This window comes from Phoca vitulina, unplaced genomic scaffold (genome assembly GCF_004348235.1).
Source record: "Phoca vitulina isolate PV1807 unplaced genomic scaffold, GSC_HSeal_1.0 scaffold8, whole genome shotgun sequence".
Lineage (NCBI taxonomy): Eukaryota > Metazoa > Chordata > Mammalia > Carnivora > Phocidae > Phoca > Phoca vitulina.
In genome coordinates this window covers 31,756,615-31,828,703 of record NW_022589711.1, presented here as the reverse complement: position 1 = coordinate 31,828,703, position 72,089 = coordinate 31,756,615, and the positions used below count along the sequence as shown (strand labels likewise).

Here is a 72,089-nt window from a genome sequence, read left to right as displayed (position 1 = left end):
AAATCTTTAAAAAAAATAAGTTTACTGAGAATTTTGGTTGCCATGAAAAGCCTTCAGACTCTTATCTGGTTATATCAGTTGTTCATCCTTCTGTTTCTGACATCTTTTAGAGGGGCTGTTTTGGAAAAGGCAAGAGTCAGAATGCCCATGACATACTTCCACAGTCCCTCAGAGAAAACCCAACCACAGTGAATCCTTAAGCTGACATAATTTTAATCCTTATACTGCGTCACTCCACCGACACAACAACAGCCAACCTCACCAGAAGTAGGACCTGTACTCCAGGGAAAACAACACGGAGGTTGGCTAGTGTTCTAGGAGGCAGGCTGTCACAAGATTTATGTCAAAATAGGGACCATGGTGATTAATTGAAGGGATTATATTCCCTCTTCGGAGAGTTTTATATTTAATACACAAACTGGTCTGGGCATTTGGAAGATGGAGCAGAGGCAAGAGAATCACAGAAAGTAAGATGTATAGGCTATGAAAGACCACCGGATATACTTAAATTAGTAGTAGGCAAAAGCCATAAGAAAGTAGAAACCAAAAGATGTGGCAAGGAACAAGGAGCATGGTTGGCTGGTGGGAGTAGGGACTGCCGAAGCAGACATATTGACCCTTTGCCAGAGTGAACATAAGAGCAGAGGTGGAAACATTCAACTGCTGAGGTGATGTCAAGAGAATTCATTTGCCAGAGCTGTCTGGGATGCTTTTAGCGAACTCTGTTCTTTGAACAACATTCCAATCTCTCATGATAACCATTGTGCAGCTCTTACCATTGTCCTTATTTCTGTGTAAATCCTATACAATACTTCTCTGACTTTTCCATTTAACCAAATAAACAGAAAAGAAAAGAATGTGTACTACTAAGCAGTCTGGGACCCAGCCCAAGCAGTTTATCACCAGTTCAATATTTCTTTGCCATCCCATGGTATTTTTATCTTTAAAATTTCATGAGAAATTCGCATTCTCCTCTTTAAGAGATCTGTACTAGTTTCTATATCAAAATAATGTTTAACCCATTGATTTAAATTAACAATTAGGGAGATATACCACTTCTTATTTTTTCAGTTCCTTCCCGTAACTCCCAGCCAATAACTCATGTCATCCTGTGAGGTATGGCTACTTCAGTTTGAAAAACATGGTCTTACAACACAATTAACTTACACTAGTTGAGGTTACCTGAATGTTCTCTGAAGATTCTAATGCAGCAGTTTCAGGGAGATGTAACTGTGTGTGTGTGCGTGTGTGTCCCATTCCAGAACCTCTTCTTTTTTTCTTTTTTTTAATTTTTAATTTTTTATTTAGCAACGAACTATAGAAATGATCCCTGAAAGTATAGTCTCAATTAGACAACATATAATCATCATTAGTTTTTTGATGTAATGTTCAATGATTCATCAGTCGCATATAACACCCAGTGCTCATCACATCACGTGCCCTCCTTAATGCCCATCACCCAGTTACTCCATCCCCCCACCTACCTCCCCTCCAGCAACCCTCAGTTTGTTTCCCAGAGTCAAAAGTGTCTCATGGTTTGTCTCCCTCTCTGATTTCTTCCCATTCAGTTTTCCCTCCCTTCCCCTAAGGTCCTCTGCGCTATTCCTTATATTCCACGTATGAGTGAAACCATATGATAATTGTCTTTCTCTGATTGACTTATTTCACTTAGCATAATACCCTCTAGAACCTCTTCTTAATCACAAAAGCCAGAACAGATAGCATTCTAGATGTTTTAAATACTTGTTAATTTATAATAAACACATGCTCCAGAAAAATGGAATTCAATGTTCAAACCCAAATATCTTTATTTGTAGATATTTTTATATCTTCCTGTATATTAAAATAACTATATATTTTTCATGATTTATTCATTTATTTTATTTGACAGAATGATAGAGAGAGAGAGCACAAGTAGGCAGAGAGGCAGGCAGAGGGAGAGGGAAAAGCAGACTGCCCGCTGAGCAGGGAACCTGACATGGGGCTCAATCCCAGGACCCTGGGATCATGACCTGAGGTGAAGGCAGATGCTTAATCAACTGAGCCACCCAGGTGCCCCTAAAATAACTACATTTTGCCTATTTTTCTGAAGTCAGTGATGATTTCCCCTACTTCACTGTAGGCCTGAACAAAGTCCACCTTCTTTCATAGAAACTTCACTGAAGAAATAATAGGAAGAAAAAGAAGAAATTCTGAGGATATGAGCAGTACAAAGAAAATCAAGGATAAGGATTAGATCTAAAATTTGATCAAGGTATAGAGTTGTAGGTAGAGTAATTTTTCCACTACAGTTTTATTTAAAAATTAATTATGTTAAAAAATGCTTTTATATGAAGTGTCATTTGTAGCTATTAAATGCTATTATTCATTAAAACTCTAATAAAAATTAAATTTTAAATTAAATATTGGCTCCAAATAAACTAAGCTTAAATTAAGCCTAATATTTTTGAAGTTTATTTATTTATTTTTATAGTAATCTCTATACCCAACGTGGGGCTCAAACTCATGACCCCCAGATCAAGAGTTGCACACTCTTCCAACTGAGCCAGCCAGGTGCCCCTAAATAATTAAGGCTAATATTAATGGTGAGAGATTACAGGAGAGGAATAAGTCCATTGTGAAGCCCACTTTTTATAAAAACTTTTATACATAAATAATCTGTTAAGAGATTGTAATTTTCCAAGTCCCCTTTTTGCCCATTGCTCGTGTCTACTTTCTTAAGGAACTGGTTTGTACTTCCCAGGGACTATAAACATCCCATTAAATTTACCGAGAACCCACTAGTAACTGTACACACCACTTCAGTACAAAAGCCCTTACTGGACAGCAGTGGACACCACACACAGAGGGAAGAGCACTAAGATATGGTCCTGTCCTTCAGGAGCCCACAGCCTGTAGAGAGGGAGGGACGTATAAACACACAATTGCAGTGCAGCATGACACACGCAAGAGGGGAAATGTATACAGGGCACCTAGTCAGGAGGCTCAGAAGAGTCTTCACAGATACAGTGGTCTGTGATGGGTAGGATTTTGACAGGATACCAGGTAAGGCTTTGACAGTTGAAGATTCGAAAGGAAGGTTCCAAGCAGAAGCACTCAGTATGTGCAGAGGTGTGATGCAACATGGGTGTTAGAAGGACAGCTATTACTTCAGTGGGACTGGGAGAGGTTAAAGGAAATGAACTGTAGCATGAATGAGAAAAGAAATGGGGGAGTCAAGGCTAGATTTTCATTTCTTCTCTCTGTGTAACCTTGGGCAAATTACCGGACCTCTATACACTTCAGTTTCCTCATTTGTAAAATTTCTTCTTAGGATTATTGTGAAAACAGAGGACGGGCACCCAGCACTCAATGAAGACTAGCTGCTCATGGTGTTTATGGAGTTTGACACAATTAAATACAAGAATGGGGATGCCAGGCCCATGACCTCTCAGGACCACCTCAAACTCACTGCCATGCCAATATCTATGAACTATGTGTGTGTGTGTGTGTGTGTGTGTGTGTGTGTGTGAGGGAGGGGGGGAAGAAGGGGGTGGGAGGAGGGAGGGAGATGGTGGGAGAGGGAGGGAGGGCGAGGGCGAGAGATTAATCTGGAGCAGGAAATTCATTCCACCTGTGTCTACTACTCTTTGACACCCAGATGATTATAATATTTAAGCCACTTTCCATAATAAAATAAATATGTTCAACCTACCCCCTTTCTTCTCATCCGAACACCTGGCTGGGACAACCATGGAGCTTAGAGAGATTGCCCATGTTTCTTGTCTACCCCGCTTGGAAATCCACTGGAATATGGCAAATGAGCGTACATGTCGAACCGACGTCTGTTAGGATGAAATATGATTCACTGTTTTCTAAACCACTTTATTGTGGTGTGACTGACACACAAAGAGGTGTCCATAATTAATGTATACCTCATGATGACTTTGGAGATAGGTATATATCCAGGAAACCATCTATGCCATAAACATATCCATTACCTCCAAAAGTTTCCTCCTGCCCTCTTATTATTATATTTCTTTGTGATAAGAACAGTTAATAGCTACCCTCTTAGCAAATTTTTGAATGTACAATATGGTATCATTAACTATAAGCACTTGGCTGTACAGTAGATCTCTAGGACTTATTCATCTTGCATAACCAAAACTTTATGCCCTTTAACTAACAGCTCTCTGTTTCAGCCTGCCCCCAGCCCTGGCAACTACCATTCGACTCTCTGTTTTATGAATTTGACTATTTTAGATTCCTCATATAAATGGTATCATGTATTATTTGTCTTCTGTATCTGGCTTACTTGGCTTAGCATAATGCCCTCCAGGTTCATCCATGTTGTCACAATGGAAGCATTCCTTCTTTTTTAAGGCTGAAAAATATCCCATTGTCTGTTTATACCACATTTTTTACAATCTGGTTGTCCATCAATGGACATTTAGTTTGTATCATGCCTTGACTATTGTGATAATGCTGCAATGAGCATGACGGTGCTGACATCTCTCTGAACTCCTTATCTTAATTTCTTTGAGAATATACCCCAAAGTGGGATGCTGGATCATATGATAGTTCTATTTTTAATTTTTTGAGGAAACTCCAAACTGTTTTCCATAGTGGCTGCACAAATTTACATTCCCACCAACAGTGTATAAGGGTTCTCTTTTATCCACAACAAAATACACTCTTAAAAAAAAAAGTCCTCACATCAAAGTCCAATTGGACGTCTTTCTGTTTTTCGATAGGATAGGCGCCTTCATTTCATTTATCTGAAAGCCAATTTCCCTGAACCTTGGCCCTAAACTTGCACCTCCTCCTTTGCTCCCTGTGCTGGTCAAGGGCATCAATTTACATACAGCACTCATGCCAGGAACTTGCAAGTCTTCCTTGATCCCGCTGCTCCTTCACTACCCATACTCAATCAGTTACTTAGTCCCAGTAGAACTAACTCAAAAAAGCAAGCCTATCTTCCTCCTTCCACTTCTCCTGTGGCTTCTTCAGGTCCTCATTAGTTCCATGTTCAGGCAACGTAATTGTAAAAGCCTCCTCACTGGACACCCTGCATCCAGCAGAGCCATCCCTCATGGTGGCAGAGAGATCTAATACTATGTACCTCTACTTAAAATCCTTTGGAGGTGCTCTTTTACCTACAAAATGAAGTATAAACAGGCTGGATAAGGTCTTGACTGCTCTGACTGCCTTCCTCTCTAACGTCATCTCCCACCACATAACACTTCGCATTCTGTGCTCTGATTATATCAAGTTACTGATTGTTTCCCAGAAGAGCTCTTCCAAGGCTCCATACTTTGATACCTACAAATCCCTTTGTCTATAACTTTGCTACTCAAAGTGTGGTCCATGGACCAACAACATCAGCATCACCTGGGAGCTTGTTAGAAATGCAGGTTCTCAGGCTTCATCCCGACCTACTGACGCAGAATCCGCATTTTAACAAGATACCAGGTGATCCTTGTACACATTAAAGTTTTAGAGTACTGCATAGAATGCTCTTTCTACCTACTTTGTTCATCTCATTGGTTCTTAGGCCTAGAGACCCAGTGCCCCCTTTTTATATATTGAAAAAAGTAATCTGCCCTTTATAAATGTTGTGATAATGTATCTATGCTCATAATTTAAAAAATCCAATATAATACTCTAACAATAATGTGAAAAAAGGCAAGTAATATGGAATAAAACATGTATTTCTGTATGTTAATGGTGGGGTACAATTATACTCAAAGACATAACAAAGTAATGAAATGTTTGTCTAGAATCACTGGGGATTGACAGATACAAATGAAGTCCAATTCAGGTGTATTGTATTGGTGACACAAATACCATGAGGAATGAGACAGTCAGTGATGTGACTTTTCAGGATGGCAAACAACTCTTGGCAAAGTTCCAAAGAGCACAATCTTCTTTTGATGCACAAGGGAGTCGTATTCTTGGAAAATTCAGTTTTTGTTAAAACCGTGCAAAACATACTTTGCGTTTATACATGACAAGAGTTAGGTTTTAGGCTCAGATAATTATAACCAGATTTTCATCTACATGAATGTCTGGCGGGACATTCAAATGTCATGTTGGATGCAGGGCAATTCTGTTATACAGGACTAACCCACGCACAGCAGGACATCTAGCATCTCTGGTCTCCATCCACTAAATGTTAGAGCCATCCTCCCATCAGTGACCATCAGTAATGGCCCCTGAGATTTCCAAAGTTCCGGAGGGGACAATATCTCTCCTGCTGAGAACTGCTGGTCTGCCAGATCCACTCTAAGACTTCCTTCAAACCTCAGTTTACCCAGTCTTTCTCTGCATCACTGGTGTTACCCTGGCTCTATCCTTCAATGGTGCTCTCTCAGCTCCCCTGAACATAGTTCTGGTCCAACCCTTTGAAGTGCAGGAGGGCAGGTGTGTAGGGCAGAAACATCTCTTAATCACCCTTATGCCCTCCAGGGAATCACACAATCTGAAACTGAGTAAATGCTCAGCAAAAGTTGTTAAATAAATAACTTAAAAAACAAAATAAAAAAACAACTCTGAGAGCATATAGATTCGAGACACTCCCATCCATAACAACTGAATGTTTTCTAGTATACCTATTTTACCCTGAAGATAATAGGATAAAAATGGACATTTGGTAATCTTTCTTTTTTCTTCTTTATAACTGCAAGAATTTCTGTAGTCTTTATTCTTTCATTCGATGTATTCAGTACCAATTGTATGTCAGGCACTGAGCTGCACGTTCCTTTGAGGAATCTACGATACATCATGAGAAAGAGCTAAGTACACAACTTGGTATATTTAAATGCGATGTCATGCCTCCCTGGTGGCACCAAGGGAAGGAGTGATTAATTCTGACCGGGTGATCTGGGATCCACATCTTCTATATATCATAGTACAATGGTTCACATTTTGGGACTCACATATAAAGGCAATATGAAGAAATATGTGATTTATTCACTGATGACGCTTCTCAAAATCTCTCAAAAAAAAAAAAAAAAAACCCAAAAGCCAAAAACTGAAGACAGGCATTTCCTCAAAGGTTCATTGTTAAGGGTACGCCTATCTGCCCCATTGGGTGACTTGGGGCCCTTCTACAGTCTACCTGACAGCCACCGTTAAAATTGGCCTCTCCAAATGGGATGGCTTCATCACGGTACTCTGCTCAAACAGGCGATTTGGAATTAATACTACTTTTTCCCCCCACTGATATGTTGAATTTGGTACTTATGCCCTGAGGAAATTTACCATTAAAAATATACTTCTCGGGGCACCTGGGTGGCTCAGTCGTTAAGCGTCTGCCTTCAGCTCAGGTCATGATCTCAGGGTCCTGGGATCGAGCCCCGCATCGGGCTCCCTGCTCTGTGGGAGGCCTGCTTCTCCCTCTCCCTCTGCCCCTGCTTGTGTTCCCTCTCTCGCTGTGTCTCTCTCTGTCAAATAAATAAATAAAATCTTAAAAAAAAAATAAAAATAAAAAAATAAAAATAAAAATATACTTCTCCAGTTCAAATAGTTAATAGAACAGGTCTTGAATATATTTGTATCTTTAAGCGTTGGTTGTGGGAATGGTGGTAAAAAATTAAAACTAAAATACTTTTGACAGTTCTAATAGTTAAGAATTACAACATATATATCTTCCTGGTTCTTCTCTGTCCCGGAATATTCCACAGCTCCTGGCATGTCTGAGGCATGTAACAAATGTTTCTTAAATGAATTAATCCATGCATACATAAATGAATGAACTATATTTCCATTTATTCTGAGCTTCAGAATTTTTTATTAAAATTACTCAGCTTTAGGAAAGTAACAAATGTTAGGGGAAGCAACTGCAAAGGGTTCTCCTTCCTATCCCAGACTGAATGCAGTCTTTGAGGCCCTGGAGACTCCTTGTCAGGGAATGCTGTAACCTCTCAGACCTAGCACAAAGGTGGCCTTTCTTTGTTTTCCTCCTTCTCTTCACTGGTTTCACAAGCTGGTGCCAGCTGAGTCTAGATGGCACGCACTTTACACTTGAATGACACACTCCCTGCCCTCAGTTCTGGGAGCTCCACTCTGCTGCCTCCATCTGCTGCCTCTGATAAATGCTCATATTCTAAATATACTACTATCAGCTCACTCCCAAAGTGGTTTGCCGGCTCTCCACGCAGCAAACAACCCCACTGGCACGGAGCCACTTCTTGGGCAGAAAGAAGACATATCTCCCAGTGAGGAGAGATGAGAGAGAAGAGGGAGGAAATGGCCTGGAGAAGCCAATAACAAAGACCTTGTCTGTGTCCTGCAGGTCTCCAGGGGGTCACCAGAATCAGCCTGCACAGCCGGCCAGGGCTATCTATGCAGGGGGTGAGCAGGTCTGAAGTGTAATCATTCTGAGAGAGCAGCGGAGGTGAAGTTGAAGACGATGTTTTGCTTTTTTTCCTGAAAATGAGTTGAACATTCTTCGCCTGGTCGGCTGACAACCCTCCATTATGAATAACCTCCAGGAAACTAAGATTCACCGGAATTTGCCTCCAGCCCTTTAAAGCCTCCTCAGGCACATACACCATTTAAGCTGCTCGTCCAAGTCCCCCTGCTAGTTTCAGCTGCCAGTTGCTTCCCTTTCAGGGTTTCTTCCTTCCAGCAGCTGATCTCTAGGCAGCATAATCACCAATTGCATTTGGGAAGGATGGAGTAATGCAGCGTGGAAGGTCTCCTTAAAGAACATGTTCACAGCAGATGCCACTAGGGTAGATGTTTATTCTCCCTCAGTTGTGGAATCATAGAACATTAGAGCTAGAAGGAGCGTTAGGGAACATCTAGTCCAATTCCTTTATCCTAAAGGCATCTTCAATTTTCATGTTCCAAGGACTCCTGATACCCCTCCCCCACTTCCCCTTCCCCCCACCAAACCTCCCTGTCAATTTGCCCACTTCAGTAGTGGCACCTTCATTTCTCTAGTTGCTCAGACCCAAAACCCTGGAGTCATCTGGCCACACCCAACATCTGGCCCCATGGCAAATCCCGTGGGCTCTACCTTCCAAAGAGAGCTGCTATCTTCCTTGCCACCTCCATTGCTACAACCCTGGTCTGAGCCACCTTCATCTCTCCAATGGACTCTTGCAATAGCCCAAGGATCGGCTTGTGCCAAATCTGGCCTGCCATCTGCTTTTGTAAAGAAGGTTTTTACAGGGACACAGCCGTATTCGTTGGTGTACCTTGTGCGCCAACAGTAGTATCAGGGAGTTGCAACAGAGATCTCGTGGCCTGCTAAAGACATTTACAGTCTCTGGCCAACCCGTGAAATAGCCTCTTAAATTGAAAGTTGGCTAATACCACTGCCCTGCTCGAAACCCTCTCACTCAGACTCCAAGTCTTATAGAGCCCCGTGTGAACTGCCCCTGTCATGATCTTCTGACCTCAGCCCCTACTGCTCTGCCCTGTGCTCACTCCCACCTGACCACACCGTCTGCTCCCCTCCCCCTACGCCTCTCTTCCTCCAATAAGCCAGGCGGGCTCCCACTGCAGGACCTCGAATGCGCTGTCCCCTCTGCCAGGAATGAAATCCATGTTGACATTTGCCTGGCTTGCTCACTCTTTACTCACTCTTTATTCAAATGTCACCTTCTAGTGCGCCTTCTCTGACCACCCTCTTTAAAATGGCACTTCCTCCCCACCCCTCTTCATTGCTTAATTTTTCTCCACAGCTTCTACCACCATGTAACGTACCACATGCCCCTTATTTACTTTGCACGTTGTCTCTCCCCACCTTCCCACTAAGATATAAGCTCTGTGAGGGCAGGGTTTTGTCTGGTTTGTTTTCCTGATACACCCGCAGTGCCTAGGCATGTATTAGGTGTTCAAAAGCTGTTTTTGAATAAATAAATAAATCCTTAGAAGGAGTGATGCTATAGCAAATGTGAAATGTATTGGTGTCTCAACCAGGGTTTCTACAAACACTCCTGCTTAGGAAAGACTCACTAGGGAGGTCAGGCAGAAATGACCTCTGCACTTGTGGGGGCACTTTATTTCCCACTTGCCCACTTTCCTTTTTCCATCTTATTTCTTACCATGTAACTACTGGTTCCGCTATTCCTTGAGTCTCTGGCTATAGTTTTTGTAGTATTTCAGCTCTCACTCTTTTCTTTTCTGCCTATCATCATTAAAACATATCTCTCTGGCTTCTATTACCAAAAGACTCTGGTCTGTTCTCTTCTAAGCTTATAAACTCATTAAAGCCCAAATATTAATGAATAATAATGTCTCTACCTCCTAGAAAATAATTTGCATTTAAACAACTTTCAGTGCCTCAATCCAAAGAGGCCAGTGATGTGGGAATTCCCAGCAGGCAAAAGGCCTGGGCCAGCTGGGGTAGTCATGGAAAGGTCCCTCCAGCAAAATCAAATCACAGCCCATCGGCAGCTGTCCACTTTGGCTCTATAGGATGAATCCAGCCATGTATATCCCCTTCAGACCATGTGTACACACAGATACACAGGGTGTCAATTAGAGGCAGTGAGAACATCTTAACTTGCATGGAAATGAGCCTGTCACTACTGATATATGTATACACTTACATATATTACTATCGATTCCTTCCCTTAGTGCTTTGATAGCTTTTCATCTAGCTTGCAGTTCCACTGGCACAAAGCCACAGCTTGGGGAGGAAAAGGAAACTGGATAGGTATAGTACTCAGCCCCCAAAGAAGCAAGACAGGGAAAGGAGATGACTATTGGAGCACAAATTACAAGCAGGCTCCATTGGTCTTCTGGGGCCATATTTACAATGCTCCAAAACACAGTGAAGGTTCAGAGAGAAGGAAAAGGTTGAGAAGTGCAAATTTTACATCAAAAAACAATACCAACAACAACAAATTTCTGGTTCATAAGAATTTGTGCTATGCAAGGGAAGCAGTAGACTTTCTTAGGCCATCCAGTACTGACAGAGACAATTAAGAGAATCTTCTAAACAACTGAAGAGGAGGAATATATCCATTAGCAAATCTGACTGATTTATCCATCAGGAGCCCTTCTTCCATCTCCAGAGGAAGGAGCATTCATGCATACCCCATGGGCAAGAATGCTGCTTACTTAACCTTTCTAGGATACAGCAGATTAAGATGATCCCTTTACCCTAGTTTATCAGAACCAGCTCCAGGTGGTCTAGCCCATATGGCTGTCGAAAATGAACAAAATATTTTCTTTTGAATGATGATAGAGTATGACTCGTTTCTCCCCTACTCCACATACTGCTACGTAGGTGTCTCTGAATTTGTCATCTGGTGAAATGGGTATTGATCTGTCATTCCTCCAGGGAATCCCTGGTTTCATTTACTTCCTTCTCTAGACAAAGAGACACATTTATGTGACCACATGGAAGATTTCTACGTTTTATCAAAATGGCATCTTTTAAGTGGAAACTCACAAGAGCTTAGCCCAGATGTCAGATACTAAGTACCCTGATGGACACACAAAAAGGCAGTTTGTAACCTACGATGAAACCAGTTTCTTAAACTACTTGTAAACCCACTAACTATAGAACTAAGGTGATCCACAAGCCACGGTGAAGTACACGTTGCTTTTGATCAGAACAGAGGTAGGATACATGCTCTTTCACTCTGAGATGTTAAAGAAACCCTGCTTCCACGTGAGACACTTCTCTTGCAACTGTTGGGTTGTCTTCTGGGCATGGCCACGGCCAGACCAGCGTGAGTGACCTGCAGCTAATACAAAATGCCTCGTGGGCCAGGAGACGACCAGGGTTCCCAGGGATTCTCCACTGTACTACAGGTGAGCCTTTCCCACCAAATCCAAGGAAACAGAGGAGCTGATAGTAATGTTACCAAGATGGCTTACCTCCTAGGAGGACCACCTGACTTCCAAGGTCAGGCCCCATGGCCAGTGGCTCTCATTCTTTAGTATAAACCAGAATGTCCTGGAAGACCCCCTGAAATGATGATTGCTAGGTCCCACTCCAGAGTGTCTGGTTTAGTAGGTTTGAGATAGAGCCCCAGAACTTGCATTTCTAACAAGTTCCCAGTGGCTGCAACTGCTGCTGATCCAAATGCCACACTTTGAGAACTACCCCTATAGGCATAGTTTGTCTATAACTTTCTCCCTTCCTCCTCCTGTTGTGGTTCATGGGGCCTGTGGTTGGGGAAGAGAGGGTAGAAGTTGCAGCTGCAACAGCAGTACTTGGCACATGGGAGTCTTCAAGCCCAGGCTGCCATTCAAGACTGACAAATACGTGAGGTTACAGGCACATGGAATCAGGCAACCTTTCTCAGGATTCCAAATATGTACATCTGTCTTGTCTGGCAGTTTGATCCTAGTTTATCCACTCCACTTTTAAAGCCCATCTGATGATAGTTTGAGTCCGCTGGCCCACACCCATAGCAATTAGACCAGTATTAGAGAAGAGCAGATTGGCAGATGTACCCAGAGAACTCATGTAGCATCAATAAGCAAACTTCACGAGGCACGGTGTCTTGAGTGATATTGCACAAGTGGCCATGGAAAGCAAGGGAGGGTACACATAGAGAGCCCTGGTTTAGGCAGAGAATAAAGCTTTCTCAGCAGACATTCCTGGCTGCTGCAGGTGGGGAACTCTTCTGAAACTGGAGATGAGACTATCAGCCTGAAATGCAGACAGCGACTCCGCTTCTAATTTCAAAGGACATTCATATGCCCTAGCCTTCACTCTCTCTTTTTTTTTTTTCCCTAGAAAACTTGCCCCTCTAAGGATACAAAAGGCAGTCTTTGAAATCCATTTCTTTCTACACCTTGCCCATAGAGGAACAACAGTGCAGTAAAATGTTGCCAATGGAGTTGGGACTAAGAGGAACAGTGAGGCTGCAGAGTGGTTTTGGTTAATGCCAGTATTCAACGGTGTTTTTGTATGTAAAAAAAGGAAGTGGGGAGCTGCCTTAGCTGCTCGAAATATTTCTGAAGGGCTAGACTGTGTCATTAAATACTGTAAATGGTATCTGTCAGGAGAGATGACACATTTGTTTCTATTCGTGTTGTGTATTCTTTGTAGGTCAGCTAGGGCTCTGCTTTGCCTCATCCTTCCTCTAGGACCCAGGCTGAGGGAGCAGCCACTGTCTGGAGCATTGCTGATTGCCATAGCGGAGGGAAAGAAAGAATGGCAAAATTACATGCTAGGTTTTATGCTTTTGTCTACAGTGGGTTGAACAGTATTGGCTACAGTGGGTTGAACAGTATCCCCCCAAAATTCACATCCACTCCTGGATCCTCAGACTGTGTGACTTTATCTTAAAAGAGGATCTTTGCAGGCGTATTTAGTTAAATATTTGGAAATGATATCACACTGGATTTAGGGAGGGCCCTGAATCAAATGAAGGAGAGGGCGCTGTCTGCATTTCAGGCTGATAGTCTCATCTCCAGTTTCAGAAAACACAGAGACAAAGAAGGCCACAGGAAGACGGAGGCAGAGATTAGAATGGTGCAGGTCAATCCGAGGAACTCCAAGGATTACCAGTGATGAGGAAGCAGAAGGGAAGCTGAGGGCAAAGCACAAGCTGACACCCCACAAATCCCCTGCCCTCCAGGTGGGATCTGTGTGACATTCCTCAGGCACTCCTGGCTGCCCTAAAACTAAGGGAAGGGAAAGAAGAAACCAAATGGTTAACTGATGGAGATCACAGTCCTGCAGGACATTAGTCTCCATCAGTTTACAAATGTCTTAGTGATTTACAAGGAATAAGCATTTTTATCAATAGCTTAACTTTCAGAAACCCATAGACTCAATTTCCTGGGGCCCTAACATCACCCTCCCCTCCATAGTGATGTGGGAAACAAAGGCAGAAAGGAAGGAAAATAAAATTAAATTTCTTTATAACCTGCAGCCCATTGACAAATAGTTGAAATAGGCAGAGAGTAACATTCCTCCAGGAAACTTCCAACTATCTTAATGTTAATGCCTTACTTGTGGGAGGTGGGGGATAGGGTGGGGAACACTTTTGCTTGAAATAGCCATGCCTCCAGTATCCCAAGAGTCTTCTTTAGCATATGAAAGTCCTTTTAGACACCTCCCTTTGTCCTTACCTCCCCCAACTCCCAGATATGTAATCAGCCACTCCTCACAACCCTGGTGCTACAGCTCTTTCTGCCCAAGGAGCCTGTCCCCGCGCTTTAATAAAACCACTCTTTTCCGCACCAAAGATGTCTCAAGAATTCTTTCTTGGCCGTAGGCTCTGGACCCCAACAACACTCCATAACCACATCACTAGGATCCACCAAAATCTAGGAGGAGGCAAGGAAGGATTCTTATCTAGGCCTTCAGAGGAAGCATGGCTCAGCGGACACCTTATTTTCAGACTTCTAGCCTCCAGAACTATGAGAAAATAAATTGCCCCCATTTCAAGTCCCCTCGTTTGTGGTTGTTAGGGTAGCCCTAGGATACTAATACGCTGGGCAAAGAACTCACATCATCATACCCAATTGCAAGGGGATGGGGAGGGACAGTGCAGCTGTGCTGGGTACTCCCCCTCAGATCAGTTCTTCTTCTTTTTTTTTTTTAAGATTTTATTTATTTATTTGACAGAGACACAGCGAGAGCAGGAACACAAGCAGGGGGAGTGGGAGAGGGAGAAGCAGGCTTCCCGCCGAGCAGGGAGCCCGATGCGGGGCTCGATCCCAGCACCCTGGGATCATGACCTGAGCCAAAGGGCAGATGCTTAATGACTGAGCCACCCAGGTACCCCTCCCTCAGAACAGTTCTGCTCTACTCTGCACCTGGAAAGCTAAGCTTTGAGAACTGTACAAACAGCCTCCTTTCCTTCTGGTTTCTGGTTGAGATTGACCCACAGCAGGAGTTCAGAGGGTGGGAGGAGAGTGAAGTTGGAGCACTTACCTTGTCCCACCCCCTTCCTCTCTGCAAGGCTGGCTGTAGCTGTGTTCTCCACCAAAGCTCTCCTGCCAGGCAGCCCTCCTTCAGGTTCTCCTTCCTCTCAGGGTTCTGGTAACCATGTCTTTCCCCCTTGCACCTCCAGACCAGGCACCTAGGGGCAGACAGCTGTTGTTAGATAACAGCATTTGGCCATTCCTTGTTGGTTTCCTTTTCACCCTGCCCACACCCTCGTATATTAATCTCCTCTAAATCACTCTATTTGAGCATGCCATCGGTTTTATCGGGGATCCAGTGGCTACATCGTCTCCCGTACCTGGGAGGAGAGCTGGAAATCTGGGGGACACCTTGGTGACATCCTCACTAAGTTGAGAAGCAGCAATAGTGGGAAGTGCAGGGACAGCGAGAGATCACACACCTGCTTTGCTCCCTATACTCCTCTGCAGAGGAAGGAGCATGAGCTCCGAAGCAAGATTCAAACCTCAGTCCACCATTTTTGCCTGTGGTATCAACCTCTCCCAACCTCAGTTTCTTCACGTACACAGTGGGTATGAACAATGCTTCTCTTACTGGGCTGTTACGAAGATTAAGGGAATAAATAGGAAAAAGAACCTAACTGCAGTACAGAGTAATGCCTCCCAAAGATTGCCAAGCCCTAATTCCTGTGAATCTGTGAATATATGTTGCTTTACGTGGCAAAAGAGAGTTTGTGGATGTGATTAAGGTTACCGGCCTTAAAATAGGAAGATTATCCTGGATTGCCGGAGGGGCCCAATCTAATCACTTGAGCACTTAAAAGTAGAAGAGAAAGGCAGAAGAGTCAGTCATAGAAATGTGGCAGAAGAAGGGGAGGCAGAAGAGACATGCCAACATAAGAAGGATTTAATGTACCACTGCTAGCTCTGACATATTCAGAGACCACATGCAACTACACATAATGGCCCAAAAGAGGCCCCTAGATGCTAAGCAGCACCCCCCAGCCCCCAGACAGCAGCTGGCAAAAAAATGGGGACCTCAGACACTGAATTCTGCCAACCACCTGAATAAACCTGGAAATGGATTCTTCCCTAGAGCCTCCAGAAGGGAAAGCAGCCCAGGCAACGCCTTGATTTTAGCCTGGTGGGGCCAGAAGCAAAGAAACCAGCTGAGTCCAGTGGACTTCCGACCTACAGAACTGTAAGATAATAAATGGGTGTTGTTTTAAGCCCCTAAATTTGTTCTGGCAGCAATAGAAAATAAATACACTAGTACAGTGAGGTCTTGGTGCATAGTATGCACCCACTGCATGTATGTTATCTGCCCTCAAAGAGGAGATTTAGGCAAGATATGGAGGGGCCTTCCCAGGACCCTAAACATTATGTGCTGTCAAAGAAATAAGCCTGCTGTGATTTTACAACCTAACCTACAAGCTGGCTTTCTCTAGTGCTTTCCAGGTGTCATGAGTGTGGGCCCCCTACATGAGTAGCCTCCAGCAGCAGCAGGAGGGGGAGCAGGAAATGCTGTGTTTCCCCTGACTTAGGCAAAACAAACCTGTGCACATCTGACATCCAGAAGGAAATTTACACTAGAGCCGACTGTCATCTCTCTGGTAGGATATTTCTTACCTGGAACCCTCAGTCCTGCCATCCTCCTACCTGGAGGCAGTTTCTGTTTCTAATATTTGCTTCTAATTGAAGCACGGACTAGGAAGATCATTTCCCGCTGCTAAATCCTTCCTTCTGTTTCCCTAAGCCAAATCCATTTCTCCAACCACATGTCAGTATCTTCCAGCTGCCTAACCACCAAACCTAGTCCTTAATCAGAGAGCACAGACCCTCCTTGCTATACTACTTTATTTGATGACTGGAGCTCCTATACTTTAATATCTAGGTCAAGTTGAAATAACACTCTAGGACATTGAGCCCTGAGCCAGGTGTCAGAGATGTGGGCCACTCAGCATTCAGTCACTAACCAAGTGTGCAGAAAAGCAAGAGGATTAAGGGCTACCCACTGGGCACAGACGTGTGCCTCTAGCTTGAATCAAACTGTAGACATTTTGCCAAGTCCCAGTACTTCTTTAAGGTTCCAGACCAGCAACTGGTGATCCTTTTGACAATAATTTTCACTACCCTTCCAGGAGAACCACCTCACTATAAGGAGACTGGAAATAGTAAGAGCTAAATACTGTGTGCTTACTGTACCGCAGGCACTGCTCCATGTAACTGTGAAAGTGTTAACTTACGTTACTCTCAAGGCAATCGAAGGGTTAATTTCTATTATTTTTATCATCTAGCTTTACAAAGGAGGAAACTAGGGCTCAGAAAGGTTAAGTAACTTGTCCGAGGTCACCTGGTAGTACATGGCTAGAGCGGAGACTCAAACCTAGGCTAAAATTTTTTTGTATACTACATACCACACTGATTTCTCTTGATTGAGTCAACGTAGACAGAGCCTTTAGGTCTCAACCGGGCACTGTGGCAGACCCTGGAGATGCAAATATACCCAGGAAAAAATTCATTGTCTCAGAGCTGACATGATAGAAGAGGAGATCGTTTTGTAGAAAGAAATATGTATTGACACATTTTATTAGCGGCATGAACAAAGTGTAATGGAAGAAGTAATCGGACCCTCTAAGAATTATAGGAAAGAGGAAAAGTAGGATTGAGAAAGTCTTCTTGGAGGAGGTCAAAAAGAGGACAAGGGAGACAGACATAAATGAAAGTCAGAGAAATATCACATATAAGTGTGGGCAAAAAGCTCATTATCCCTCTTTTCCTTTGTTTCCTCATTGCTAAAATGGAGATCATAATACCCATTCTAAGGCTGTTACGAAGATTCATTTAGGTGATAAATTGAATGTGTATTACCTCTGTTCAAAACATTCTAATATATATTACTCCTTTGCCTTCCACCCTCCCCCACTCCACCAAAAAATAAAAAACAAAAAACCCTTATGTAAAGACCAGATGAACTCAAAATCCAAATTAAAAGCCTTGGGAGCATTAAAAGGGAAACATAAATGTAAGGTGGTTAGATACTGGAGAAAGGAGCCCAAGGTTGTCTAAGAGAGATTTGGATTCTCTCTCCTGGAATAGGCCTCCTTTTGCTCCACCATCAAAACACATTTCCAAGAGTAGAGATATTCACCAGGGTGGCCTCTCATTCACCTGACTTAAGCCTACTGCATTTTCTGCACAGAGCTACATTAAGCACACAGCCTCAGTGGCTCCCAGTATGAAATAGAGCATCCCTCAATCTCTACCTCTGAAGATTGGGGACAGTCTTTCCCAGTCACTCTTCAGCTTTAGGGGGGGTCAGTTGGTCTCAGGGACAGCTGACAGCCTTATTTAGGCAACCAGCTGCTCTGTGATACACAATGTCCTGAATGCTCAAAGTCTGGTGGATGATTCTTTTGTATCCATATAAGCAGCAGTTGGAGGAGAATCCATCAGTCCCTTTGGTAGCCTCAGGGTGTCAAGGCTGCCATTCAAATCATTACCACCATAATTATTAACCATTGTTTTAGTGAGATATCTGCTAGGCGATTATTTTTCTTTCTTTTTCTAATCGTTAAAAAACAATCAAATTTCACTGGAACAACGCTTGCCTCAAGTCACATCAACACATTTATTAAACCCCTTCTGTTTTCACAGTTCAACAGGAAGTCTTAGAGGAGGGAATACTTAAAGTATTCTCTGATTTGAAAGAATTGATAATGCTGTGAGGAAGAGGTTAGACAACAAAATAACTATAGGAAAAAGTCACACAAGTATACAATATACTGCTACAGTGTCAGAGGGGGCAATTTTATTTCCTAGATTTTATTACTACGGGGATGGGGTGCATGGAGGAGTCGCCACGGGTAAAGGATTTGGAGAAGTGGGATATTGTGGTGGGAAACTGCTTTCTTTGCCATCAGGTAAGAGAAAACCAAGGGAGCAGATGGATATGCACTCCATTAGAGTAGCCACCAGAGTCTGACTTTTTGACAATAGAGTTCATCATTTAGGGTAAGTGTTAAAGGTAGAGCTTTTGCTTCAGGATGATGATGTGTCCTGTGTGATTCAGTGAGGTCGTCGAAGTCCCTGTCCACATTTTGAACCCATTTTTCAAGCATGCTAACCCCAAACTGTAGAGGGCTGCGCGAGTTGCTGTCACTCACCAGGCTCAATGAGGGTCCTGGACGGGATGTCTTGAGTGTGTCGTGTGTCGGCGAACGTGTACAACCACGCCTGATTGCCCCCGGGGGCTCGGGGGCTCGGGGGCTCGGCGTTAACCACACCTAAAAATGTTTACCTCCACGACCGACCTGTTTGAGGAACCCTGTTCAAAGGAGGAAAATACTAACGAACAAGGCGAGAAAGCGCGCCGGGAGCTCACAACCGCAGCAGAAACAATAGCCCGTGGAGCAGCGGGAGCTCGCTGAACTGCGGACCGCTCTGGAGCCCCCGAGGCCGAGTGGGAGCTCGCTGCGGACAGGCCCGGCCGCTGCCCCGCCCTCAGCGAAGCGCCCGGGGCTCCCCGAACGCGGGGAAGCGTAGCGACGCCCCCACCCGACGCGCGCGCTTGCGGGGGGGTGGTGTTTAGGCAGGGGTTAGGGCGCGGCAGGGTCGACGCGCGAGCAGACGTCGGACCCGAGAGGGGAGAGATATCAGGGGCTCGTGCGGGCCGGGGAGCCCAGGTCGGAGGGTGGCGCTCCTGAAGCGTGAGGGTGGGAGTGAAAGCGAGAGAGGACCGGCGCAGGGAGGACACCGGGCCCAGGACGGTGTGAGAGGCGGGAGAGAACCGCTAAGCGAGCGGGTGCAAGGAGGTCCCCGGTGAGCGTAGGAATACACGCTCAGCCCTCAGCCGCCTGTGGCGGGCTGGCAAACAGACCGCGGGGGTGGGGAGTGGGGGATGACGGGACGTGACCGGAAAGTCCGGCGCGTGCCACTGCGTGGGAGCGGGATCCAGGCCTCGTCGGAGCGGACTGGAGTGGGGACTCAAGCCCGCAAGGCAGGAGGGCGTCGCGTCAACAGTCCCGGCGGCCGGGCGGGGGCGAGTGCGCGTGCGCGGTTCGCGCGGCGGGAGAAGGGGGGGGAGCGGGCGTGGGGTGCAGGAGCGCGCGTGCGCGCGGCCAGACAGCCTGGGCGACGGGTCCTGCTTGTGACGGACGGCGGCGTCCGGTCCTGCCCGTGACGGCGGTGGCGGCCGATACTGCCTGTAACAGCTGCGGCGGCTGCTCCAGACACCTGCGGCGGCGCCGGCGGCGACCGCCCGGCGGCCGCGGAGATGTTGCCCCTGGTGGTGCTGCTGCTGGGCTCAGCGTGCTGCGGTGAGTGGCCCCTCTCTCCTGGGTCGCAGACTCGTGTTTCGCCGCCCCCGAGGCGCCGCCGCGGGTGTGTGGGCTGCGTCCCGGCTGGCCCGGCGGCGCTTTGGAGAGGGTGGTCAGAGCGCGGGACACGCGGGCCCTGCTCGCGCCGGGTGCGGACGTAGGAGGGCCCGAGGGTAATCCTGCTCCCCCTTCCTTCCTTTCCCTCTTCTTCCTCTTCCCCCAGGGTGAGAGCGGGGTTTATCTCCTTCCCCCGTACTCCACCTCCAGATGCACACCGAGGAAGATTCTGAGCCGTGCATCTCACGCAAAAATTAACTGTAGAGAGAAAGGGCGCGATCAGAGGCGAGGGGTGGCAACTGTTAGGGCCCCCCCCTTTTGCACCCCTCTTCCTCCTCGGTGCTCAAACGCATTTGGGGATGAAGAGGGAGAGTGGGAGGGCCCGGGCCTCTTGCAATAGAAGTGCGCATTTTGGGGAAGTGTGCAAGACGGGATTTCTCCTGTTTGCCCTCCCACAAGAACATAGAGTTAAAGAAACATAAAGGAACAATTAAGTTGCATTTCCAACCCAGCATTTAATCAGAAGAATCTTCTGGCCGCTTTTTTTTTTTTTTTAAACCCTAGAAATAAGCTACCTGGAAACTCTCCTACCCCCACGCCCTATCAACCACTTTAATATAGTCCAAATTGTACATTCAAGTTTTTCCACTTTATTTGGGCGAACCGTTTTAATAGTAATCCAGATTTCGCTTGAAATATGAAGACTATAACCTCCAGTCAAAACGTATTTGCTGCAGAGTGGGATTTGGTGTCTTTCAACGCCAAAGGCGGTTGGCCCCCCTAGGCTTTTGGAATCCATTATGCTCTTTTTTTTTTTTTTTTTTTTTTTTTGCGTGTGCTTCGTTTGTAAAAAGTGAGGAATGGGAATTTTCGTGGTTCTACAGTGCCTGTCACACTTTACATCTGTACAGTCTTCTGTTAACTTTTTGTAAGATTAAGTATTGAGTTTGAGTAGCGCAATTGTTACATTTAATTTTAGAATGCTAAATTAATTAGATTTTAAACTGATTATTAGCCAAAGTGTGCCATTTATAAACGCTTGTGATTTCAAGCCATTTCCATTATGCCTTTAAATCCTTGCTTACCACTTTCTCCAATCGAAACATCCTGGGTTGTTGGAGTTGTTGATGATATTTTTATTATCTAAAGAGTTGATAATTAGATAAGGTAGTATTTCTTGTCGTCATCATTAATGGCTTGTTACCATTACTATTACTATAGCAAAAATAATACTGCTTTCAAAAACCTGTTGTGTGATCAGAAAGCCTTCATATTGAACCAAATTACAAATTTGTAATAAAATATCACTAATTCAGACTGTTGGCATCAAAGCTAGTCTGAAGAATAAAAAAAATGTAAATCATATACTATATTAAAAACAGTGGTCCTGTTTCCAAGCAGATGGGAAAGAACTGCTATAATGGTATTTTGGGGATAAGATTTCTGCTAGGCCTTATTTAATAATAGTTAAGTCACATATAATTAGCAGTCATTTACATGCAATATTAATGTGCTCAATTCCCGACAGATTCACAGAATTCACAATTTATAGTATTTTATTGTACTTAATAATAACCTGAAAAAAAGCAAAATAGAGGCATTATACATTTGAGTTCGGCAAGTGTTGACTATAAAACAAAGTGATAGTGTTTGTCATAAGATATAATGGATTTTGTGTGTGTTTAATATGTAGTTTTAAAAAAGACAGGTATGAAGATATGATAACAGAACACAAGTCATTATCAACCAGGGTATTTAAGAGACTGAATTTAGAATTCAAAATGAGTAAAACAGTCGCAGATGTGTACGTTTATTTGTACTGAAGTTTCATTTTGCTTTCAGTTTCATTTATAGATGACTGGTAATCAGAGGCATTTTTTGGAAGCCACTTAGTTTCAGTTGACCTTTGTCGTAAAAGAAGTTACCTGAAATGCTCCTTCCGTCTACTTACAGGCAAACTGCAACCCCCCTATTGGTTTATAAGACGCAGAATGAATTACTACACTCCTTTCCTCCCCCGCCCCCTATAAGTCCAATTATACTTCGTTTAAAAGCACATCAGTAGTTTCAGTATTTTTTACTAACTGGCAAATAAAACTTGACTTAGGTAATGACAGTGACATGGACTGTCTTTTCAGTGGTTGAATAATTTTTCTTTGTTTGAAGTGAGTTTTTAAAATCAAGGGTGCACATGATTAGAAAACAGTTTTATTGTCTAAGCCTGGTAGTAATTTGTCTTGCTTAAATGAAAATGTTTTCTCTTAAAGAATATATTACTTTTAAACACAAGTTGTTATTTTAAGGAAGTAAACGCCTATTTAAAAGTATTTATTTATGGGGCCACCCCAGCAGTCTAGAGGCAGTGTGTTAAAGCATTACACTAAATGCCTACTGTTAGGACACTTGCTCATGCTGTCATCTGTATTTTGGCAGATGTTTTATCTTTGCCACTGAATTGTTAATGGAGATTTGAAAGGCCAGGTTCTAAAGAAGAAAAGTAGGTGTTTTTCCTAAGTTTGATAAATATTCTAAGTCCACACTAATCACTCATATTATTAAAACCAAGTTTGCATTTCTTAATGTTCATTCACCTAAAGCCAAATAAGCAGTTTTTAATACTTTAATGTTCTTTTTGTGGTACAGTTTTCATATAAGCATTTTAGCCATCTTTTAGGTTTTTGCTGTTAGCTTTTTATACAAGATAAAAATCTCTATATTTTGATGTCTTGTATCTCAGCCTAATACAATGCACTCTTGGGTTGTCATGAAGCAAATTTTACGTTGTGTCTTAGTGCAGATAGTTCTTCCATGATAGAAGAACAAGAATAATAGTGTAGGGTTGATTTTGTTAAACTCATTGTAGTACTAAAGTAAAAAATAGAGAGCACCCAAGAAATTTGATCCTGATATACCTAGACTGAGGCAATAGAACCTGGATTTTTCTCCTTCATAGTTACATAGAGTTGAAACAGAAATTATAGTTCTACCCTCCTCTGAATATTGCATTCCTTATCTATGGGACAGTTAGATAAGACTCAGAATCTGATCAACCCCAGGGTTTGAGATTCAAATTAAGAGAATAAATGTGCATATTTGAATACGTGTCACACTTACGGATTAAAGGCAAAGCAAGGCATTTGGCAAGTGCAGGGTCTGTCAAAACTGCTTTTTCCGTTGCAAGCAAGTATGAGCCCATGCTATGTTCTAAGCACTTTGCAAGGCCCTCTTGGTTATAACATAAATTTCAGATTGTATGCCTCTCAGTAACTTAAAATGTAGTTTATAAAGAGTAGGGATTTTTGTTTGTTTTTATCTCTTGGTGACATCTAATATATTTTAAATGCTAGATAAGCCCATAATTCTGGATGTTACTGACTTGAAACTGCTCTCTGTCCTGTAATTCTAGGTTTATCACTTCTGTTCTTACAAGGCCACTTTAAATCTAGTAGGGAATTACTTTGAGTCAGAACTAAACACTCTGTGGACATGCCTATTTTACCCTAGACCTTATTTGGTCTGTGTTGAGGAGAGATCTGTCTGAATCCCCCTTTTTGACCCTAATTCTAACCTGATTCAGTTTGAGACCTTCGTTCTTCATAACAGGGTCTTGATCTGATGGCAATAACTGGTAGGATTCATTTTCAGCAGGTATCTTTGTTCACGAGCTTTGCTTCTTTTACCTTAGTGACTGTTGGGCTTCTTCCCCATTCCTTGAACATCCATTTCAAGCAGATAATTAACTTCCTACTCTACTGCAAAAAATAGTGATGTGTGGTGTGGACTCTCCAAGCTTCCCTCCCACCATTACTAAACTTATCTACAATATCTTAAGCAACCATCTCATTCTCTTCCCTCCCCCAGTTTCAGAAGTATACCTATTCACCTTTCCAAGGAAGGGTTCACCTTTCTACAGCTCTTTCACTTTCACCATTTTGGAGACCTGCTCAACTCAGCTTAATTCTTCAGTCTTTCATCTTAGATCTTTCCCTCTCCATTGGTTCCTTCACTTTAGCTTGCACACATGCTCAAGTTTTACCCCATATTACAAACAAACAAGAAGAACCAAAAAACCTTGCCCTGGCCCCTGTCTTTACACTTTTCCTGTTGCCTTCTCTCTCTGCTTTCTTACACTGCAAAATTTATTGAAAGAGAATGCCTCTTCATTCTTCCCTCTCATTCCCTTCCCAAATGCAATCTAACTTTTGATCCCACTAGTCTGTTGACATTGCTGTAGATAAAAAAGCTAATGAAGAAGTTTTCAATCTAGAGGCTGATTTTACTCACACTATTTAACATCAATTTTGTCCACATGAAGACCCTTCTTTGATGTCCTCAGTGGTATTTTTTGCTGCTCTCACTTCTTTTTCTCACTTCATTAGTTTATTCCTCTTTAATGATTTTTCCATAAATATTGGCATTCCCCAACATTTTATTCTCTGGTTCCTGCTCTGTTTGCTTTGCAGGGACTTTCTGGGCAATCTTGTTTATGCTCACAGTTTCACTTACCAGCTGTGATCTTGGTGATTCCCAAGTCTTCATTGCTCTGACCTTTCTTCTTAAATCCAGATCCATATGTCCTGGGGTCTACTGGACATCCTCGTTTCATTGTACCACAGGTACTTTAATACTCAGTCTATTAAATATTGAAAGAAGATTCCCCTGTAAATCTCCAAAATCTCTTTTCTCTATAAAATCCACAATATAGCTTGAAACGGGGAAGGGGGTGTTGTTAAAGTATATTAGGCAGTTACGCATGCTTTTAGTAAACAGTTTTAATTCTTTCCTCTTCTCCCTTATTTCCCACATCCAACTTATGTTGATATTCTTTGGTTTTTACTGTAATGTTTTGGCCTTCTCTCCAGATGTCAATTACCTGGACTATTACAGTGATCTCTTGAGGTCTCTTTTCCCATCTCCCTTCCTGCCCTCAGTTCACCCTTCATGCTGCTGTATTATTTTTTTAAATGCAAGTAAATCTGCATATTTTGCTGTTGCTTATATTATCAAGTCCCAGTTCCTCAGAATGACATTCAAAAGCCTTTACACTATTTCTTAACCATCCCTTTTTCCTAGAGTTCACTTGAAGAATCTTCTGCCTCCAATTATTCATTTTTCCTCATTCCTCTGCACATGTTATGTACTCTGCCTAGAAAGCCTTTCCTTTTCTATATAATTCCTACTCATCCTTCAAGACCTAGTTTAAACATCATCCTTCAGGAAGATCATTCTTAAACACATTCATGTAATTTTTAAGAAACTCTTCCATGCAATCTGCAACTGACTTGATCGAGATTTTCCATTAAAATATGTAGCTTCTCGATTCTATAATCAGGTCTATTGACGTGAAAAGCAGTGGAAGATTCTCTTGACAAATGGAAGAAGAGTGAATCCTCTCTGATACAGTTTTCCTTTCTTGGGATTCATACTTTAAATGCTTTACATTTTTGAGGAATGTATTGGTTTGTACTTGCTGGACCCTGGATCCATAGGATACCAAATGAAGACATTGTCCTTCTTTCTCTACCTTTTGAGCCTAATGGAGAGATGAGTTAAGTAAAACAGTAATTTCAAGATTCAGTAGTAAGTGCAGTGACAATACTTGAACAGGGGGCAATGGGAGCAATAAGGAGGGAATGGACACGATTGAGCAGTGGTAGGGAAGAGGAATAGGATTGAACATGTCCCTTGTGTTCTAGCAGGAAGAACTAAAGTTAGCAAACTATAGCTGCCATTTATTGAACATTTCCTGTGTATGCGAAAGCACTGCAATAAGAACTTAATATTTATTTTCTCATTAAGTCTTAACAAAGTCTCTATGAGGTATACACTTCCTTAATTCACATTTTGTGGATGAGGAAACTGAGCTACAGAGGTTAAATAACTTGCCAAAGGTTATACAACTAGAAAGTGCCAAGTCTTGAGCCAAGGTCTGACTCCACAGTGTGTGCTCTTACCTGGACACCAGATGAAGTGTTTGCCAGCATGTCCAAAGGCATGGATGGGGATGAGAGGGCGTTTGCATATTCATGGAATTGCAGGGGTCATTATGATTGGAGCTTAGTTTGGAAATGAGGGAGTACAGGAGGTGGGGCTGGACAGGATGAAGGACTAGTTTGTATTCCATGCTAATGCACTTAGAGTTTAGCTTGAAACGGGGAGGGAGGTGTTGTTAAAGTATATTACGCAGAAGAGTGCACATTTGCATTTAGAACAGTTATTTTGAGAACTGTGGAAAATACATTGGGGCTGAGATGGGAAAACGTTGAGGCTGGAGGTAGGGAGCTAGTTAAAAGGTATGACAATATCGCAAAAGAGAGATTCATACAACAGACATTGGATTGAGGAACCATTAAATAGGTTGAGCCTACTAAGAATTCTTCATAGCTAAGGAGAGGGAGGAATCTAGCATGATTTTTATTAGGTCCAGGTCTGGTTGACTGATAACAGAAAATACTTTGGATGGTGAGGATTTGGGAGGAGGCTAGGAGGAGAGTAAATAGGTTTTTGGACAGGTTGACTTTGAATTAACTGTAGTACATTCAAATGGAAGTACAGCAGACAGTTGACTTTTCAGGTCTGCAGTTAAGGAGAAAGGGGGGCCTGGCTAAACAGAAAGTGTGTAGGTAGTTATAACTGTGGAGTAAGAGAGAATGGTGGGCCCCAGGGGGTTGGGAGGAGGGCGGTGCTGGATATGAAGTTTTGAGGAACACTAATATTTATTGTGAGTCAAGGAATAGATTTCAATAAAGAAAGAAAGCTCTAATGGGGTGGACAAAGCAATAAGAGGAAATTCAAAATCAAGAGCTATCACAGAGGCCAAGAGATAAGAGCAAAAAAGGAGCTGCCTACTGGCTCAGGAACTATAGAGTAGTCAAGATAGTAAAAACCGCGCACATTCCATTTTTCACAAGGGATTGTTGGGGGCTTTGGCACGAACTGTTGTAGTGAAGAAGAGGTAGAGGCCAGGTGGCAGAGATTTAAGAAGTGAATAGGAGGTAAAGAAATGCATTTAGACTATTATTTTAGGATGCTAGGGAAGAGAGAGACAAGTATGAGTGATTTTTAAAAAGTTGGTTAATATTTAAGCATTTCTTTTATGTTAAAAAACACCTATGAATGGCATGGCGGGTGTAGGAAGCTGATAATCAACTAGGGAAAGTCCTTGGGGTGACTAGTGGGTGTGGAGGCAGAAATGAAAACTAATGGGTGAAGGGATACAATTGTGAAGAGGAGGAAGGTGAGGGGGGTGTGGATAGTTGGGGTTGCAGGTAACTTTGTAGGTGGGAAGTATTGGAAGCTTCTGGCTTCTCATCTAAAGGACTCAAATTAAGAAATACAGCTTCTTTGGAGAGTATAGGATAAGCTTTTGCAAAAGGGGAGTGATATAAGGGTTACAAAGGAGAGAGAGAGGTTTTGCATGGAACATATAAAAAGGTAAATGATTAAAGGCCCAGATGGGCGGGAGCTGTGACAATCTTCTGTTGTTCCCCTAGTAGCAATGCAAATTTTCTTAGAAATCTGTTAGACTGATTACTCTCCTGCCCATCTATAGCACTTTGTTCATACCAAAGGATAGCACTTATGACCTCCTGTTATAAAAAGTATGTATCATTGTTCCAAATGAGAATTGGAAGCTTCCAAAAGATAATCTCCGGTTTTTTTCCTTCATTGTATCCCCTTATCCTATCACAATGTTTCAGATCAGGTAATTCTCAGTAAGTGTTTGTTGCATTTGTACATTTCAGAGCTAGACTTGTGTGCTGTGACTACCATGTATTGAGACTTCTCTGAAACATGTAATAGCTGTTTTCAGGACTGTGGTCTGAGATGGTTTCAATTGGTGGTCTGTATTTACAGAGGTTGTGAAGTCCAGTATTTTTGGCATTTTATATAAAATAATTTCCCCATTTCATTTGTTAATTTATCTGTAGCTCTTGCATCACTGATGGTTAGTTATATTTACTTATTCCTATCTGATTTAGATTGCTATAGGCATTTCTTGATTAATCAGGTTCCTTATGTTAATTATTTGTGTACTTTTATTTGCTCTCTATATTTTAAATCTTGTTTTTTCACTTTGATGTTTCATCAGAAAGCAGTAGGAAAAAGAAGGAAAACCCAAATCAGATAATTTTACTACTTAATAGTTTTGTTTTTTTAATAAATGTTTATAGAGGGTGAAGCTGTAGTTAACAGCTGGTGGAGTGACATTTTTGGACTACCCTTATTTATTAATTAACACAAGGGTTATTCAAGTTATGGCTTATCTAGGTCAATTTTACTTTGAATTTTATTAATAGCATTTATTCTACTTAAACTGCTTCAGCTATAAGATTGTTTTATTGCAACAAAAAATGCAGTACAGTTAGTGCTTTCTGTATTCTTTAGAAAATTCATTCTCTGAACATAAGATGAAATTGTGGAGTTTTACCAACCACTTCTTACTTAGAGCCTTCTAAAAAAGTTTGCTAGGATAACTGAGCTCTTTACTTATATCTATTTATTAAAGGGTAATTTTTAGAAATAATTTTTTAAATCTTGACTCAAACAAATACAAAATGATCACATATCAAAGATTTTATTTCACATGTTAATTAGCAAGTAAACCAGCAAGATGATAAAAACGTCTCAGTTTTAAAAGAAAATTTAGAGAACAGACACATTTATAGGCAATCAGGAATGGTGAAATGAATTTTCAAATAGATGCAATATTATCCTCAAGGCAATAAAACATGGTTTTTTGAAATCTTCTCTTCTTCCGCCAGGGAGAAATGAATTGCAGAACAAAGTTTATTTGTATCTCTGTGGACACAAATCATTTGCATTGCCATCAGTTTTACCAAATTGTAAAATAGCTCAGACAGATAAACACAGTGAAAGGCATAGGCCCCTACAGAATGAAATATTCCCAAGGAATTTGTCACACAATTCCCAGCACTCCATTGAAAGGACACTCAGTAATCTTTGTGTCCATTTCAAAACCTTTCGCTATATTTTCTGACACTTTCCTTTCTTTCTGATTCCAGCATCATACTTTTTTCTCTCCTTTTTTTAAAAAAGATTTATTCATGGGGCGCTTGGATGACTCAGTCGGTTAAGCGTCTGCTTTTGGCTCAGGTCATGATCCCAGGATCCTGGGATGGAGCCCCACATTGGGCTCCCCGCTCAGCACGAACTCTGCTTCTCCCTCTCCCTCTTCCTCTGCTACTGCTCGTGTGCTCTCTCTCTCTCTCTCTTTCACTTACTTTCTCAAATAAATAAAATCTTAAAAAAAAAGATATATTCATTTATATAAGAGAGAAGTGGGGGGGGGGGCGGGCAGACGGAGAGAGAAAATCTCAAGCAGACTCCCTGCTCAGTGCGGAGCCCGCTGTGGGGCTCAGTCCCACAACCCTGAGATCATGACCTGAGCCGAAACCAAGAGTCTGACACAACCAATTGAGCCACCCAGGCACCCCTACTTCTCTCCTTTTTGTACACTATAGTTCCTCCCCTCCCTACCCCCAGTTTTTCTTTCTCAGGGAAGACAGTTCCCAAGCCCAAGGCTTCGAAGAATGCAGCTGGAAGTCCAGGTTTGCCTGAGGCTTCCTAATATTTGGATGGCAAGAAATGTAGAGAAGTGGGAAGAGGTGAGCTATGGATATCCCCAAGGCTAGTTCAAACTGCAAATTCCCAGAAATAAAACAGTTTGGACCTGCCAGTCAGAGAAGGTCCAGATCATTACAGTAAAATGCCATATCCCCTAACTTTTATAGTATTACTCCTCATGTTTATAGCACAGTATTGTTAGCACTTGCCCAGGTATTTTCTCCTTTGATGCTCACCACAATTCTGTGAAGTAGCCCAGTGTTCGTTTTTGATCCTCTTATTCACAGAGAGTAAGCCAAGGCATAGAAAAGTTAAATGAACTGCTTAATTTGTACTCAGGCTTTCTGAACATTGTCCACTTCATATTCCACTATGCATCCTAGCATTCAACTCAGTGGGCAGTTACTGAATAATAATTATGTTCCTAGGATAATAACATCCGATGCTCCTGATTTTTATTCCCATTTTATAAATGTAGAGAGAAGAAATCTTAAGGATGAACTATTGAAGTTGATGTTTTATTTGTATTTGTTAGTGCTTTGTTTTTTGAGGGAGGAGCCTGCTAACTACTTAGGTAAAAGAATTGATAAATGGTTGAACAGTATGGAAGACAGCTATAATTTCTCCATATTCTCATACATATTAGATGAAAGGTAAGTGAATTTCCTTTTGCAGCCCCTCTTTTGTAAGGCAATGATAGTTTATTCTCTGGAAGAGAATTGATAGAATACAGTAGTCCACCTTACCTGTAGGGGATACGTTCCAAGACTGCCAGTGGATGCCCGAAGCCACAGATAGTTCCAATCCTACATACACTATTTTTTTCTATATGTATCTATGATTAAATTTAATTTATAAATTAGGCACAGTAAGAGATTAATAACAATAACTAATAATAAAATAGAACATTATAACAATGTGCTGTAATAAAATTTATGTGAATGTGGTCTCTCTCAAATATCTTATTGTACTATACTTACCCTTCTTCTTATGATGACGTGAGATGATAAAATGCCTACATGGTGAGATGAAGGATGTAGGCAATGTGATGTGACCTAGAGTTAGGCTACTTATAGATTGTCTGATCATGTGTCAGAAGGAAGACAATCTGCTTCCAGACTGTGGTTGACCACGGGTAACGGAAACCAAAGAAAGCATAGCCATGGATAGGAGAGGACTAGTATATATCCTATTTATTAGCAGTACCTGCTCTTGGTATTAACTTGTTTCTTAGCTTTTTTTTGAGCGGTTTATGGTTTCTAGGAGGAAGAATACCTGTAATACATATTTGGAAATTGTTCCATAGTTTCAGTGAAATATAGGGGTGGGAAAATGCCTTTCTATTGTATATAATCCTTTCTATACATACAAAATGACTGTTGCTGGCTGTATTTTGCAATGGGAAAATAGCCATAGAGAATGTTTTTTCTCCTTAGCATTCTAAGACTTTCCATCCTCGTGGAGAGATGTGATGTGATTCATCTGGTTTACTTTTTTGTATTAAAGTAGACCCCGTCATCTTTTTTGGAAATGCAACATAAGGATAAACTTCCTATCAGTTTAGCAAGTTCTATTTAGAGGAAGTATATACTGAATATAATATTTGCTTTGATTTTCTGTTCAAAATTTTTCCATGGTTAGGTCACTATTTTTCTACATCAGTCAGTAGGCAGTAATGATTACTTCAAAGCTCCAAAGCCAGATACTACACCTTCATGTTCCAACGGGGTTGCTGAATTTATTCCCAAGATGTATGGTAATGTATACTTTGTATTACTGAGATTGAATAAGTAAAAGTTACAATGTTGTCTACCAGCTGTGCACATTAATATTAAAATAATTTGGATTTTTTTCACCTTGCCTGTCTTCTCTGTAGTTGCACTATTTGCTTAAACGAACAAGTGAAACATTACTCTTTATCTTAAGGATTTGTAACAACTTGAAGTATAGAATTCTATAATGAAATGAAACAATTTTCTTTTTCTTTTTCAGGTTCAGCTCAGCTAATATTTAACATAACCAAATCTGTAGAATACACTGCTTGCAATGAAAGTGTTACCATCCCATGCTTTGTTAATAATGTGGAGGCAACAAACATTAATGAAATGTATGTAAAGTGGAAATTAAAAGGAAAAGACATTTTCACCTTTAATGGAGCTCTACAAAAGACCACTCATGGCGATAAGTTTAAGAGTACAAAAATCGTACCACAAAAATTACTAACTGGCATTGCCTCTTTGGAGATGGATAAGGAAGAAGCTGTTGTAGGAAACTACACTTGTGAAGTAACTGAATTAAGCAGAGAAGGCGAAACCGTCATAGAACTAAAATACCGAATTGGTAAGATTTCTATAAAAGCTTCCCATTTATTTGTCGTGTAGCATCCTGATCCTGTTAGAAATGGGGCAGAATGGGCCTAGGTACTCTTTGAATCAAAAGCAGGCTATTAATAATAAATGTTGATGTAATGTTAACAGCTTTAAGGTCATGAGTTTTATATTATTTGCTCTTCTGCTTTTCAGAGTAAAACCCCTTTGTTGTTGGCTAATTTGTATATTGTGTGGTTCTCAAACTTTTGTTCTAAGGACTGTTCTGTTTGGGTGAGCAGTCCTGAGGTCATCTACTCTGTATTTCTGTTTGCTGCCATCAAAAGTACTTTCTTTCCTATGATTAATTTTCCAGTCTCTTTCCAATTATTTGGCCTTTTTTTTTTTTTTTAACCTTACACTTTGATCAAGGGTTGACAAGTCCTGGCCATGTCCCCTTTGCAGAGAATAGATTAGAAGGAGAATCAGGAGATTAAAAAATCAGGTTATCATAGATCTGTCCTTGAGGTTTCCTGTGCTTAGCTTTGCTTTGGTATTTTTTTCACTGGCCAAGATTTAGAAGAACTAGAGATCCAATTCAGTGTATCTGAATTCAGCCTTGATTATAGCACCATGATTCTGCTTTTTCTTCACAAACTTGGCTTGGTGAGTTGTATAAAGCAGTAGTTAGCTGAAGTAAACAGCCTGCTTTCTTTTCTATTCTTTCTCAGCCAGCTGATTTCTTCAACTACATACAAGTGCATTATGACTCTCTGTTTTGAAATATGTTTACAATCACTAGACATATTACTGATTTTAGGATTAGACCATGCTTTGAGAACCTCTGCTTTAGATGGGACTAGAACAATTCAATTGTATCAACTCTTTACCTTCTATTCTTCTAGTGTTCGTGGTTATAAAATGTCTGTTACCAGATTGAGAGTGGGCTGTTTAGTTTGATGGAATATTTTGACATGGTTTAGGATTAGGAATCAGGAGATCTGAATTCTATCCCCTATTCTGCTACTTAATTATTTGCCTATATGATCTTGAGAAGTTTCTTCTCTTGAGTCCAAGTAACCTTATCTCTGGGATGGGGGTGAAAATAGATCCCTGCTTTTGTGTGTCCTCCAGTATAATGAGCATCAGCTGCGATCTCTTGTGTGTAAGTTCTGTGTCAACCAGAGTGCTTTGCAAATGGTTGTGTTCCTGGGATGTTTATTTTATGAAGTAAGATAAGTTGTTGAAGCTGGCCTGGGGTATTGTGAGAGGGATTTCTGTATAGTGAGGAATGGGCAGGAGGTAGCTTAGAGCAGGTTGGCAGAATTTGGAAGGTGTTTCTGCTAGAAAATCTCTTACATTGTAACTTTTATAAATTGATATTTATTTGGACTAAGGAGCTTTTTAAAAAAAATGTATGCCTTTCAGCAGGGTCTAATCATTCAAACACAGCGACTGGAATTAGATAATCTACTACCTAGCTGAAATTTTTCTGAAGGAATGTATACTTTTGTGGGAATGGAAAAATAAGACCGGGGGAAGCAGTAATTTTGGAGTGTAGTGTCAGTCACTGAGGCAAACTGTTAAACTCTAGATATGAAATTTGAAAGGTTTGGCAGTGGAGTGAAGATGGATGGGGAAGAAATACCAATATCTGAGATGAAGACAAAGTTTGTAATTTTATAAAAGTGTGATTATTTTATCTTTGTTTTCAAAGTACCCTGTTAAAAAATGAGTTGTACTTACCTTTCGGGCCATTAAAATGAGAAGGTATTGTTTTGTTGCAGAGAATGTAGAAAACTCTACCAGAGGTCTCAGACATTTGACTTTGCACCCAGTTTTATTTTTTGAAATAATTAAAGGTTCATAGGAAATTGCAAAGATAGAACAGAAAGGTGCTATCTACTCTTTGCCCAGTTTCCCCCAGTGATTACTTCTTATGTCACTGTAGTAAAATATCAAAACCAGCAGGTTCACAATGGTACAATGTGTGTGTATTTCTTTGTCATTTTATCACATGTATATATTTAAGTAACCACCACCACAATCAAGATACAGAACTACTACTCCATGGACACAAAGATCTCCCTCATGCAGCCTCTTTATAGTCACCTTCCCCTCCCCAACTACCCCCAGCCTGGCAAGCATTAATGTGGTCTCTGTGGCTGTGATTTTGTCATTTCAACAATGTTGTATAGGTGGAATCATACAGTATTTTGAGATTGGCTTTTTTCAGTCAGCACAGTGCCCTTGAGAACTATACAAGTTGTTGCTTGTATCAGTAGTTCATTCTCTATCTATGTGTCTCTGTCTGTCTGTCTCTCTCTCGGCTAAGTAGTAGTATTCCATGGTATGGGTATATCACAGCTTGTTTAACCATTCACCTATTGTAGGACATTTTGGTTGTTTCCAGCTTTTGGCTTTTACAAATGAAGCTGCTATGAACAGTTGTGTACAGGTTTCTCTGTGGACATAGTCTTCTTCATTTCTCTGGATAAATGGCCAGAAGTATGATTACTGGGTTATACGTAAGTGTACGCTTAGTTTTTAAAGAAACTGCCAAACTGTTTTCCAGAGTGATTTTTTCATTTTACATTCTTAACAGCAGCATATGAGCGATCTAGTTTCCCCACATCCTTGCCAGCATCTGGTGTTGTCTCTGTTTTATACCCATTTTTGACTGGAGAAAGAAAGAAACCTCCTCTGCTCAAAAATGTTAATTTGGGGCAGGACTCTTACTGTAGAATATAAAGTTACTGTAGTAGAGATATGTACCCATCATGTGGACTTTGGGGATTTAGGCGGTAGAAACCATTTTTACTATGTTGTGGTTTTTTGCAAATGTAGGCATAAAGGAGGAATAGAAATTACTTAATAGAGAATTCTACTTAGTGGAATATGGAGTAATGGTGACCATTTGTGTTCTTTTTTTGAGCACTAAGACGGAATATGTGCAAGCACTATATATGAATTAGAGTTTTATATGCCTCTGGTGTCTATGTATAGTATCGTACCATGCAAGGAGCACAGGACTTGAATTTAGAAAGCTTTTTCTATACTTTACCATTTTCTAGTTTAAGAAGACTTGTTTCAGAAACTCAGCCTATGTGATCCTCAGTTTTGTCTGTAAAATGGGGATACCATCTCCATGACAGAATTGTTTGAGATGTATGTAAGTTAATATCTCTCTTTCTTAAAAGGATTTATTGAGTCCCTGCCATGTGCCAGGCACTGTGCTAGACACTATGGATTCAGCGATGACTAAGACATGATCCCTACTTTGAAGGAAATGATAGCAGTATAAATAAGAACAGTAAAATAATCTAACATTTATTTGAGCACATACAGTATACTTCATGTATGTTGTATCCTGTGATCTTCTCAAGAACTGTAGGAGATAGACATGGGTCTTATCATTTAACAGATGAGGAAACAGGTTAGATTTAAACTACTTGTTCAAGATTTGAGTCACAGCCAGGATTTTAACCTAGATCTGTCTGTCTTCAAAACCCAAGATGTTTACCACCACGCTATATGGTTTCTTTGAAAACACCTTGTAAATAACTAAATACTAAATGTAAATAATAGTTATAAAATTTGTCATTAATATCTGTATTGATATTATTAATAATACAAAAACGTGGAGGCTTAAAATTTTACATTTCTCCAAGTAAGTTATTAAGGTTTTGTTTTAAAAAAGTAAGTTCAAATTCAGTAGAGTTGCCATTTCCATCATTGTCAACATGATACACATTATGCTCATGATGTTGGCATGAGGGCATTGCAAGATCCTTGCAATAGTTCTCTAGTGCTGTGTAACAAATAACAAGTGTATTGGCTTAAAAACAGTACCCATTTATTAGCTCACAGTTCTGTAGGCCACAGTTCTGGTCGTGGTGTAACTAGGTTCTCCCCAAGAAGTCTTACGAGGCTAAAATCAAGGTGTCGACCAGGCTGTGTTCTCATATGGAGTTCAGGGTCCTGTTCCAAGCTTACATGATTGTGGCAGAATTCAGTTCCTTGTGATTATGGGATGGAGGTCCCCGTTTCTTTGCTGGATGTCCACTAGGGGCTTCTCTCAGCTCCTGGAGGTTGCCTCATTCCTTGCCACATGGCCTCTTCCATATGTAAACTCAGCCGAGAAGATCCTTCCTCTTGTAGAATCCCTCTCACATATTGAATTCTTTTCCAGGAAGACCACAGACCCTTATTTTAAGGGCTCATTTGATTAGACCAGACCCCTCTCTCCCATAGGCAATTGCTCTTTTGTGAAGCCAACAGGTTGGGCACCTTAATCACATCATCAAAATCCCTTTTGACATATGACACAACATAATCATGGGAATGAAATCCATCATAGTCACTGTCCCATCCCTTCTTCAAGGGGGAGGGAATTACAAAAGGCTGATTGCAGGGAGCAGGGATTTGGGGAGCCACCTTAGATTTCTGGGTGATGTAAGTAATCAGGGACTGTAGCCTCACAAAGTTGACACCTCAAAAAAGTCATCACAATCCTGAAACATCAAGTAAAAATTTGGCTTGAATTTTAGTGTTGGGAATTTTATCGTGATCTTCTTTTGTGGAAACTGGTGTTTGTGAAGGTTTACCATGTATATATTTGAAGGAAAGGCACACTTACACTGATTAAAGTGATCTTTTCACTTTTTCCAGTTATCCCATTTTGTACACAGTGATAAAGGAAAGAAGTACTGGGTTTTTATAACACTTAGGCTGGGAAGAAGAATTTAAACACTCATTCATAGACCATACCTCTTAATATCATTTCTTTGCTTTTCCACTAATGAGTTCATCTTCCTGAGAGCCACACTACCTGAACAGGAATTGGGGAAGAGTAATGGGCAGAGTTGTCAGCCATAGCTTGAATGGAATAGCATTGCCTTTGGATTATCTTTCTTATTCCTAAAGTGGAAAAATATCTGATATTGTTCTTAGTCTATTTTAAGCTTATTTCTTAGTGCCATAGACATTCAAAATTTGAGAAGGACCTTAGAGAAGTATCTTGTCTCTTTTCTCCCATTGAGGAACAAAAGTTAAAGTCATCTGACAATAGTACCAAAACAAATCAATAGCTTCATGGCCATATAAGTGGTTTTATATAAAACATGGGCTTTTTTCCCCCCAGCATCTCATTTGGTTCTTGAATGTCCAATTTGGTGATCCTCAGACTCTCCATCTTAACAAATTAGAGAGAGGTAACACATTCATGTCAGTGAGAAGAGATAAATTATGGCCCAGGTGTGCAGCAGTGATTTTGAACTGAGAGAATGACAGAACACCCCCTCCATACATGTGTGCGTGCTCACACACACACGCATTTACTATGGAGAAAATACTAAAATCTTGGGGTGAGGCTGAGAGGGGAGTGTATGTGAAATTTGAATAAACCTTCTGATAAGTTTCAATTAAGAATCACTTAGACAATGGTATTTTTTGTTTTACAGTCCCACCTTCTGTATGTCACTGAAATGTCCCTTACACTTTTTTTTTCCACAGAGAGTCTTGGAATCCTCCAGTAATCATTTAGTCTCTCACCGTCTAATTCATTAATTACTTCTATTACACCCCAGGAAGTTATCATTCAGCCTTCTTACCTGAACACTTGACATGAGGAAACTCTCTTACTTCCCAAAGGATCTTGGTCTATTAGTAGGCAGTTCTAACTTAAATCAGGCTAGAATATGCAGTCCTGTAATTTCTCACAAGAAGAGCTATGGTGTTTCCCTCCCAAGCTTATTCTTCTCTAAGATTGAAATCCCCAGTTCTTCCAGCCATTGCTAATGGTTTCAGGATCCCCCTTCTAGTCACCTTCCTTTGGAACAATTCCCTGTTAGGTCTTTAAATGTGATGAGTGGAAATGTACTCAAGACTGTGTTTGTGGGTCACACCTTGTCTTCCTGCCATTACCCAATTGCTGCAGCAACTTTCTGATCGATCCTGCTTCTGTAATCCATTCTCCACATGGCTGGCAAAGATTTTAAATGAATCATGGTCATTTTTCTCCTTTGTTTGAAGCTTTCCAATCACTTAGCATTGCTCTTACAATAAAATCCAAACTCTCATAACAAGCTATTAAGACCCGACATGATCTTTCTCCAGCAAGACTCTTCCCATCTCCTCTTGTATCACTAAATTCTAGCCACCATTTAGTTGCTTGAACTTGCTGTTCCTTTGGTGTCTCTTCTTCCCTGTCTTCAGAGACCTCTCCTTACTCCCCACCCCAGAGACCTCTCCTTACTCCCCAGAGACCTCTCCTTACTCCCCACAAAAGTCTGATCTTCAGTTTCTCCCCCTCCTCGAGCTCATGGCCCCACCTGCCATGTTCACTGTCAGACCTTAAGTGTCTAGAATACCCTATCCATGGTGTGATTTCAATAAATATTGTGGTCAGACACACCTTGTATTAATAGGTTTCTATCAATATATCCTGAGATTGTTTTGTTGCATAGGGAGGGAGGTCAGCGAAAGAACATTTCATTGTCAGCTCATCTTAAACACATACTGATTATGTTGATCTGATACTGGCTGTATTTTGAATGTAGAGCCCATGAGATTTGCTGTGGAACTGGGTGTGGGGTGTGAGAGAAACCAGGAGTCAAGGATGACTCTAAGATGTTTGGTCTGAGTAATTGGAGAAGTCAGCACTACCAAAATGGGGAAACCTGAGAGGGGAGATTTGGTGAAGTAGGCGGAGGGGTATCAGAAGTCCATTTGGGACATGAAAACTTCAGATACTTAAGATCCTTGGTTCATTATATATCTTGGATACCAGCCCATTATCCATAGGGAAGGGGGTAGAGGGATGGGGTAACCGGGTGATGGGTATTAAGGAGGGCACATGTGGTGATGAGCACTGGGTGTTACACGCAGTTAATGAATCGCTGAACACTACATCAGAAACTAATGATGTACTATATGCTGGCTAATTGAACATAATAAAAGAAATAAAAATGAAAAAAGATCCTTGCATTGTGCCTCAGTTTCCTCACTATTAAGGAGGGGTTGATAATTCCTCATATAATAATTGTGAGGGTTTGAGAAGTTAATATAGACAACTCAAAACAAAATAATAGAGAAAATAGACAGGGAAAATAAATTGATTAGGAATAGTCATTAGGTCATAGAGCTTTTATCAAATCCTTTGGGCATTAGATGTGAAAACCTAAGCATAATTTACAAAATTTTTTCCTGGTAGGATTTTAGGCCAAATTAAAATAGGTTTTCTTTGGTGTAAGAAGATACTCAGTAATACAGTTGGAAATTAAGGTATTGATTCAGAGTATCTGAAAAATGTCTCTTGGTAGAGATCTGCAAAAAATGAAACACAGTCTTCCATTCACTCACCGAACTATTTCATGACTATTAGAACCTTCAACAGCAAACCTATGGAGTCTCTACTATGTATAGGGTGAAATGCTAGATTCTGTAAAGGTAATATCTCTAAGAATTTATAATGTTGTTATATTCTGTATATTGCGAACATTTACCAGGTTTTAACATAAGGTTAATACAAGAAATGTATCATTATGGTATGAAAGCCCACAAGGTTCTTCACATGCCAATACGGAATGGCAGAGCCTGGGAGGATTTCAATGAGTAGGGTTGATTTCAGAGGAACCACCAGTGCTTGCTTTGGGCAGTGTTTAGGAATGTTCTTCAAACAGCAAATCCCCCATGTACAGGCAAACTTTGAAATGTCTTTGGTGCTTTTATTTGGCTTTATTGTTAAAGAAGAAATTTCATAGATAAAATCAGTGTCTTAAGTGTTAAGATGAAATGAAACTTAATGTTCTAAAAGTTCTCAAATTATTTGAAGTCTTAATGTCACAGTTTCCTTCATGTAGATTGTGTGGCTCTGTTTTCACTGTCTAGGTAACATGTGACCCACTTAACAGAAACTTCCTTAATACCTAACGTTATAATCATTGTAGTGAAGGTTGACTATTTGGTACATAGCCAAGCTTTGTTTTAAGCCGTTTTGTTTTTTTTTTTTTTTTTTAAGATTTTTTTTATTTGTTTGAGAGAGAGAGGAGGGGGAAAGCACAAATGGGGGGAGAGGGGAGAGGGAGAGGGAGAAGCAGACTCCCCGCTGAGCAGGGAGGCTGATGCGGGACTCAATCCCAGGACCCTGAGATCACGACCTGAACAGAAGGCAGACACTTAACCGACTGAGCCACCCAGGTGCCCCCATTTTAAGGCCTTTTCACGTAGTAGCTTTGTTAATAGTTGCAATAGTCCTTCAAGGCGTAGGTACTATGTTGTACTGGTTTGACAATTGAGATCACTAAAGAACAGAGAGGTGTTAAGACTTTGTCCAAACTCACAAAGCTTATAACGTAGAGTTAGGTTTCAAGCCAGGCTTCGTGGCTGCAGAGCCCTGTTCTCAGCTCCTGTGCCATATTGTCTCCTTCCATAAATCATGGGTTAGGGAAAATGTGGAAAAAAACACTTAAACTAGCTTCTTGTTTCATAAAATTTGCCGTATAAGTAAACTGTTTGTGTAGTTTGTAATTATTTTAAGGCCACAGTTTTAATAAGTTATTTTTATCTTCCATCTTCACAATAAAAATATATTGTTGACTATTCATAGCAGGACTTAACATGATTATAGTAAATATTAACTGCGATTTTTGTTTTCTTCCCAGTTTCATGGTTTTCTCCAAATGAAAATATCCTCATTGTTATTTTCCCAATTTTGGCTGTACTTCTGTCTTGGGGACAGTTTGGTATTGTGAGTAAGTATTTATTTCTATTTTTCATTTATGTTTTAATGATGAAAACGTTATTTCTGGGAGGTAATATTAGTGAAATATTTTGTCTGAGTTGTATTAAGAAGTGTGATAATGTGATAAATAATAATATACAGTCTCAATATTCTTGAAGTGTATATTTTCCCCCACAGTTTGCTGCAGTTCACTTTTAATTCCTAAGGTATTTTTAAAACTTCTTAAGAGTGAATAGTGGGAATCCTAATAATAACAATACCTTAAACTCATATAGAGTATAGTGTTTTCAGAGCCTTTACACACATTATTTTGGCAAAGAGATGGTCACAGCCCTACCTTAGTGTTAGGGTAGGATATTGTACTTTTGAGCATTAAGACTGCCCTGTCTTTATTTTCCTAGTTTGCACTTGTCTGTGTACATGTGTTCATCCTAGGAAAAGCCGCATTTGAACCGTGTTTTGTCATCCTTACAATGATTCTACAGCTTCTAAGGAAGTAGCCACGGGTGAATTGTGGGTTTTGATCATGTTTTGCTGTAATAGTCACGTGACCAAACTTCTCAGGGTAAATCTTGATGCTATTTCAGATTTAGCATCAACAATGTGGAATTGTCACTGCTAGGTAAAAAGGTAATATATATTCTGGTTGATACTTACACTCAACCGTATTTCCCTACCAGTTTGGTAAAAGAAATTTACTAAATTGGTGAGGTTCTGAGGTGACAGTCTAAAACATTTAAACTTCTAACGTGTAAGATTTATTCCTCATCTCCCTATCGTGCAATGAAATGGTCATTGAAGGCCAGTTAGCATTTATACAAGGCAAAGTGTGAATAATGCTGATCTCATTTATTTCATTCTGCAACCTTTAAAAAAGTGAAAGCTAGTAAAATGTTGTAGTGGATTGGCCTATTGTATATTTCATGAATTTTACTTTTACCCAGAAATCTGAAGTGATGAAAATGGAAGAGAGATGACTGATTATATATTCTGTGGGCTCTTCTAAATGTACGGCACTCTGGAAAATGCTTTGTGATTTCAAAGCTGTTCTCAACTTTTGTCTAAAAGCAAAGAAAGGGAAGAAAGGGCTAACAGTGACAACTGTCAAGATATTTCACAACTTTTATTTTCAAAAAAGTGTCTAGACTTCTTGTGGAAATTTTCTTAGAATTTTGGTAAGCCTTTTATTCGTGAATTTTTATATCACGAAAAAGACTGATAGAGCATCAAGACCTATTCAGTCTATCCTGATGTTAGGGAAAGCCTTTATCTTTATTGGCAGACCCAGGCCTTAAGCCCATGTCATATGATTGAGGTAGAGAATAGCCTTTTTTTAAGATAATGAAATTAATTCACAGTAGTGCGATTTGTTGCCTTTGGACTGGTTGAAGTTTGTTGATCGTGGCATTATCGTTAGTGACATTATTTTTATTGACTGAACGAGGAGTCAGTCTGTTCTCTATCAGCCATGTTTTCACAAAATAAGCTTTACAAGCTTTCTGACTTAAAAAATAGTAAATTATAGAGCAAAAACAAATCTGAAGCCCCCCAACCTAGAAATAAATTGTTGGTGTATTCTAGTGAGTTTCCTCCTTCCCTTTCAGTTTTTTTCTATGCATTTTTGTTACATTTCTTAAAAAAAGAAAACCATAAATGGACTCATGTAACTTACATACTTATATCCTGATTTCCCCCTTTGTTTTCGATATCTTTTTATAGCTGTCTGTGCTCTACTTTTATGGATGTACTCTAATTTACTTAACTCTCATCTTGATGGATATTAAGGATGTTTCCAATGTTTTTTGATACTATGGAAATAATTGTGCTAAAGATATGTAAGACTGGAAATGGCAGAGCAATTTTCAGGCTCTTGATAAATACTGCCAAAGTGTTTTCTTGAAACTTTGTATCAGTTACTGCAGATGAGAATATCTGTTTTTTACCTCATAATCCTGACATAATTCTAAAATCTTTGCTAATAATTTGATGGGTGAAAAAAAATCTTGTTTTAATTTTCAGTTTGTGTTAGGTTGAATGCTCTTTTTTATATTTATTCCACTGATCATATTTTAAAGAACATGCTTATGAAACTAAAAAAATATTTTGGTGGCAATTTTTTTATTTAGGCTCTCCTTAGAACAAATAAATTGTTGGGGGGAATGTGGAGAGGGGCCTGTATGCTTGATTCACTCAGTCTGGACTCCCATTGAAAGGTGTTTATGATAAGAGTACCTACATATTTGTGGAACCCTTGCTCTGTATGATAGATGCTGGAAAGCACTGACCTCTGCAGTCACATTTCCAGCCCACAGGAACTCAGTGGGGGTAGGTGTCATCGTTCTCATTCCTATTTTGTAGATAAAAAGGTGAGGCTCAGGTGGGTTAGGCAGTTTGCCCACAGTCCCCCAGTTCTTCTCTGGCGGTACTGGGATTTGAACCAGTGCTATTTACCACTACAGTGTACTACCTCCCTCTCTTGAACTTATTTTGAGAACTTTTTTATTTCAGGGAGAGTTAACCTGTATCTGGGTACACATACTCAGTAGATGAAACTTACTGACAGAGCAGACTGTAGACCTACTTTAATTTATTCAACAAGTAGTATTGACAGGGTGCCTACTGATTGTTAGGCATGGGCGTAGAGGCCTGAGATGTGGAAATGAAATGCATATTGCTCCTGGCTTTGTAGCATGCACATTTCAGTTGAGGAAGCATGTAAGTGTGCATGTTCTGTGCCTTCTGTCCCATTTTTGGGCTAGTCATGGATCTGAGTCTACCTTTTTTGGGGTACCCTTTCTAAGAGGCCTCCTGTTTATGGCCTGGGGAGTCGACCAAACAGGAGAGCCCTTCTGTTTTCCACTTGCCGTTCAGTTATGTGTTTTTTAGAGTGTGGTTATCATATAGTCCCTGAGTTATTAATAGTAACTCAGACCCATGACTTTCACTTTCTGGATTTCTAGTTGTCCTTAACTGTTTCAGGTTACTGTTTATGGTCTGTATTTGATCACAGGAGGTTTTCCGCAGTGGCTTTTCTAGTTCTGTATGTCAGTCTTTTGGTGGTCCAAGATTCAACTTGGACTTTCCATAGGCTAAACATGTAGTAAAGAACAGGTTGTGCCTTCATTTTTAGGGGAAAGAGTTACTTTCTACCAGAAATGTATCTTGAACTGTATCTCAGGATGTCACTGATCCTACTGAGGAAGAAGCCTGAGAAGACTTTTAAACTCCTGAAGCCAAGCCAGGACTTGGTGAGCCCTAGACCATGTTTTGAAGACAAAGGTTTCTTACAGGGAAATGTTCCTAAACATCTTTGCCTTTATCTTTAACTTACAAACTTTTAAGCAGAATCTTAATGCTTAGCAAACAGCTCAGAGATAACTAGAATCAAACACTGAGTCTTAACCAAAGTCACAAATCTCTAGTAGTAGTACATTTCGGGCACTTTCTTTTTGTTCTGAAAGCTATACCAACTCACAGTTTCCCATGCCAATGATGCTTAAGTTACTGGCTGATTTTCAGGGTTCTTCCTTAGTCTTTGGTAGTATACCAGGTAATTTCTGTCATTAAGATGTTTGATAAATGATTTCAAGTGTTGCCCACCAAGATCTCTAGTTCCTGTAGGGTTAAGGTTCAGTTCCATACCAACATTCTGAAATTCTTTGAGTCAGGCGTATCTATTTTACTTTTTATTTTACTTTTCCTTCCTTTGAACTTGTCTTTACACAAAACTGTGAGACCATAAACATGACCAAGTAAGCTGAAACTCTGCAAAGCAATCTAAAATAAATGCAAAAAAATTACTGTTGCTCCATGACCTTTAAAATTTTTGTCAAAACATTAAAAACCCTCTTACTGTCAGTAATAACACTGTTAGGAAATGGGAAAAAAAAGTAAAACTATTTAGTACATGGTAAATTGAAACTCTCATTTAGAAACAGTGAGAATTAAAGTGTTCCATCAAGAGTAGTTTGAATGGTGCTTGCCTTCTTGTTATATAACTTTGAATACAGAACAAGCATCTTTTTTTATGCCTCAGTGAATTGTCATACTCCTTTTAAGGTTTGGATCAGCTTCCAACATTTTATCCTTTGCATTTATAGTGTTATACAATATCTCCAAGAATTTCTTTTATGTGAAGTTTTTTGCCAGAGTCACCACTTCTGGGACATCTGCATTCCTTTTGTCACAACCTACTCACTATCCTGATTTATGCCAATAAGTTCACTTTTACTGAGTTTCTCTGACTATATATCTAGAGCCTCTTGAATGGCAGTAGTGTTGACATTCCCACAGTTATTTTGTGATGTCATTTACATTTTATTTGATCTCACTTCCAGCATTATTACTTTATATTTCTTTATTCTTTCATTTTTGCTGCCCTCTTTCCTCCTTTGATAATCCATCGTAAAATATCACATTGATTTATTACTGGGAGACAAGGAAGTTACACAACACACAATGCTCTGCTGTCTGTGCATGAACTGAGTAACAGATGTTCAGTGAGTAGTCACCAACGGTCTTTGAAAGAAGTGACATGATTGGTCCTGATCATGATACACACCTGATATTAACAGGGTGATTTGTGGACTGAAGAGATAGCAGTGAAGTTTGCACTTCATGCAAGTACTTAGTTAATATATTGTGGTATTGTGGTAGCTGAAATTTGTACTGCAATTTGGGGGCATTTGTGTTATTTAACTAAACCATGGTAACTGAAATTCATGAATATTGGAAGTGGACCAAGCAAGGACCTCTGTCATTTATTTCAAATTCATGCATTCTAGGCATCCTTCATGTCCTTTCCTAACTTTTCTAATCCTTGCTCAAGGTTATTCCACAAAGATTTTGGTTACTGCTCAGAGGCATTTGGTTTTATGTTCATGTGGAAATCATTGTTAGGAAATTCAAGGAAAAAAGTCCTCACAACAGCTTTGAAATCCTACTAAGTCCTTGAATCCAATTTTTAGGACTAGCTTATAAATACTGAAAGTAATTAGACCATGAACACACATAAAAAGAATGTAATGGGACAGGGAATTTCTTTGTAGATTAGAAAAATCATTCTGAAGAAGTGAGGACATATACTAACTTGCACTAGGAAAGTTCTACCCAGGAAGGTAAAATACCATCAAAATAAATAATATTACAAAGAATCATTCTGTGACCTGGTTGATGGATTCTATTAATAGGACTTTGTTATTAAGTTTACTCTGAATTCTGTTCAGTAATCTTGAATTTCCAGTGCTTTCCCTTGGTCCTTGCCACATAATTATCACAGTTCTGTTATTAAATGTTTTTATGCCCTGGTGTTACTGTAGGAGGAACTGAACAAAACTAGAGCTCGGCGGTGTACTCTTGTAGAAATGCAGTTGTTATTCCTTCGACCCTTTCCAAATGCAAACATCCCAACTTCCTGCATACATTCTGAAGTTACGGCACCATCCACAAGACCAGGGAACATTTGGAACCAAGAAAAGGAAGTTAGCATGTTGGACATTATCATCTTTAATCTTCTGCATTCAAAGTACTTACTGCACAGTGCCTGGGCTTTTTTATTTCTGGGTCCTATAGACCAGGCATGTGTCAGTATTCATGTTTACAAAATTGTTTCATCAAAGCCAGTTGGATAGTGTATGGAGTTTATTATAAGATTCTTTTACTTGCCTCTTGGCAAGTAATCAGTTTATAATTGGCATTAATGTTCCTTTTTCTCCAGCACCAGATTTGCAAAGCCTTCAGTGTTTTTTTTTTTTAGTGAGTATGTTAAATATTCGTAAAATAGTAATTTAAATTTAATTTAAAATTTAAAATTAAATTTAAATTAAAAATTTTGAAATTGTAATTTCACTTTAAAAGTGATCAGATGTGCTTTATCCTGATTCAAAGACAATATTGATTTGCAACTTAACAGATACCAAAGAGATCCTACAATTACTCTCCTAGAGTTGTCAGAAAATCGCACTATAATAATGAAATCAAACACATCTCCCTTTATGATTTATTCTTAATCTAGTATGCATTACCCTTCACTGGTTAGCCTTCTTATCTGACCACCAACTCACTAATCAGTCAGTAAGGGACCATCTAAATGTCATGTCTTTAAGCAGATATTGAATTCATAGATTTTTGGGTTTTGTTGGTTGGATAGACCGAGGTCTGTGGACCTATATGGGCATATTGAATCCCATCTTTGGAGTATCATGAAAACTAAGGTGGTAGATTTTATTTGATCTCCAGGTTGATCTGATAATTTCACTAGAAATTTATCAACTACAACCTGCATTTTGTCTTGTATGTCCTTTATATCAGTTACAAGGAGACAAGAAAACTTAAATGGAGTATCTGTTTATAACATTAGCTGTTTCTTCAGGTGGCTGGAGGGACATATCATGTTTTATTCACATGAATTTGAAGATTAAATACATGAAGGGGCTTTTTTAGGCTAAATTAGACCCATACCTTTTATTTATTGAATTGGGAAAGAAGGTCAGGGAGTAACATTCCATCCTCACTCCTCCTTCCCAACACACACACACACACACACACACACACACATATGAATATAAGGGCCTTGAGGCAGGAGTATTTGGATTTGGCTATTTTGTTCAATGCCAGCATTTAGAGTAGTGATTATCACATAGTAGGTGCATAATCAATTATTGTTGCATAAACTTCTGCCTGTACCTTGATTTGTATGATTTGGGCTAATAAAAGGGCCTGCTACATTGTAGGTGCATAGTGAATATTTCTAAAATAAATGAATTAATCTAGCTCATTTCTGAGAAGTAACTTGCTATATTTAATTATTTTATAGAAGGTGTAAAAGGGGAAAATTTTAGAATTCCTAATTTATTGTCAAAAATGTGATAGTTTCCCCATATATATGGTATTCCTTTGTGGCAGCATTAGGGTTAGAGGTTTGTGTTAAAAATATGCCCACTGACAACACCAAATGCTGATGAGGTGGTAGAGCCGCAGGAACTCTCATTCACTGCTGGTGGGAATGCAAAATGGTACAGCCACTTCGGAAGACAGTTTGGCAGTTTCTTACAAAACTAAATATATTCTTTCCATATGCCCTGGCATTGTGCTCCTTGGTATTTATCCAAATGGAGTTGAAAACTTATGTCCATATAGAAACCTGCACACAGGTATTTATAGCAGCTTTACTGTTCTACAGTAGGTGAATGGATAAATTGTCGTACATCCACGCAATGGACTATTATTCAGCAATTAAAAGAAATGAACTGTCAAGCCATGAAAAGGCATGGAGGAGACTTAAATACATATTAAAAGAAGTCAATCTGAAAAGGCTACATACTGTATGATTCCAACTCTGTAACATTCTGGAAAAGGCAAACCTGTGGGGACAATAAAAATATCAGTGATTGTCAGGGGTAGGCGTGGAGGAGAGATGAACAGGCAGAGCACAGAGGATTTTTAGGGCAGTGAAAATACTCCGTATGGTATCATAATGATGGATGGGCGTCATACATTTATCCAAACCCAAGAGCATACAACACAAAGGGTGAGCCCTAAGGTAAACTAGGGATTTTGGATGATTATGATGTGTCAGTGTAGGCTCATCCTTGGTAGAAAATGTACTGTTCTGGTGAGTGATGGTAATAATGGGGAAAGTTATGTATGTGTGGGGATAGGGGATATAACGGAATTCTCTGTACCTCTCTCTCAGTTTTGTCATAAAACTAAAACTACACTAAAAAAATAAAGTCTTAAAGTATAAATGGTGTTATTGCTCATATTTTATTTGCGTATTGATTTCAGTACTTTTGGCTGAGGATTTTTTTTTTTTAATTGCTGAGGAGAATCCTTTAAAGCGTGCTGATTTTTATTTATTTATTTTTATTATTTATTTATTTAAAAATTCTTTTTAGAGTGAGTGCACACAAGCAGGGAGTGGGGGCAGAAGGAGAGGGAGAGAATCTTAAGCAGACTTCACACTGAGCATGGAGCCCAATGCCAGGCTTGATCTCACTACCCTGAGATCATGACCTGAGCCAAAATCAAGAGTCGATGCTTAACCAACTGAGGCATCCAGGCACCCCAAAGCATACTGATTTTTTAAAATTACGTAGATTGTCTTGCCAAACAGCAAGGGAGTTTGATAAGAGCCTGCAGTTAAGGTGTTATATTATCTTTAACTTAATGCTAAGTGTTTAGGAAATCACTTGAATTTATTTTCTGTTACATTTAAAGTTTTGATAGGTTTGATAAATAAGGGTAAGTCTACTTAAAGGACTAGAAAAAAATCACCAATAACAGATCCTTGAGATTATTGAGTTATCTGGCATCTATATCAGATTCCTGACCCTTTAGCTATACTGAAAAAATTGGCAGCTGAGTTAGCAACAAGATATTTTCTCCACACTTAGTGTGGGACCTACATCATAAGCAAGGAAATGAGTCAGAAGAAACTCTTTTTAAAGGTTCACTAAAGAAAACGTGGAGATACTCTTTCGTTGCCTATGGTTGCATAAGTTAGACCCCACTAATATATTTGGTAGAAATGGCTGCTTAATTTAAGGAAGAGGAAGGTAGCCTTGAGAAGAAGTAGTAGTTGAACCAATTAACAGGGACAACAGTTACCTCCAACATCCTTACATGCCAAGGTTTGAAAAGGCCATTCTGTGGTAAAACACTCTCAATAGTAGCATTTGCTGATGGTTTATTTTTGTGACTATTGTTGGCATTATTTTTCTCCTAGAGCTCTTCTAAGTCTGAAAAGGTGGAATTTTATATGAAGTTCACACTCTGATTTTTGTTAAGAATGATATGTCTGCCTTTTTGCGTGAACTTCTACTGTACTTTAAGGTGAATTCTTGCCGCTTGATCTTAGTAGCTCTTCTGTGTGTTGAATTAAACCTGGAAGAGTCTCATAAATGTTTGATTGATTGTGAAGTACATTTGAAACACAGTTTCTATTTTATAACCCCTTTGCAGAACTTTCAAATTCTATTTAGATAACAGGTATGCATAGGTCTAAATGGAAAACCTGACATATGTCTAGACAAAGTTTTTTTTTTTTTTTAACTGTATTTGTGCCCTTTGTGACCTATACTTGGAATTTCATCCTAGACAGTGTTTGAGCTTAGAGAATAGGAAAGATGTGAAAATCTGTGCCTTATAATAAGTCAGGAACATGACTGAGTCATAGTCATATAAGTTTCAAGGCTGGTTGGATCAAATGAAAGCTTGGGGAACTTGCCAGATTGATTCTCACTCTTTTCTGATGAATGTGGATTCGGTTATTCAGCTTCAGGACGGATTATTGCTTAGCCCTCCATCTCCCCCTAAAGAGAATAAAGTTGAGGTTACAATCTAAAGGATGATTGCAACCTAAAATAGGTAGAGTTGTAAAAAAATCTTCAGGTGCCTGCATCGTACCTTAAGATCTTAACTATAGGTTATAATGGGACCCTAGGTTTTAATAACTTATATGTAGATTTTGTTATGGTCATTTAGGGGTTTATTTATTCTTTTTAGTATATTTGACCTGTTTGTCATTTTAATGGAAGCAAGTTAAATGCTAAATACGTTTAAAAATCTTCCCCTCAGGACACTCATTGATTAATGGTGTGGAAAATATCATGTGTATGAAACAGCAGAATTTCAGTCAGTATCAGTCTGCTTTTAGGTTACTTTTATCAACTTTGGTGAAAAATTAATTTTAATATTAACCAAAACAAAACCCAAAAGGTGAATATATAGGAAAAGAAATACAGTTAACCCTTGAACAATATGGGTTTGAACTCTGTGGGTCTGCTTATATGTGGATTTTTTTATGGTTCAATACTATAAATGTATTTTCCTTTCTTTATGAGTTTCTTAATAACATTTTCCTCTCTCTAGCTTACTTTATTATAAGAATACAGTGTATAGTACATAAAACATACAAAATATGTGTTACTTGACTATGTTATTGGTAAGGCTTATGGTCAGTAGTGGCTATTAATAGTGGGGGAGTGAAGTTATACTCAGATTTTTGGCTGCACAGGGTGGGGGAGGTCAGTGCTTCTAACCCCTGTGTTGTTTAAGGGGCAACTATAATATTTTTAAGTTTATCTATTATATTCTTTCAGGGAAGGTATCAGATACTTGACAGTAGAGCTAGCATCAAAAATAGTAACATGTATGATGAGTGCTATTGAGTATTTATGGTTTATTTTCAAGAAATTATTTTAATTGAACAATTTAAGCATTTTTTACCATCAGGATATCAAGAGGGTGTGATTTGTCCAGTGTTTATTCTGCTTTTTCAAAACAAAATTATCTCGAATTTCATATGCTTTACTAATTTTATATAAGATGGAATAAAGTTCTCTTTTTCTCAATATTACTATAATAGCCAGTTATTTCTCATCAGTGTTATGTATATCAGTTGTAAACCTCAGGCGGTTTTCCTCCTCAGGGAACATTTAACAGTGTCTGGAGACATTTTTGAGTGGCACCATGGGGGGGGGCTGTTAACAGCATATAGTGAGTAGAAGCCAGGGATACTACTAAACATCGTATCGTGCACAGAACAGCCCCCCGCCCCCCCGCGCCCAAGGAGTTATCTGGTCCAAAATGTTAATAATGCCTTAGTTGAGAAAGCGTGATATATATAACTTCATTCCTTAAAGGAGAATAAAGTGTCACCTTCAAATTCAGTATCCATATGTATACTACCATGACAATATTTAGACATTGACTTAATATGAAAAAGATCTGAGGTGGCTTGACATGATATGAAGGAGTTGTTCCAAGATGATTCAATTATAGTAAGTTATCAGTTTGTCCTTGCACTTTATAAGTTACAGAAGTGGCTTTACTTTTTGTGATTGGGTTCGTGTAATTCTTTGTTTTCTTTTTAAGCAATTAAATATAAATCCAGTCCTGTGAAGGAGAAAACCATTCTTTTATTTGTTGGTGGACTAGTGCTCACTATAGTTGTCATTGTTGGAGCCATTCTTTTTGTCCCAGGTAAGAAACACTGTTATATGAGGGAGACAGGATTGATGGAGATGAGGGGCTGGTGAGGTGGGGAGGGAGGTGTTAGTTTCCTAGGGCTGCTGTAACACATAACCACAAAGTGCGTGTCCTAAAACAGTAGAAATTTTCTCACAGTTCTGGAGTACATAAATCTGAGATCAAGATGTCATCAGGGCCATAATCCCTCCTGACGTTCTAGGGGAGAATCCATTCTTTGTCTCTTCTAGCTTCTGGTGTTTGCTGGCAGTCTGCAACTCCTTGGCTTGTGGCACCATAATTCCAGTTTCTGCCTCCATGGTGTCTTTGTCAAATCTCCCTCTGCCTCTGTCTTACAGAGACACTTGTCATTGCATTTAGGGCCCACCTGGATAATCCGGGATAAACTCCTCCTTTCAGGATCCTTAACTTAATCATCATTTGCTATATAACATAATACTCTTGCCACAGAAGTTAATATTCACGGATTCCAAGGATTTGGAGGTGGGCATATCTTTAGGGCCATCATTCAACCCACTGTAGAGGCAAACTTCATTTGCCAAGACATGGAAGTGGGAATGAATGTGGGAAGTCTGTCTGAAACCTCTTGTGTTCGGAGGATGGGAATGGGGGTGGAAAGTAAGGGTATATGGCCCATGGAAAGACAGCAAAGGTAGTCTGGGACCCACAGTGTGGACTGGAGAGAGCCATTGTTGTTTTTGAGCTGAATACAGTATAGATACAATGTTTAGGAACATAAATTTGGCAGCTCTGTTTGCCTCTGGAGTTAGAACACAGGGTGGAAGGAGATGAATTCAGAAGATTACTTGCAAGAACAACTGTTTTGACTTTGGGACAGATTGAACATAGCCAGTGAAGGGAATGGCAAGAGGTGACTCGAGAGTTTCTCCCTGGAATTCTGTAAGGTAGTTGAAGAGGCAAAGCCAGTTTAAGGTTTTGACATGTTGAGACTTAGGTGGTGGCGTTTACATGTCATAAGTTTGGTCTTAATCTGAAAATAGTCATTTTGTGTGAAGTTTGGGGAGAAATATATTTTTAAGCCTTTTTAAGTTTGTAAGAGGAGTATTGAGACTGATACATTTAGTAAGTTCAAGTACTTTAACTTCCTATAGAGTAGGAAGTATGTAGGATAATATTTTAAATATTATTTTTATTAACAGGTGAATATTCAACAAAGAATTCTTGTGGACTTGGTTTAATTGTAATTCCTACAGTGATATTAATATTACTTCAGTACTGTGTGTTTATAATAGGTGAGTATTTGTTATAACATGATTTTGTCTGCCTTTTTCATTTTAAAAACAACATTTTTGGTTAAAATATTTCTTGTATTTTTTTTTTTTTACAACTCAATAAAAGTTGGCTTATTAAAAGATTTTCGAAGCTATTCTTTGTGACATTTTCCCTGTATGGATTAAATTTAAGGTTAGCTTAGGTTTTCAAGGCATTCTGTTATTTTGTAAAAAGTAATTTTCATATATCTTTGATGCTAGGCAGTGGGTTTTTCAGATTATGTTATATAATTTCTTAATGATTATCTTCACGTTTTTATTACAGTTTTTTCAAGTTATAAGTAGATATTAAACATATTTTTTCTTTTTTGCTAAGCCTCTGTTAAAAAAACAGGTTCTACAAAATAGGGATATCAATTAAAAATAGTGGAAATATATATCTTTTTTAGTTATTGGCAAATCTTAACATTGTAGTTTTAAAAGATGATACAGATATCCAACCTATAGTTGATATAATCTTCACTGCTTTTTTGGAGTCAGTCACTAACATATTTTTGTCATTATTATCATTATTACAGTCTGTTTTTTTCTATTTGTACATTTAACTTTTGGTCTTAGAGCTTATCCCTGGCTTGATTAAAAGTTACTAATTTGTTATAAAATCACAGATCTAGACACACAAGACAGAGGTTGTGATGTTTACAAGGGCATGTTTGCATAATGGTTCTCTCCACCAGAGCAATTTTATGTGCATGTGGCAAAGTCATGCATAATAGCCATTCATACTGTAAAATGCGCAAGTGTGGTAAAAGCAGCACTGTTCTAAGATTTTGGGTAAAAAGCACCAGTCCAGCTGAGCTCACTGTGAAAAAAAAAAAAAAAAGACTGCTGAATGTATGAATCTGGAACTACCTACTTGTGTGACAAAGCGAGGTTAAGGTCATTGGGAAAGAAGCTACCATCTGACAAGGAAATCCGGAGTCAGTCTTTGGTCACTGGATGTTATTTTTGGTTGCACGGATTACAAGGAGGTGTGATTGCTTCTTAAGTGCTCTCAACCCAGTCTTTCTTCCTCTAGGTGTTTGGATTTCTCCCTACACCATTGCCATATTAATCCTTCAGGTACTGGGCTATGTGCTTTCTGTGGTTGGACTAAGCCTCTGTGTCTCAGGTAAGGGCCATGTTCTTCTCTAGTCCCAGTTTGTCTTACTAGGAATTTCTCGTGGACAGAGCTCTTCTTCCTCCTCTTTATCCATTCATCTACTGAAGGACATCCTGGCCACTTTCGGTTTTTGATGAATAAGAATAAAGCTACTATAAATATCATGTGCATGTTTTTGTGTGGACCTAAGTTTTCAGCTTCATTTAAGTAAATACCAAGGAGTGTGATGGCTATGGATTGTTAAGAATATATTTAGTTTTGTAACAAATTGCCAAACCGTCTTCCAAAGTGGCTGTGCCATTTTGCATTCCCACCATCAGTGAATGAGAGTTCCTGTTGCTCCACATCTTTGCCAGCATTTGGTGTTGTGAGCTTTGTGAGCTTTTCTTTTTTTAACTCTCATTTTTTTTCCCCACTGAGAATAGTGTTTTCCGTATTACCATGAGAATATTGGCTGTATATGGCCTGTGGGCTGATTATCCTAGCAGCCAAACTGCTACGCCTACATTTGCAGGAGCATTTTTTTAAATAACCAGGCTCCAGTTGGTTGGAACTTTAGGCTTTATGCACTGTTTTACATTAATCTTGATGCAATAAGGTACATGTTATGCAAACATTTTCTTTTAATAATTTGGAGTCCTTTCACTGGCTAAGTGAATAATGTTGAATATATATAGATAATTTTTGTTTCTTAGTAATTAGAAAAAGAATTATTCTCCTTAAAACTTGGTATATTACTGTTATTGTTGGGTCTTTTAAAAAGTTCACTTATTTCATGTAGATTTCTAACATAAAATTTCACTTGTTTTTACAGAGTGCACCCCAGTGCATGGCCCTCTTCTGATTTCAGGTTTGGGTATTATAGCTCTAGCAGAATTACTTGGATTAGTTTATATGAAACTTGTTGGTAAGTCAGTCTTATTTTTGTTAGCCTATACCAAGAACTTCAAATATATAATTTGGAAAATTCTTTTGATTGGCTCTTACAATTTATGACTAAAGAAATTTATCAGTGTTTCCAAAAATGAGAAAATACCGTGAATGCAGCTATATTTTTTAAATAATAAAATAATAAAATTGGAATGATTTGGGGTGATGAAAGAGGGTAGAAGTAATATGAATTAATGTAAAGTTTAGATTATAGACTAGCTTAAAAGAAAATGACTTTGTTTTAAAATGTATAGACTTTTTTATACCACCTAAAAGGAGAGAATGTTGAGGATTCATTTTAATAGGAAAGGATTTTTAATTGGCCCATTGGTTCGATGAGAGCTAACTCTTTCACAGAGACCCTATTTGTTACTTGCTGTTCTTGCAGACTGTTTGCAGACCTTGACACCCCGAAGTAGACATGTTGAAATTCAAAATCTGTCACTTTTGTTAAAGAACAGTGTCCGCTGACTTTACTTGACTTTAAAATATTTTTAGTTAAAACTAATATAAAAACATGGAGTTTTAAAATTTAAGGCCTTACTACCTTTTTAAAAATTTGTTTTTAAAATCCAGTATAATTAACATACAGTGTTATGTTAGTTTCAGGTGTACAATATTCGTGATTCAGCAGTTCTATATATTACTCAGTGCTCATCATGATGAATGTACTCTTTAACTTTCATCCCCGTCACCTGTTTTACACATCCCCCACACCTCCCCTCTGGCAACCAGCAGTTTGTTCTCTATATTTAAGAATCTTATTTTTTGGTTGTCTCTTTTTTCCTTTGTTTGTTTTGTTTCTTAAATTCTGCATATGAGTGAAATCATATGGTATTTGTCTTTCTCAGACTAACTGACTTCACTTAGCATTATACCCCCTAGATCCATCCATGTTGTTTTTACTACCTTTAAAATCAGTTGTTAGTAAGTGGGGAGTTGGCTAATTATTTCTGAACTTCATATTTAATCTGCCAATTTTCAAATAACAGATTTCTATATAAATTCTTACTTTTTATATATAGAGGCAGGTGCTTTTAGCTAGTATGTTGTCTTATTTAAGCTAAAAATGTTCCCTGTAATTGGTTTACATTAGTGTCCCTTTAAAAAAATTTGTTTTTTAAGAAGTAAAGCAAAGCAAACTCTTAAGCATTTGTCAAAATAATCAAAAGTTGCCAAATAATGGAGTAAAAAAATCAGTGTTTCTGCTTTAGGTGAACTTTACTGTGTTTCCAAAAATTAATATAAACCTTGAATTGTTATAGTCAAATAATTTCCCATATGACTTACATAATACTCTCAAAGAAATTTTACCTTTGTTTCTGAACTTCAGTTTTTGCTGACTGATGAATGAGTTCGATTTTGTTATATATTCTTTGTCCCTATTTGGTTAATGCTTATTAGATAAACAATTAAAATACTTAACTAAAATCTCCCTATCTTTGGTTCATGTGTTCTTAAGTCAGAGTCGTTTCCTCAATGAAATTTTCTTAGTTTGTGACTCATAAGTCCATAAAACACAGTGAAGATTTCTCAGCAGAATGGTGTTCATTTAGTAGCTGTCAGAAGCATCACATTATGAATGTTGATACATATTCTATTTTTGTTGAGTATTCTAATCACCATTTGTGTGGTTCTTGAATAAGACACTGCTGGTTATGTTGCTTCTTATGAATGCTTGAGAACAGTATGTGACCTGCAACATGATGTAGTATTATGTGTCTTTGACTGATAGTCAGCTCTTTGTTCTTTTTATTCCTCATTATCTAGATCGTACTCCCTTTTATTCCCATGCTCCCCCAAGCCTTCCATGTCTAAAGAATGATGCTCAGTAGAGTTCCCAACAGGTCTGGAATGCTGACTCAGGTGGAAATAGGCATCAGCTAACTGCCACCTCCTGGGCCCTGCTCTCTCCCTTCTCCATCGTTTATATCCCAAAGAAGCTTGTGAAACCACTGTAATTACACACATACTGTTTTCACCTTAAAAATCAAACTGAAAGTGAAATCTTGAAAAGGTCCCCAAATTATTTTTTCTTTATCATAGTTTAGCATATAAATACATCACATGTAAGTTAAGAATTTAGTCCAATTTTATTGACATTTTGAGAATATTCTAAATTAACTTTCCAAATCAACTTGTCTGATGCCAGAATTCAGAGGCACACCTTCGGTCAGTTGAAGGGCAAGAAGAGAAAAGGTACAGGAAAGTTGCTCTTTAGATAATGTGGTAGAATAGGAAAATTGATGTGTTTTTCTTAAAATAATCTGAATGTGTAAGTGTGAGTATACGTAACATTAAGGTTGCAAATTTTAACATTTTTATCAGGAGGTAAAAATTGTAAATGTTTCCAAAATAAATTTTACTCATTGCTGATGCTCTGTTTTGGAAAAGCTTAATGAATGTGTCTTGACTTCAATGCAATAAAATCCTCAGTTTGTTGTTGTTTTTGTCGTTAAAATCCAAGCTGACTCTTTAAGAGTAAGTTAATGGCCCTATGAGAATTTTAACTTTTGTTGTTTTTATTATTTCCAAGCTTAAATTTGTAGCCTTAATTGTTACTCTAGAAGTAAGATTTTTAAATTTCATTTCCTATGGTCTTTTTAAACCGTGTTGGATTTCATTTTTTTACTGGAAGCATTCAAGTTTTGCAAAATGAAATTGGGGCTAGAAACAATAACAATGTGAGATCATACAGAAAATTAAATAGAACTAACTAAACTCACTAGAGTTAGGCTTGTTGTTTGTATGTGTCATTAATATCCATTATTTATAAGAGTCGGTACTTGTTCATTTTTTGTTAAAGTCATTACCACTTAGTTCAATATAAGTGCATATAAACGTGTTTTGTTACAAATCAACCTACTAGTACATAGAAACCATATTTATCACAACATCCTAGTTGTTTTAGAATGACATGGAATATATATATATAATTCAGTGATATTTTATAGCCCATTGTTAAGGAGAGGTGAGTCTGATATTAGTAGGAAAATTATTCCTGAAAATTTAAAACCTAGAAATACATTTATACTGTGTGGTCAGATGTTTCAGGGGAAAAGAATAAATCAAGAAGAAACCTTGCAAGGGAGCTTATATGGAATCCTTAAGGCTTGTGGTTTAAAAAATAAATAAAATAAATATATTTTATGTATAATAATTTTGTATATGTTTATATTTAATAATATATTATATAAATATATATTATATAAAGTGTTATATATTTATAAATATATATAAACTATATAGTTAACATATATATTTGTGTATATATATGTTTAACTACATATATATGTGTAGCTGTCAGTACCTTAGGTCCATTATAGTAGCAGATAAACCATAGTAATTTTGTCACGATGATCATATGCCTATGGAAGAAGATTAGCTCAAGTGAAATTAACTTCTGCACTTTTATACTGTTAGTGGGAGCACAGCTGACTTTTATCCCTCTGAATCATTGTTCTTTATAGAGCTCTTTTTCAGAATGGTCTAGCCAAAATGTGATGTTCCTTGGACCTGAGAATTGGAACTCAGAAACTATTCTTTATACATTATTCGAACAGAAAAGGAGTTACTTGGAAGTTCTTAATAATAATCCTAATAAATAAATTTATGATCTCAAAAATGTAGGTCTAAAATCTTACCTCTGACCCTTCACACCACCAGTCAGAAATTTTCACAGCTGTTTTCTTTTCCTTGATAGAACATAGAGGGCATGGTTTAGTTGAAGTAAGTTGTATATACATGTAACTACCATGATGATCCCTAACAAAGTTCTGTAATTCTGCTTGGCTTCTTTGGGAGGCTGCTAAGTGTGACTCACCCATATTCCCAACCCATTTCACTCCATACTACTATTTTTTTTTTTAAGATTTTATTTATTTTTTAAGTAATCTCTACACCCATCATGGGGCTCGAACTCACAACACTGAGATCAAGAGTCACACTCTCTACTGACTGAGCCAGCAAGGCATCCCACTCCATACTACTTTAAAAAGTGGTTTCCTTGTTTGGCTGCCAGGACCATATCACTCCCCAAGTACCTCTAGCAAGGGAGCTTTACTTTAAAGCCACACATGATACTAACAGAGAAGGGAATCTCCTGAGAGCTGGGACACAACCAGGCCTCATAGGGACTGGAACAGTAAGCAGTTTAGGAATTGGAAGTATCCGATGCATTTCTAAGAACTGAGCCACCATGTTGCCCTCTAAGTAATAGGAGTTTGTCAATGCCCATCTGCCAGTTATACTATTGAGTTCTTCTCTGGTTCTTCCCCTACAAGCTTATCCTCCTCTTTATGGCCTTATCTTGTATTTTATTTTTGTCTTCTCACTGATAGTTTCTCTTACCTTTGTCTTTAAGCCTTGAGCTTCTCTCCTGGCTTGCTGTCTCTGTGTCACCTTCCTTTCCAGCACCAACTTTCTGGTCTTCTTTCTGTCTGTCCTCTTCACGCTCCAGTGGGAGAGAGAAACTTTTCAGGCTAGTCAGTCGCTGTGGTCTCTGTTTGAGAGAGCCTGTCAGCTTCTGGCTAGTGTGTACATTGGCTGCCGTTGGGTAGGGTCTCACTCCCATTGCCCATCGGCTTCGGAGGCTTTGTAGGGGTGGGCATGGAGGAGGAGTGGCAGGAAGTAGAGCACACAGAACCCTAGCGCAGTCCCTGGGGCTTGCCTGAGTCTGCTCACAGTCAAATCCAGGCTTCCATCCAACCCGCGGGACAGTGTAATTGACTGTCCTGTAACATCACTCTCCTACCAACTGGCTCACAGGATGTTGCTGGTTGATGCTTTTATATATGTAGGACTCATTCTGTATTTAGGACTGGCTTGAGCTGCTCTGGGACCTTCTCACTTGGCTTTGTAAGGAAGTTCTCTATTTTTCCCTATGCAGCTAGAGTAATATTTTTTCCCTTTGTCACTTTCTTCATGCCCTATATTCCTTCATCTCCATTAACCAGTCCGTTCAGAAGCAGTGGCAAGGGTGACTTGGAAAGCTGAGAAGGAATACATAGAGAAGAAGTTGATTGTGGCTAAAACTAGCTGCTTAGAATAATTCATTGAACTCAGAAGGATCTGAATATTTTCTTTAGTTTGTTAGCTGTTTGGAGCTTTGAAAACGGGACAGATGGAAGCAGAAGAAAAGACTGGGCCACAAGGATCAAGAACAGTGAGCTAAGGACAGGCAATGGAGTAGGGTGTGGAGATTGGTCATTGCTACATTCTGTCCACTTTCTGGCTGGGTTGAGTAGGGGAGGGGTATAGAGTTCACAGTGGGGGTGAACAGATGATAGCATTTTTCAACAAGAAGTGTAACAAATGGCTGATTTGGGGGAAATAATAGCATGTACAAATGAGAGAATGTAGATGTTTTATTTGATGTAGATGGATCATTTGATCATTTTATTCTATCAATGTATATAATCATTTGCAATTAATCATTATATAGTCATTGAAATGAAACATTATATTGCCTTTATTTGTTTCATTTATTCAGTTCATTTTCTCAATTTTTAATTATATCAGCTTCCAATCAGAAGACTATACAACCTCCTAGGGTAAGTTAAACTTTCTTAAATGAATTGGAAATGACCACTTGATGGTTTTGACTGAGGAATGGTAATTGAGATATTGAAGCCTTTTGCTCTCTGTTTAGTGGTATGACATCAGATTAAGAGAATATGGAAGTCATTTCATGACTTTGCATAAATAGATCCAACTCTGTTCTAAAACCTGTTTGGTCATTTTAGTTGCAATAGAATAGAATCAGTGATTCCTTAAGATTGTCTCAAGTGACTTCTCACTTTCTCAGAACTGGAAAGGTCATGTGTAAGAATAATGGTTATTATCTCTGCTGAAGGAAGCTGCCTCACCTGTTGGCTCCATTTGATGTGCACATACAAAGTGATATTTCAGAAGGCTTTAAAATGAGGGAGAGGGATTCATGTGAAATTGATTTCATTAAAAATAATCTATAAAATAAATGTAGATATTGCTGGAACATATCTGTTCTGAATTAGAATCTATTTCCCTTCTTCCCCCATTTTATAAGTATTTTTCTTCCTCCATACTGTACTGTAGTTTTCACTGTGTCTTGGATACCTTAATAAGCTATCTAAGAAAATTCCGAGAAAAGGAGCAAATTTAAGAGATAAACTGAAACAGATAAATGAGCACGTGAAAAAAAACCCATGTAGTGATTGGTCATGGGACAGGCCCAAGAAGTATTTTCTTGAAAGAAGGTCTGGAGAGGTCACCTTCCTAGAAAGGAATAATGTTAGCTCTATCTGGAAGGCCAAAATCGAGACTCCTGTCTGTGGCAGGAAGTGGAGATTACATATACTCCTTAGGCCTGAAGAGCCTCAGAAGACATGCCTGAGAGGCAAGGGGGCCTAGGGGTGAATCTTACCACAAGTGTTTATGCTAAAAAGATGGGTGCTGTAGCTACATTGGTCACCAACAGCCAGCAGTGTTTAAAGTGCCTCTGTTGGAGATAATCCAACCATTGGACCCTTACATCTTAACACATTTTCTTTCCTTGTTACTGAATTCAGTTTGCATGATTTGAAATGATTCTGCTTTGGTCTCATCTCTTGTTTAACTCTTTTATTTATTACTGTATTGCTATTTATGTTTGCACTTTTTGAGAAGTTAGAATTTCTTGAACTAAAAGAGGCAGAGTGGGTGGGAAATTCTGCATAGAAAAAATATTAAGATTAATACAGTTATTATTTAACTGTTAGGTAAGCTTGGCAAGCTTTGTTTTTCTAACCTTTATTGCCTTATTTTGTTTTTAGACTGTAAGATTCACTCTTAACTATATAGTTTAAATATTAGCGTATATAAATTTTAGTATAAAAGGACATGAAATAAATTCCATTTTTATGTAAATATATTTTAAATATTTTCCAGAAAGCTGTAGAGGAGCCCCTTAATGGTATGTGGTTATTACCAACTTGTATATTCTTCTTGATCCATTACCTGATGATAATTTGAATAGCCTCCCAAAGCAGTTAGAATGCTCTATCTTTTTGCCTTGGGAAAAATCTAGTTTGTTTTTTGTTTTTTTGGTTTTTTTTGCCTTGACCCCTCTTTTCTTGATTATTCAGAGTATTACTATTATAATGTTCTTACCTCTGAGAAAAATGCCCTGTTCGGTATCTCTCCAGTAGTCGCTTGCTCTGGCCCAACGATACTTGGGTGAGGGGACCTTTGCCTTATATTAGGCAAGATGAAGTGTAACACCCCCAATAGAGAAGAATCTCAATTAATTTCAGTTTCTGATTTATAAATTTCAGATTCAGGCTGTCACCATGAAATGAGACCCAAGCATCTCACTTTCTTTCTCCCTAAGTCTAGATCTGTGTTCTCAACTGACCTTGTTTCCTTTGTGGGGTCTGTGGGTATGATCCACAGAAAGGCTTTTATAATAAAGTAATAGAGTTAAAACTAATTTGACTTTATAGCTGTGGAATAGTTAGCATGATATTACTGCGTATTTATTTATTTAGAAATGATTTCTAATTGTGGAATCTTACTAACTGCCTGCTTGGCTTGTTACTAATTCTTAGCATTTAAAGAATCAAAAGGAATGATGAATGATGGTAAGTATAAAGTGCACCTACAATTATAGTTGGTTAAAATATGAACAATGAAAAGAAGTAAAATGGCTTCTTGAAAGTATGCTCTTTTTTTTATGTAAAAGGGACACTGTCAAATCATAAAGGCCTGCATTTCTTGATTTATAAAACTTAAATCTCCTTAAAGTTACAAAACAAGTGCTAGAAAAGCTGTAGGGTGTCACTAATCAGACCCTCCAATCATATTGCTCATAGCAAAGAGAAATTACTGCTTTTTAAAAAACATTTTTCGGCTGCAGTATCTGGTGACTAACTTTTAAATGCTTTTTATAAGACACGTAGATAATCTGGCACAAATCTTTATCATCTTGACAGAGTTTCTTTTGTGCTTGTGTTGGCGATTTGTTGCATTTAATTCATGGGGACTTAATATCTCTGCTTTTCTAAGCAGGACTCAGTTCTGTCCTTTCGGGAGAGGATTTGAGAGAGAAATGTTTAGTCAGTCGAGCTTTTGCTTCTTGTTTTGGAACTCTGGGCTAATAACTTCTAATTTTTATTGAATATTTCAAGGACATACTTGTTAGTTTTTAAAAGTAAGTCGGAGATACTGAGTGCTATAAGTATTCATTTTGATTTTACCTTAAGATGCTTTGATACTTCAGTTCTGTTAACATGTGATAACTTTGTTTTTATCTTATCAAAAATTTCTTCATACCTTTGATATTTGCAGTCATTCCTTGATCATGTAAATAGTTTGCTATTTTACTGCTTTAACATCTGTGACCTACCTCCTCACCTCTGTGGCAAAGTGCAGCCTTTAACACAAGAGGCTGTGTTCCCCTGAGTGCAATTAGTTTTTGCATGAGATTAAAAACACACTGATTATGTGTTGGTGGACCGTTTAAAACAAGGCTTAGGCCATGTTTGACAAGGAATCACAGAGCAATTCCACTTTTGTAAGTTTGTGTCACAGCTACAGCCTTTATTACAAAGACGTATGTTTTGTTTGCCAACCACCACCCTCCTAAAAAATAAAAAATTTTAAAAAAGAACCAGTCCCTGGAATTGTGGCATGGTTTGTCCATGTTTACATTCTCGTGGTTTATTTTTTAATTTCTTTGCTTTTTTCCTGCTGTGGTGTCAGTCTTCTGAAGCTGTATGAGGAAATGAAACTCCTTTTATTTTCAGAAAACTAGTACAAGAGCCTCGAGTGCCTCTTCCTTTTTTTAGAACCGCTGTATCAGTAGATAGAGTAGTTTTTGTGTGTTCATAGCACACAAAATCTATGATGACCTTTGAAACTCCCTTAATTTTGCTAATATTTATCTGTTTAGAATTTGTTGGCTTTTAAAACAAAAAACAAAAACAAAAAAAACCCCTGTGTTTCTGGTGGGCTTGATGCTCACAGTGTGTCTGCCTGGTCAGTAAGTGAGTTTCAGACTAACCTTCTAGTGGCCACAGTACCATTTTCTCTTCCTCTTGCCCCAAATCAACATTTTATTTCACTTATATCAAATGAATGGTAGAGGTCTGAGATGAATGGGGTATAATATTATTCTGTGATCAATATCTTCTGCTTTGAAAAATCAACATCTCTTGGCTTAAGAGCTAACCTAGCAAACTGAGATTACCAGACTTTGCTGATTTTTATTTTCATTTGGCAATGGCCTTTTACTTAACTACAACTAAAAAGGCTGGTGATTTGCCGGGTTTGTGACCTTTGCAAATCTAAGATTAAATACTTTTTCTTTATTTTTAGATATCGTATATATGACAATTCCAGTTTTTTTAAATACATCAACTTGTTAGTGCATAGAAAATAGACATGAATAGTGATTATATGTTCATTTTTCAATTTTCCAGAGTAACTGAAGTGAAGTGACGGACTCTGATTTGGAAAGTAGTAAGACGTGAAAGGAGTACAATTGTGTTTGAGCACCATGGCCTTGGTTCACTGTTCAGGAGAAGAGAACAAGAAAGATAACTGGTTCTCATCTGTGGAAAAAAGTAAATCATTGACCCTTAAATGATTATTGTTACAGTTTTTATTCAAAGCATTTGTAATGTAGTTAATAAAAGAATTGTCATCTGTGTTCTGTGCCCAATTGAGATCCAGTTTTTTGTTGTTATTTTTACTCAATTAGGGGCAAGAGTAGAGTGGCCAACTTCCAAGAATGATGCCTTTCAGATCCTAGGGTCTCTTGACTTTAGGTCACCAGTTTAAATTGGTTCAAGGTGAGAATTACCTGGCGCTACCCTCGTGGTTTCCCAGAGAGCTCTATGAAGAACAGTGGCTTCCGTAGAACCTCAGCAAACTTGGGTTCACGGCCACGTTGGCAGTTATGGCTGGTGTTAGCCGAATACGGTCTGTACCACTTCTGGGTCAAGGGAATAGCAAATTTAAGAACAGACAGGAGTTTGCTTGGGAATATCTTGAATGCTGCCTGCGTGTGATGTGATCCGGCAGGAGATTGTGGTCTTCATTCTTGGGGGTTGCCATTCACACATTTCTTCCTTCAACATACAGTGTAATGAATCCTTTCCAGATTTAGAGTAATTTTATTGATGGATGTGTTTTTCTTTTATTCACACAACCCTTTAAAATCTGTCTTGTCCACCTGTTATTTGCTTCTGCTGTACAAGATGTAGCACCTTTTCTCCTCTTTGAACATGGTCCAGTGACACGGTAGCATCATTGTAGAAAGGAGCCAGACTTATTCTCAGAGAACTATGTTCACACTTCTCAGCAAAAATAGCGATGGTTGTAACATATGTATTTCCTTCCTCGGATTTGAAGGCACAATCTACAGTGTCTCTTCACTTCTTTTCTGATCTGGGGCATGAAAAACCAAGATTGAGATTTGAACTATGAGTCTCCTGCATGGCAACATAATGTGTGTCACCGTCAGGCCGACAGGCCCCCCCGCAACAGGGTGGTTGTGTTACCATTGTATCTGTGTTGCATGATAAGCGCTCATCTTCCTTGTGTAGTCCTGCCTCTGTAAGCCCCTCACTCTAAGATCGGAAAGTAAAACAAAACCCCCCACATCTCCTACCCCCGTTAGAAGAAAATTAACGTTTCTGACAGTCGTGATCGCCTGGAGTACTTTTAGGTTCTTAGCACTCGTTTTCTTCCTTCGCGGGTGTGTGTGTGTGCGGGCGCACAGGTGTAAGATAGGCACGTGCCGCTTCTGTACGACAGCAGCGGGGTGCCTACAGGAGAGCACGTGTTAATTTCATGCTTTTAGTGACAACATTAAAAAAGATCTTTATTGGGTGGAATTATATTTGATGCGAATATTTGATCACTTAAAACTTCAAAAACTTGTAGGTAATTTGCCAAGCTTTTTGACTGCTCACAATACTCTCTAAAAATACTAGTAATTCTTCCTGTCTGTGTAATAGTAAGACATTCATATCTGTAGTTACATTACTAATAGTTATTTCTTAGTCCACTGAATGTTCCCAGGTGCCTCTTTTATGCCAAATTAATTGTCATATTTCATGTTGGGACCAAGTGGTTTGCCTCTGGCAAACCTTATGACCTGCTGATGCTTCTCAGAAAACTGAGCAGACTATGAAGACAGCTCTTCTTGGAAAAAAAAAATATATATATATTTTCTTTCCTAATTGTGTTGCTGTCCAAAATATTATCATATGTAGAGGGAGCTGTATTCCTTTATATAAATCTGATGGCTCTTGCTGTTTTTTCCTCTGAAAATATATTTTATTAATATTGTTTGTTACTTTGGAAATCAATTTTGATGAAAGGAGGAGAAAAACAGATGAAAAAGATCCAGATACCTATTCTCTATTAAGAAAAAGTAAGGCATGAAAATCTTTATAGCAAACTTTTTTATAAACTCAAGTTGTACCTTTTAATATGCAATAAGCTCTCATTTATTTGGGGTTCAGTCTTGGGACCTATCCGTCACCCTTTGTGTTCTCTTTAACACTGTCTTCTGAGGCACTCACTGCCCTAGACAACACACAGAGGAAGCAGGAGAGATGCCAGGTGGCATCAACTCTTGTTCTTACTAGCTGTCAGCTTCTCTGGAAAAGGGACCACATCAGCAGGAGCCCTCTTGCTTGGGCCTCATTGGGCCAGTTCATTCACTTTAAATCAGACTTGCAGTGGCTCGCAATTTTTGTCACACCAAATTAGAATTGTTAACAACGTTTTGAGCGTCATGTATCTGTCCCCGACCCCCCTGACAACCTGCTTTTTACTCAATGATCCCAATTTTTGCCATTGACTAACACTCGATTTTATTTAGTGCACATCCTCTGGTACCGCTTGTCATTTTTGCAACAACTTCTCCAGTGTTTTTGGCCAAATCCAATTTTCCATCTCCTTCAAAACATTGTTTTCCAGCCCTCCCTCCCCTCCTGGCTCTCATCTGTAGCTCACCCCCATCTCTGTCGCTGCCTCTTTCATCTCTTCTATACCTTTCTTAGTACTTCATGTGTGTCTGCTGAGTTCTGTCAGGTTTTTTGTCTTGCTTCTCTCAATTTTGAAATTCTGTTATGGCAAGAGCTTTTTTATTTGCCCCTTTCTCTTCCTGCAGTGTTTTGCATTCATTAGGTGTTCAGTGCATAAGTTGGATGATTGAAAGTTGGCTGTATGCAGATTCCCCACTATTTTCAGTAGGGTGATTTAGATCGTTTCCTTTTTTTGACAAATTTCACGTGCCCTGAAAACCTTAAAAGGTGATGACTTTTCACCTGGAAACTCCAGGTCCGTTTTGTTTAAATTTCTGAGAATGTCAAAATGAAAAAATGGGGCTATCCCAAAATTTGAGAGTATTGCTCATGCCAGGATGCTATAGTCAATTTAGTAAATGACCAACCAAATTGTGATTTGAGTTAATATTAAGCTCAAAAAGTGACACGTTTACTCCTCCATCTCATTAAGAATCAAGCTCTGTATCACCTTCTAGATATTTTTTGTCCTAAAAGGGGTATTCAAAAACAAATCTGTGGGTTGTGTATGGAAATACATACTCTAATGGCATTTACCTGCCATTGGAAACCGGAGAAAGGATTGTTGGGCAACACTTTCTCTTTTTATTATGTTTTATTTAATGGAGAGTTTGTTTAGAAACCTTAGTTTCACATGTGTCCTATTTTCAAAATCACTAACTGCCATCACCCACTGGGGTCCTTTTTTAAGTCATTTTCCATGGATAATAGGGATAATCCAGGTAACTTTTAAGAGCTAAGCAGTGAACAGAAAGTTTTCCTGCCTTTGGCTTTTGACAGCTCTTACTTATCATTTAAGACCAGCTTTCCCATAAATTTAGCCTTTTGAAAAAAAGAGCATTTGTAATAAGTTTCTCTGTAAGGCGAAATCAGTGGAATCTTAAAAGTGTTGTTATCAGGGTTGGTGAGAGAAGGAAACATTTCTGTTTTTTATTAAATGGAGCATTATTTACAAAAAGCCATTGTTGAGATTTAGATCCTACATCATATAAATATCCATTAACCATTCTAAATAAAGAAAACTCCAGTGTTGCTATGTGCGAGATCCTCTCTTGGGGCTTTTTTCCATAGCAATTAAAGGTGTGCTATTTGTCAGTAGCCATTTTTTGCAGTGATTTAAAGACCAAAGTTGTTTTACAGCTGTGTTACCGTTAAAGGTTTTTTTTATATGTATTAAATCAATTTATCACTGTTTGAAGCTTTGAATATCTGCAATCTTTGCCAAGATACTTTTTTTATTTAAAAACATAACTTTGTAAATATTACCCTGTAATATTATATATACTTAATAAAACATTTTAAGCTATTTTGTTGGGCTATTTCTGTTGCTGTTAAAGCAGACCACAAACACATTCCTAAGAAATTTAGTTCATTGTATCTTTGAGTTGTCCATATTCTAAGTAACAATGCAAAGGATCACTTAAAAAATTAATTTATAAATTCTTTTTTAAGGTGTATTAACCAATGAGCAAACTTTTAATTGGAACAAAGTTTTAACTAAAAGTTTTATTAAACAAGTCTGTCATGTTGAATCTTCCCACGGTCTGGTGTGAACGTCACCTGAGAAAGCAAGAGCCCTGGCTTCTGGTCCTGGCTGGACTGCTGACTCGCAGAGCACCTTGGCAAGCTGCCTCCCCGCATCTCCGTGCCCCTCCTTACCTGTGGAGAGAGTACTCTGCCAAGACTGAGATGCAAATTAAAATAGTTCTTCCTTTTAACTGGTGGTCACTTAGGACTATTTTGATTACCAGTGAAAGAAAACCTGTATCTAAGAAAAATGGGATTTATTGGCTAATGTAACTGAAAATTCAGGGGCACAACTGGATACTGGGCCTCAAAACGGTGTCCTAAGGATCCATTGTCTCCCCAGCTCTCAAGCCAGCTCTTGCCTGCCTTCAGAGGTTGCATGTGATGGCAAAATAGACAATTGCTGTTCCAGACCCACCTGATGCCAAGGTCAGGGAACATGGGAGGAAAAAAAAGTGCATCTCTCGCTCAGTAGTCCTATCCACCCCATATTGCACCTCTGTGCTGTGACTGGTCCTGGGCCTCCTGATCTCACTGACGCCAGGCATCTCTGACGTCCCCCCAGGCTGGCCTGACCCTCGGCTAGCCTGGAATGGAGATTATGAGTGCCATCTGGGGTGGGGGTGGGGATTGAGGGGAAGTAAACTTGAAGCCCAAGTCAGGGGATTGTTACCAGATGATAAGATGTCATTAGACTTCTGAGCACAGCATTCCTAGTCGGCACTGCATGCCTTGCAGGTATGTACTCTATGATTCTGCATTGTATGTGTGACTGTCGACTGTTTGAATGGAAAATAATATTTGGTAGCAAGGTACCATCTCATTTCTTACCTCATAGGCAATTTAATTTTTTATGCATTTATGAGAATTTTTTCACTCTCAGCAGGAGTAACTAATGGAGTTCAGAAAGCATTCAAATGGCCTACCTCCTGCACTGCAGCCTGCCCTGTGTAGCACGGAACTGTACTCAACCTGATTAGGACTCCCACGGAGCTGGAGGCTTGCAGATGCAACTGGATTTCACTTCTGTGCAGCGCCTTTCCAGCTCGAGGCTTCAGTTTGACAGCTTTAGAAAATGCCGGATTATGGTAACACCATCTGTGTAGGACATGATATCACCAGTAGCTCAGAGGTTTGAGCACCGTTGACGGTGGTGTGAGCCGCGAGGCTGGACCGGAACTCTATGCCCAGTGTTGATTTTGTGCATGTAAGCTTCATGCTCAAGCACCCATCCACCAAACCCGGGGGTGAGAGGGGGGAATAAAGTATTTAACCCTGAGCTATGGATAATTGGACGTATTATTTGGTGTTGAAGACAGCACTACCGACTGCATAGAAGTGAGAGTGGACCTAATCATTAGAACCCCACTCACTGAGCACCCATTCCTATAGTCAGTCATTTGCCTAGAACGCGGCAGCGTTTCAGCTCTGATAATAGCCAGTCGTGGAGGACCGAGCAGTTTTTCCCAGCGTGGACGATGAGAAATGCTTGCTGAGGAGTCCAATTTGGAGAGAAATGATGTAGAAGTCTGAAAACTGCAGTCTGATCCAGTCTTGATGCCAGGGTGCTTGCTAGATTTGCAGATCTTCAAAACGGCTGCCATTCTCTTCCAGATGTTGCAATACACATGGCACTGTGCGAGGCTCCGGGATCCTCCTCCTACTGTAATCTTATTAGATCAAAGAGCTGCCTCCCAGAAAAGGCAACTATTGTTTTACTTCCTGATTTTCTTCGAATTGCCTGCAAAATTCCTCAAGATTAAACCGACAATATACATAAGCTGCTCGACATCCTAAACAAATGAATTGTTGGCAAAATTTAAGTGTAATTTGCTTAAAATATGGAGTATGTCTTCCATGGAAGCTCTCTACTTATTTACTTTTTAAATATATGTGGGGAGGTATCTCTCATGCTGAGGACAACTGGAAAGTACTAGAATCTTTGCCCTTCCACTGCTACGCCTCATTTCCTACTGGTTGTAGGACGAGTTTCACCACCGCCTTGGGTGAGAGTCCTGTGGTGGCAGGTCTACCACTCCACCCCACCCCCCCCAGGAATGCTTCTCACTCTCCAGGGAATTTCCACCCCCAGTTCAACCAGACATTTTAGAATGTAATGTTCTTAAGCCCCATTTTCGCAAGCCAGAGGATGCATATATTTGGTTACCTGAGAAAACCTTTTTTTACTGCAATGTTATCAAGTGTTTAATTCTTGCGGTTGAATTGGTATATATCTTGATTTTTAAAAATTTGGTTATCCTGGATTCAATAGAGCCCACTTCTCCTCATATCTTTAGCTGTATGCCTGGCTTTCAACAGGGATTATTCTGGTAATGACTGTTACTAAATGGAATAGAAAATGCCACTCTTCATCCTCTGCTGGGATATATATGAAAGCATCAACATGTATCAATTGTTCTCACTTTCACTCAGAGAAAGTTGTCAGAAAATCATGGAATTTTTCGTTATGCTTTAAGCTGATTGTGGGGCATTTATTAATTGCCTAAAAGAATTGTGAATGAGATTACCAAAAAAAAAATTTATTTTTTCAAAAGCATCACACTTAGTAAAATTAAATGCTCTTGTATTACTTTTATGTTTCCGGCAAAGTACTAAATACAGTCTCCTGGAAGACATTTGGCTGAAAGGTTTGACTGGAAGAATTACCAAACCTCATCCTTGGGCCTTTTGGTGAGAGTCATTTTTCCTTGCTGAATGAACGGACTAGACTTAGGAGAGAGACCCAACAAGTTCCCTCCTCAAAAGTAACTGGGAGCCTCCAAAGGAGCCATAAAGTAGTGATAGGAAGGTCTCAGAACAGATTTTTCCTGAGTGACCAGATCCCCCGGGAGGCTACTCAGTTGCTTTAATGCATGTTAATGAGGCTGGCGATCCCCACCTGAACCAGTTCCTTCTTTGTATGACTCTGTCCTGTTCCTCGAAGGACTCCAAGTGCCTGTTTGGGTCAGGTACCCTTGTACAGAGAAAAGCTGCGTTCGTGATCACAAGCACTTCGGTGCTGACACAAATTGCCGTGGGTGTCAGGTTGGGGGTAAACGGCTCTAAGGAAAACCATGCCTCTAAATGCCTTGCTCAGAGCAACTGGGCACAGAGGCCGAGAGATTCACTCGTTCATATAAAGCACAGTGCTTTAGTTTTCCCCTGAGAAGCAAAGCCACCACGATAATTTGTACTATACGTAGAAAACGAGTTTATAAAAAAAAAAAACAACACACACACACAACAGAAAAAAACCCAAATTCCCGAGTCAATGGATCCCAAGGGCCTGGATGCCGTCCAGATGAGCCTAGCAGTGACACAGGTGTCGATGAAAGCTGCATTTTAGGAGCCGGCCTTCTCTGGTCCTCCC

The 72,089-nt window shown here is 39.3% G+C and overlaps 1 protein-coding gene and 1 pseudogene across 5 annotated transcripts; one reads left to right on the top strand and one right to left on the bottom strand.

The window, feature by feature from the left end:
- Positions 1-1,216: 1,216 nt before the first annotated feature.
- On the bottom strand, positions 1,217-1,346 carry LOC116634222 (annotated as a pseudogene).
- An 18,590-nt stretch (positions 1,347-19,936) lies between these two features.
- CD47 (CD47 molecule) lies at positions 19,937-66,487 on the top strand. Of its 5 annotated transcripts, none has more exons than XM_032406480.1 (11): positions 19,937-20,129; positions 31,767-32,114; positions 40,744-40,833; positions 51,699-51,806; positions 52,973-53,065; positions 54,123-54,215; positions 55,021-55,113; positions 60,657-60,688; positions 62,043-62,067; positions 62,702-62,734; positions 64,574-66,487. In XM_032406480.1, the coding sequence occupies exons 1-11, from the start codon at positions 20,087-20,089 to the stop codon at positions 64,576-64,578; spliced, it is 963 nt and encodes a 320-aa protein (XP_032262371.1). In that variant the 5' UTR covers positions 19,937-20,086; the 3' UTR covers positions 64,579-66,487. The 5 variants fall into 5 exon arrangements, with proteins under 5 accessions (XP_032262371.1, XP_032262372.1, XP_032262374.1 ...); XM_032406482.1 differs by lacking the exon at positions 19,937-20,129 and adding an exon at positions 30,700-31,530; XM_032406481.1 differs by lacking the exon at positions 62,702-62,734.
- Positions 66,488-72,089: the final 5,602 nt, after the last annotated feature.

What these genes read in the sequence shown, in the direction of transcription:
- CD47 (XM_032406480.1), top strand. Translation starts at nt 20,087, where the DNA reads ATGTTGCCCCTGGTGGTGCTGCTGCTGGGCTCAGCGTGCTGCG. An exon ending in GTACTGTGTGTTTATAATAG is followed by an intron (nt 53,066 to 54,122) that starts GTGAGTATTTGT and finishes TTCTTCCTCTAG; the next exon opens with GTGTTTGGATTTCTCCCTAC. An exon ending in ACTAAGCCTCTGTGTCTCAG is followed by an intron (nt 54,216 to 55,020) that starts GTAAGGGCCATG and finishes TTGTTTTTACAG; the next exon opens with AGTGCACCCCAGTGCATGGC.